Source organism: Pinus tabuliformis, chromosome J, assembly GCF_031772625.1.
Source record: "Pinus tabuliformis cultivar Carrire ecotype Pingquan chromosome J, CPIR1, whole genome shotgun sequence".
Classification (NCBI taxonomy): Eukaryota; Viridiplantae; Streptophyta; class Pinopsida; order Pinales; family Pinaceae; genus Pinus; species Pinus tabuliformis.
This window is the reverse complement of record NC_142295.1, coordinates 271,527,582-271,599,670: the sequence shown is the minus strand read 5'-3', so window position 1 is coordinate 271,599,670 and position 72,089 is coordinate 271,527,582. Positions and strand designations below refer to the sequence as shown.

The following is a 72,089-nucleotide window of genomic DNA, read 5'->3' as shown; positions in this document are numbered from 1 at the left end:
TTAATACGACTCCTTGTGTACTCTCTGGAAGGAGATGCTGAACTTGGGTCAAGACTTGTAGTAGTCCAAAGGAAATATCATCTCTTGCAGGTTTAAACTTTAATCCAAGCTTTTCTCAAGGAATCGGACCCTACATATGAAGAAGAAGACAAATAACAATGCAGCTTTTGAAGGAGATTCCATTGAAGATGAGGGTTTTCAAAAGTTCATGGAAGATGAAGTACATCAGGAACATGCTCATGAAGAAAGCCATCGAACCACCATGCCGTCATACCATGAAGACAAGGGTTCGGTAAAAAGTGAACTTAAATTTTTGAATTTTGTGATGTTTTTCCTGAGGGTTTGATGGAGAATATTGTGAAGAAGAACCCTTGGAGTATGATCTATTTGCAGATTTATTTGGTTCTTGATTTAATCACAGAGGTGGCAACCAAATGTATGAAAGTATGGGAGAAAATTTTCAGATTTGTGGTCATAGTAAGGATGAAGAATGCTGTAAATGATATAAAGAATCCATCTATAACACCGAATTCTAGTGGGGAAAATTCAGAAAAATTTCCTTTGGACCAGCCATCTACAATAATTGTTTTTTCAGAAACACTATGCTGAATTTCCAGCATGTTCTCTCATGTATAGTGCAGAAAATTTCCAGATAAGGGAGCAATTGGTTGAGGATAAAAATATAGAAAACTTACAGTGATTTGATGATCATTTTTGGGCTGTAAGTTGCACAAGGCTTGCAGAATTTTGTTTCAGTTTCTTTCAGCCATCTATTTGTACATTTATTCCTTGTATTATCATTGAAGGTTTAGTTGGAAAGCATGTTCCCGATGCAGAAATTTGTATGGGGTTAGAAAGCATCCAAGTTTTGGCTTGCTGTAGCAATTCCCAGCCATATGTAAAAGAAGAACAAGCGATAAAATTGAGCCAATTCCAATTTATTTTTTCAAAATATGAAATCTCTCATGTCTCTTCTTTATATTTATTGGAAGCTTATGAGGACATATTTTCCAGATTTTTAGAGCAAACCCTCCCAAGTCAATGGAAGAGATATTCTACTTGGAATTCCAACAAAGCTATGCATTGGAGAATGTGGATCAACCCATTCAAATGAAGTGAATGCAGCTTGAAGACATTGCTTGGAGTGAGGGTGGGCCATCTTTGACATATTGCAGCCCTATTCAGAGTTGGATTGAAGGGGCTTCTGGATTGACACGCCCATTTTGGCATGATTTTGGTGTTTCTATCCATCTCCATGAGTTGGAGATTAGGCTTTGTAATGTTGTAATATTTATTCTAGCTCATGATTATGATCTATTTGATATTTGCCTTACATTAGTCCATAACCAAGCACGAGGGAAGAACTCATGATGTAAGCAAAGAGCTACACGGTTGCATTGGAAATGACTTTACCTAGCTCTTTGATTTTTCCATGTAAAGGAGTAGGAAGAATAAGCTCTTAAGAGCATTAGAGTAGAAGCTATCAGCTCAACATATGAGCATTTAACTTGATGTAATAAACTTTATGGGTCTTGTATATGGTGTTTAGGGATGTGGAATCTGGATCCATCTTGACACAGTTTTGCTTCCTCCCCCTTCCTAGCAGGTACATCCATAGATTCAAAGGTTTTCGTGCACTCTGCCTCCAAAGCACATGTCTCTAGTTGGGGCTTTTGTTACCACATATATCGCATGGGATGCACATTTGGTGATTCATATTTTTTCGGCGTGGCATGATGATGTTAGCTCTCAAAAGGTTGAGATGTTGGCAGAGGTAGATTGTGACATTGGATGAGAAGTGGATCACATGATGGATTCTAATGGAATGGTTCTTACTTCTTTCTCAATGATGGCATATGCTACTTGATAGATGTTATGAATGTAAATAATTAATAATTAAATAGTTAACGAAGATTAGTATACTAGAGAGGTATGTCCCAAAAGACATGACCATTCATGAAGGGGTACCCACCTAGGTATATGTATGGGACCCTCAGTTGTAACAATCTCATATCTCATATCACTTGTATTCAAACATTTCTATATAAATATATTATTGTTCTATCATGGATATTTTATTATTTTCATATTTTGAATATTTCTGCTGCATATACGAACATTGTTCGTAACATTTGGTATCAGAGCTATTCGACCGTCTGGCTCCTCAACCACTATGTAGAGTCAGTATGATCTGGCCTTTGGCCATCAAATTTCCATCAACTTCGTTGTTGTTGTGATCGAAGCTTTTCGCTACACATTTTTGGAGATTCTCTATTTTTCCATTAGGGAAAAAAAATTAAAAAAAGGGGGCTATATATATATATATATATAATATTTTTTTGTCTTCACCTGAAGAAATCGTGCCTGGAGTAGCTCTCAGGCATAGATAGTCTTGCCCAGGATTGGATAGGACTATATATATATATATATATATATATATATATAATTTCAAAAAAAAAGAAAAAAATGAAATTAATTTAAAAAATACAAATAAAAAAAAGTAAAAAAAACAAAAAAATTATATAAAAAAATAAAACCAAAAAAGAAGATTATTAAAAAAAAAAATAATTATAATAGAAAAAGGAAAAGGAGGTTTGTAGCTGCAAACCCCACATCCTCAGCAGCAACAACCGTTGCCGCCATTCGCAGCCCTGCTGCCAATCACTGTTCTCTTTTTACCTGCCGCGCTACTATCCCTTTTTCTCTACCACTATATTCGTACAACGAAAGTGTACCACACTTCTGTCAACACCACTTTTGCCAACATCCACAGGGTTGTATGTTAATAAAGACAAAGGTCTGTTGTTCGTACCATACTGCTGAAGTATCGAGAACTAGCACAAAGAAACATTTGTTGAAGTATTGCCTTACATCTGGGGATAATCTCAATGTTCAACCAAGTCTCCGGGACGGGGAGACGCACAAAGGGGATGTGTGGGAGTACCCTCAAATTTTAGGGAAATTTAGGGGAGACAGGGGGACGTCGAGGTATATATAATATAATTTTTAATTATATATATGTATATAATTTTGAAATTTTCGTGTTCATATTCATTGTTCAATAATGATTCATGAAAGCATATTAAATAGACTAATTAGTAATAGTAATACCAATACATTGAAATTTCAAATTTGATCCATACATAAAATTTAAATTCATAATTGAATCAAATAATAACATATTGTAATTGAATCTTGGTCCGTCCTCATCATTCATGAATTGATACATACATCATTCAAATGACATACTCATTATAATGTTCTAAATGCTAATTCATCAAGATTCAATACCATAAGATTCAATAATAAAATTCAATATGAAATATTCAAATACAATGTACATTGATCCATATCCATCATTATTCATCAATCATCATTCTATAATTTACATTGAATCATTGATTTAAAAATTAAATTGAAAATTGAAAATTCTGAATTCATCATTCATCATTCTAGTCTTCTAGATTCTAAATTGAACACTAAATTAAAATTTTCAATTTATATAACTCAAAGTTTCAAACTCAAAAATAGTTAAGAGTGAAGAGTCGGTCATCAATATCTAGTGTCACAACTCAAATGTTAAAACTTAAAAGTAAAACTGAAAAGTAAAAATGGAAAATGAACACTGAAAATAAAATCAACTTCAATGACTCAATCTCAATGATTGGTCCTCTACATCCATCTGCTGCATGAAGTCATTAGGAACATCAATGGGAATGTCATTATCTGAGTCAGAGTCACTCTCTTGAGTAACCAATGGAACTCCAACCAAACCATGCTGCAACTCATCTGGTCCATCCTCATCATCTATCTGTGCACTATCCTCTGGATCCACATCCCATCGTGTTGCTGGTCCCCTCCGATACTCTGGTGTCTTCCTATGTGCAAGACGTAGAGAACTGTGCTCTACAACTAGCTTCTCTGCTCTCCTAGAGGAAAGTCTATTCCTCTTGATAGAGTGGATGAAGCTATATGTGGATCAATTCCTCTCTGCTGCAGAGGAACTAGCAATTTGAGACAATAAGCGAATAGCAAGTTGTTGGATCTCTGGAGCCTCATCCCCATGCATGGTCCACCAACCAATGGGGTCAGTCTGGCCTAAATCATTGCGATCTTCCCTTGCATCAGTCTTGTTGAAGGGACCACTGAGACTTGCAAATTGCATCCATTGTCTCCTAATGGTTCTCCCTTCTTCTGAACTATACATCTTTGTAATGGCTGCTCGAAATCCCTTTTTGACCTCTGGATCTTCAATGGGAAGAATTCTACCACTTCTTGCCACATACCATTTTGGGTTGAGTGCATATGCCGCCATGTGCAAAGGTGTATTCATTCGATCCCACCTATGCTGAATAATGGGTCGAATCTGAGTCGTATAGAACTTTAAGGAAGGATCTTTCTCACGAATGGCCACCCTTACTTGATCCAACATACTATCAAAAGTCTCATATATTTCTCCAAGAGCAGGAGAATCTGTGTCAGTGTAGCGAATGACCTCAACTACAGGACGTAAGAGTGACACCAAATAACCACAATCTGTCCACCAATCATTATCCAATATCTGAATCATGATTTTCTTCCCTTCCTCTGTCTTGGATTTTGCCCATCTGTTCCAATCTGGAGTCACAACCATGGCCTGCAATGTTGACTGCACCTCCAACATCCTCTCTAATAAAAGAAAATAACTAGCATATCTGGTATCGGTAGGCTTGAGGAATTCCTTCCTCGCATGAGACCTGTACATGGCTAAGGAGGTGTGGTGATTGCAAATAAACATTTGCACATTTCTTGTAGTTGTCACCAAGTTAGATACCCACTCAATTTTGCCAATGTCTTTCAATGCATTATTGAGTGCATGCACACAACAAGGGGTCCATAAAATATGTCTGTATTTACTCTGAATCATTAATCCTGCTGATCTACACACTGCTGCTGCATCTGTCACAACCTGTACAACATTTGTAGAGCTAACCTCCTCTATAGCATCACGAATAAGCTCAAATTGGAAAGCTGCATTTTTGCGCTTTCCAGAACAATCAATAGCTCTAAGAAAGAAAGACCCCTCTCGGCAAGTGACTATGATGTTGATAAGTGGACGTTTGGCAATGTCTGTCAACCCATCCATAACAATAGAACAACCTTCCCTCACCCATGTCTGCCTCAAAGTTTCCTTTTGCACATTAATATTGGCCACTTGCCTTTCTAATATCACTGTCCTCAACTTATGTTCACCTGGGGGCACATATGAGGGTCCTGCTGTTGCAATTGCCTTGACCATCTCCTTGTAGTAAGGAGAACGACTAACATGGAAAGGAATTCCATTGGCAAAAAGCAATTTGCCAATGGCATCATCTGTATCATCATGGTTCAACTTACTGTACATCCCTGCAAGAGTTGGTCCCACTGCACAAGAGCGGGAACCCTTAGTCCCAATAGGAAATGGTGGAGGCATATCTTTCTTTGATTTTCTTTTTGAGCTTGTGGCTTCATTAAAATTTTCTTGAGGTTGGGCCATGACATTTTTGCTTGAGAACATGCCCTTTGCATCTGTTGCCATTTGCATTCTCAAGAGCTCTGATTTTTGCAGCAGTATTAAATGTGAACATATGCTAACCCCTTTGCCACCTACACCCAAAAGATGCATCCTGAGACGACTGTAACTCCCAGCCCAAGAATGGGCACAAATGTTGCATTTCCAATGGCGTGTCCCACCTCTTGTGCTTCCTGGTTTTGGTTGGGTTGAAGAGCCAGTGATTTTAGTAGCATATAGCAGAAGAGGTTTGCTTGGATTGAATGTCCCCTTTGCATATTCTGCCAATGACATTGATGGGGTTGGAGTCGTTGAAATGACATCAACACTAGCTGTACTACTAACATGGGTTTCATTTATTGTTGATGGCGTTTCAGTTTGAAGACGACTTCTTGTTTCAGTTTGAGGATCATATTCATTTTCAGTTTCACTGTCACTGCCACTTTGGTTGCTGTCACTCATTTTGCAAATAGTTTATTTTGTAGATTTTGTATTATTTAATGCCCTGCAAGAAGGGTTTCAAAATCTAAAATTTAAAACCATTGATAATTTATAAAAGTTTAAAACTGAATCATTGATAATTTAATAAATTTATAACACTGAGTAACCAATTTATAAAACTGATAATTTAATAAATTATAATTTTAAATTTATAAAATAGAATACTTCTAAGTTCACAACAATTAAAATTCTTAATTTTTATTTTTTATTACTACTGGTATTGCTTAAAAAAATTTAAACGGTGAATTTAACAAACAATTTAAATTTTACAGTTCTGAGTTAAAAAAAAAAATTAAAAAGTGAATTTGACAAACAATTTACAGTTCTGAGTTTTTTAATTTTTAATGCCATGTAAATGAGAAAACTTTAACATTGAAACAGTGAAACATGAATTTAAAAAAAAAAATTGCAGCCAAACTCATTGTGTACAGACTGGAGCAGCTGCGTGGATTCTGGACGGGTCCTGAGCAGCTGCGTGGTCCTGAGGGCTGGTGGACGCGGGGATGGGTAGTCGAGCTGCCAGCGGCCCAACACTCTGCAAATGTGTGGAACAGCGTTACAGGCTTACAGCAAAGCTGCCGGCTGCGTGGAGGGCGCTGGTATAGCAGCAATGCTGCCAGCTGCGTGGAGGGTTTGGTGGAACCGTGAAATAAACACCCACCTAGCAAGCAGAGGTTGAACCCATGTTTTAAAGAGACAAACAACATAGGGAAATCTGAAAAACAGTTTAATAATAATAATGCATGGCCTGAATCGAATTAAAATTTAGAAGGTAGATAAAATGTTGAGACTGGCATAGTAGATTGCAAAACAAAAATTACCAGCAGGCTGTTTCAACTGTCGGCTGTGTGGAGGGCTGGTGGAACCGTGGTTGACTGTCTCACACCCAACGATCAAAGCATGTATGCCCAACAACAATTATAAATATGGTTTCGGTCACACTGAATTACTCGACCCTCCTATGTGATGCAGAAATTCAGCCTTGCAACCTTCTGCAGTTCGTCCTTAAGTCTGGAAGAATTGGATTACGCTGATATGCTGCCGGCTGCGTGGAGCAGCAAGGTAACCAGTTGGCAGTAACCACTGCAAGTTTGCAACGTAACTGCTAAGTGCTAACAGCAAGCCGCTGCGTGGAGAAGAGGGAGGATAAGGCGTGAGCTGAAGCTCTGAGGCTCTCGTGGGCGCAGTGGGAGTAGATGGAAGAAAAAAATGCGTTGAGGTAAGAGCATAATGAATGGCGGCAGAATGAAAAGTAGAGTTAACCCTAACTTTTCAATGTTCATGTAATTTTTTATTTGTAATTGTTAATTTAGTTTATTTTATTTTTTATTTTTTTAATAAATTAATTTTCATTTTTTATTTTTATTTTTTGTTTATAAAGGGTAATTAGACAAAAATGAAGGGGGACGCCTAGAAGAACCCCATTTTCGGGGGGACGCCCAGAGGAACCCCATTTTCGGGGGGGGGGGGGGGACGCCCAGAAGTACCCCTTTTGGGGAGTCGAGTCTCCCACACTGGGGAAACACACCTATTAGAATATTTCGATTTAGTATTTAATGCTCAGTCTTTTAGCTGTTGCTATTTTTATTCTTTTAGCAGTTTCTTAGATGAAACTGTTTGTTTCCATATTCTACATAGAAACCTGATGTTTCTATTATTGTAAATATCTTTGTATTATCATTGAGCTGTTTGCTCTTTGTGAATTAATTCATTCAATATTCTTTTACATGCGTGTTTCGCACTGTTTTATGGTATCAGAGCACAGGGATTTTTTTTCGAAATAATTTTTCATAGTTTGAAAAATTCAGTAGTTTATTTCGAAACTGCTCTCAGGGTCTGTAGATTTCTTGATCAGCTATCCTCTTCGTATCCTAATCTCGTGAGTTCCTTCATTCCTTTCTAAGGTCGAGCCCTCTGTAAGCCAGGTAGCCTTCACTGAGTCTTAGCCTCGGCTTTGCTCATTGTGATAAAAGCTTACAGTCGTCAATCTCGATACAGAAAGGGATTCTTCTCCTGCATTATCATTTTATGAGGAATTAACTTTGTGGCGGTGCTCAGAATCGTGAACAGTTTATTTGTTTTGAAGTCTTGTTTATTTCGTGGCCACCCGATCAACGAATTTGGAAGCCGTGCAGGACCGCCGACGCCTTCGAAGAACCAAGATTCGAAACCCCGGGGGGGCCCAAGTTCTAAAACGGCAAAGGGCAAAAATTACTATCAATCGATAGAGGGGAATGAAAGCCAATCGTCGGAGCAGTCTTTAGAACACGTGATCTGAGAAGAACAACTTCGAATCGAGGACTAGCCAGCTTCGAATCGAGGCACGCCCGAAACATATCAAGTTCAGTAAGGCACTTTCCAGCGGCACCAAATTCGACCCGAGTTGCGAGGAGAAAACCGGCGAAAGCACCTGAACGCCGTATCGATCCTCCGATTTGCTTTGCCACACGGGAACGTGGCAACACAGTTTACATGCCCGACACAGTCTTTGCTACACGGGAATATATCAGTGTTCGCTACACGGGAATATATCAGTGAGGAATCGCACGCCCGAATCAAATCAGAGTTACAGTATTATATCAAAGTTACAGTAAGCACGAATCAGCTCCCGTGGTATTACATTGACTGGTCCCGTGGTATTACATTGGCTGTCTCGAGGGCCTGAACCAAAGCCGAAGCGTTTGCGTCCAAAGCCGAAGCTACAGTTAAAATTTTTTTTCCCTCGCGTATTTTGGCTCACGTTTTCAACAGATCGAGATCCTCCAGATCACGTGACGACAGTTTCACGTAAAGGTATTTTCCAGATTCACGTGTTTGCTTAGCAATTGGATTAAAGTTTATTGTGATTTTATTTGAAGCGGTGGGACCAGAATAGCATCACAGTTATTTTTGAAGTGGGATCAAAACAGCATCACAGTTATCATCTGGTTTTGATCTGGTATTTTGATCAAAACAGCATCACAGTTATCATCAGTGCACGTGATCAAACCAGCATCACAGTCATCTTTAAAGTGGCGTGATCAGATCTGAGTTATTTTTTCTTTTGGTCTAGTGTTTTTGATCTGGTGCACTGATACAGATCTGAGTAATTTTTTGTGTGCAAGCCTATTTCTTTCACAACAGAATTTGTTAAGATTTGGTACAGTCATCTTGAAAGAAGATTTTTAAGCAGGCAGCTACACTTTGTTGTGTGTCAGACTTCTGTATTAACTTTTGGAAAATGGCCACGCTCACCAATCTGATGTTAGAAGGAAATCAACGCTTTAATGGCAGCAACTATAACATTTGGAAACAAAGAATGCTGACCATTTTTGAATACAGGCGTCTTGATCAACTCATTTTGGGCAAAGAGCCTCGTCCCGGTACAGCTGGTACCGATCAAGATAAATTTGATGATCGAAATCGGGAGGCTGTTATGCTTCTCAAGCTCTCTGTCGCTGATGATCAGTTACCACAGATTCCTTCTGGCAAGACCGCTGCCGAAATCTGGCAACAGTTGAAAGAACTGCACGAGACATCTGACAAAAGCAGAGCATTTTTTCTCAAAAATCAGTTGTTCTCCATCATGATGGATGAACATATGTCTTTACAGGAACATCTCAACAAAATTAAAGACATTCGAGATCAGCTCGAAGCCATTGGTCGGACCATGGAGGAAGAAGATATGGTAGTCATTACTCTGAAGAGTCTACCGAAATCTTATGAACACTTCATAGAAACACTCAACATTACAACCACAAATGTTGATCTGAAGTTTCCAGATTTATGTACCAAACTTCTGCAGCAGGATCGGTGGAAACAGCAGTTTGGTAGTGGTACTTCATCAGTGCCCTCGGAAAATGCATTTGCTGCAAAATACCAGTCCTCTCAGTCTTTTCAGCAGAAAGGCTCTCCTCAGTCTTTTGATCCTGCTAGGAAGAAAAGTGTGCAGTGTAATTACTGTCACAGGTTCGGTCACATGAAGAAAGATTGCCGACAGAGGATTGCTTCTGAACAGAAGAAACAGGGAGGGCCAAATCAGACAACGAATGTTGCAGAACATTCCGAGCAGACAGACTCTGCCTTTTACGCCTTTATGGCTAAAAGGTCTTCAGAACATGTTCCTTCCTCTGCATGGTACATTGATTCTGGTGCATCACGCCACTTCTCTCACAGGCGTGACTGGCTTATTGACTTCTCACCTTTCAGTGATTCAGTGGTATTTGGTGGAGGTGAAAAGTACAATGTAGCTGGCAGGGGTACAGTTCAAATTCAGTCTGGTGGACGCACGCTCATATTTCTAAATGTATACTATGTTCCTGGTATGGAGATTAATCTGCTATCTGTCAGCCAGATTATGAGGAATTCTCCTCAGCTTGATGTTGTGTTTAGTGCACACAAGTGCTCCATCATTGACAGGGAGACCAGTCTAACAGTTGCTGTTGGCCTAGAGGACCATGGTCTATACAGGCTACTTGACACCGGTGACTTTCCAGAAGTGGCTCTAGCAGCACGTGTCTCTCCCATCAACACTCTATGGCATCAGCGATATGGGCATCTAAATATGCAGTATCTCTCTCAGTTCTCTCGGGAGGGACTTGTGTCAGGATTACCTGATATTTAGACTCAGCAGTTGGGGGTATGCAGCGCCTGTCAAGCGGGAAAGCAACATCGGTCTTCATTAAAAAATGGAGAATCTTGGCGCGCATCTAAGGTACTTCAGTTACTTCATGCTGATATTTGTGGTCCTATGAATACAACTTCTATCACTACTTGCAAATACTTTTTACTTATTGTAGATGACTTCAGTAGAAAGATGTGGGTGTATTTTTTAAAAAATAAATCTGATGCTCTTAGTACCTTTCAGAAGTTTAAAACCTTAGTTGAAAAAGAATCTGGTTGTAAAATCATGACCCTTAGGACCGACAATGGGGGGGGAATTTTGTTCCTCAGCTTTTGCCAACTTCTGTGATATTCATGGCATCAAACGTCAATTAACCACACCTTACACTCCCCAGCAGAACAGTGTTGTCGAGCGTCGCAACTGCACGGTTGTTGAAATGGCTCGTTCCATGTTACAACACAGGAGTGTTCCAAACAAATTCTGGGCTGAAGCAGTATTTACTGCTGTTTACCTTCTTAACCGATCACCTACTCAGGCTGTTAAAGGGAAGACTCCTGAAGAAGTTTGGTCTGGTCGTAAGCCTAAGATCAGTCATCTCAAAGTATTTGGCTCAGTTGCATATGTTTGGATTCCATCTGCTAAGCGCTCTAAGTTGGATTCCAAAAGTCAGAAACTCATGATGACAGGTTACAGTGATCATCACAAGGCCTATAGGCTGATAGATATAGCCACTGGTCGTCTTAGCTTCAGTCGAGATGTAGTATTTGATGAAGACAGAGGATTCTTTCAGTCTTCTTCTTCTGAGCAGCGTTCTGAGGATCAGCCTCACAGTGTTCTTCTTCCGGTCAGTCCACCTGATGGGAGGGATGATGTAGCATCAGTATTTGATAATACTCTATCTGAGCTTCCTCCAGAAGCTAATCCTCCTCTTGCTGTCCCTATTGCTCTTGAGCCTTCTCCACCTCCTCCTGATATTGGTTCCTCTACTCCTGATATTGGTTCTTCTTCTCTTCGGCCTAAATGGTGGGCTAAAACCATAGGTGATCTCCGGGATGATGAGCTCCTTGAAGGTAGAACTTCTAGACATAAGAACAGACAACAGTCTACAGTCAATTTTGCTCTTATGGCTAACCTACACAGTATTTTTGAGCCTCAAACCTATTCAGAGGCTAAGGGTACATCTGAGTGGGAACAGGCTATGGAAGCCGAATTCCAGAGTCTTCAGAAGAATCACACCTGGACACTTTCTGATCTTCCTGCCGAAAAAAAGCCCATAGGCTGCAAATGGGTGTATAAAGTGAAATACAAAGCTGATGGAACCATAGACAAGTATAAAGCTCGTCTTGTGGCTCGAGGGTTCTCACAGAAGGAAGGCATCGATTATGAGGAGACTTTTGCTCCTACAGCCAAGATGAGTACCATAAGGCTTGTTCTTGCCCTAGCAGCTCAGTTCAATTGGAAAGTTCATCAGATGGATGTAAAGAGTGCTTTCCTAAATGGTGATCTTCAAGAAGAAGTCTACATGACGCAGCCTCCAGGATTCAAGGTTGCTGGTCAAGAACAGAAAGTGTGTCGGTTAGCTAAAGCAATCTATGGATTGAAACAAGCTCCTCGGGCTTGGTACATGAAAATTGATCAATACCTAACAGATCAGGGTTTTCAGCGGAGCCCATCTGATGCAAACCTGTATATCAAGCATACTGGTGATGATATCTTGTTTGTGGTTGTCTATGTGGATGACCTTATCATTACTGGCAGCTCTGCACATTTGATCCATGGGATCAAACAAGATCTATGCAGAACTTTTGAGATGACAGACTTGGGACTTCTTCATTACTGCCTGGGGGTTGAAGTTTGGCAGACTGAAAATCAGATCTTTCTCTCTCAGTCCAAGTATGCCAAAAATCTTGTGGAAAGGTTCAGAATGCAGGATTGCAAACCGGCCACGACTCCTATGGAACCAGGGCTCAAACTTTCAGCACAATCATCCTCTCCCCTTGTGGATGAAACTTTATTCAGGCAATTAGTGGGCAGTCTCATCTATCTTACTGCTACCAGACTTGACATCAGTTTTGTAGTAAGCTACATTTCTCGCTTTATGTCAGCTCCTAAAGCTGATCATTGGATAGCAGCAAAGCGGGTGCTACGATATGTGCGTGGTACTTCTGATTATGGCCTCTTATATACTCGCAGCTCCAATCCTATTCTCAGTGGCTACACTGACTCTGACTGGGCCGGTTCGGTTGATGACCGTAAATCTACAGCTGGGTATGTGTTTACTCTAGGATCTGGTGCTGTTACTTGGACTAGTAAGAAGCAACAGGCAGTGGCTCTCTCCTCAACAGAAGCAGAGTATCGGGGAGCAGTTAAGGCATCCTGTGAGGCAGTTTGGCTTCGTCGTATGCTTGCAGATATGCATGTTTTCCAGACAGGGCCTACCTCTTTGTTTTGTGATAATCAGGGAGTGCTCAAACTTGCCAAGAATGCAGTCTTTCATGAACGAACAAAGCATGTGGAAACTCATTGCCACTACATTCGCCAGCTGGTTGAAGACGGCTCAGTTCAGTTGCAATATGTTCCCACAACAGAGCAGCCCGCCGACATTTTCACCAAGCCTCTTGGTCCTGATAAATTTGTAAAATTTCGAGGGTCTATTGGTGTTGTAAATAGATTGAGCATTAAGGGAAGGTATTAGAATATTTCTATTTAGTATTTAATGCTCAGTCTTTTAGCTGTTGCTATTTTTATTCTTTTAGCAGTTTCTTAGATGAAACTGTTTGTTTCCATATTCTACATAGAAACCTGATGTTTCTATTATTGTAAATATCTTTGTATTATCATTGAGCTGTTTGCTCTTTGTGAATTAATTCATTCAATATTCTTTTACATGCGTGTTTCGCACTGTTTTAGCACCCCCTTGCGTCTCCTCGAGTCTCCCCAAAAGGGGGATGTGGGGAAACACACCCCCGAGAGTCTCCCCGTCCCGGGTGCGTGGGGTGCCTGGGGTGCGCGCACCCCACCCTGGGGGACGCGTCCCCGTGGAACGCTGGATAATCTCCCTCTTTTTATAGGTCTTCCCCAGGTCTTGGCTCACCCATGAAGAGAGAGTGAAGGCGACCACAGCTTGTCCTAGATCTTCTAGAAATTGCCAACGACGTGTAAAGACTGGTGTTGGCCGATGAAGAAATACATCCATTTCTGTTGATCTAATCAAGTCTATTCTATTAAGTTAAAGTTGATTAAAAGGGTGCATAATTATTTAGTGAAGTAATTGAAATAATAAAGCTAGTGAATCATATAAACTGCCACACTAGCGAACACGACTCTTCAAAGGATAACTCGTGAAAGATAATATTATAAGACTAGATCATTAAAAAATAATAAAGGTGATCCAATACACACACACACACACACACAAGTGAATGATATAAACATCAAAAGAGTGCCATTGAAGCTTTATTATTTAGTGGATAGAATGATAAAAGGTATATTTTTTGGTGCCTAGAAAAAAAATATATGTGTTCAAAAAGGTGATTTTAGAAAAAGGCTTATAAAATATTTATAAAATATATTAAATCTTATAAAGGATAACAACAAATAAAGAAAAATAGGAGTAAATAGAGTATTAGAGGGAGTGTGTGTATATCCGCAAGAGATATATAAAGGTTGCTGATATAAAGAATTATCAAGGAAAATACACACGTACACACACATACACACACATATACATAGGCTCTAATGTCTCCTTCCTTCTCCTATTGTGTCATCTTTGTACATCCTTCAATCCTATCCCAAGTTGTTCTTAAGCGGGGGTGTTAGGATATTCCGACACATAGGAAATAGTTAAGTATAACTTGGTCTAGTGTATAGTTAGGTAAAGTGCGTTTCTTTACTATGTACTTTTTGTAACTTACAATCTGATTGTCACGATATGTTCTAGACATGAAGTGATCCAACGGTTCATTCTCTCCTCGGTATTACCGACACTTGATCCGTGGCTTAACACCCGATTTGTCCATGATCTCTATTTAAAGAGCATGGAGGGTCATTTGTAAGGTGACCGTTCATGAGAGAAGATTATGTAAATTTTCTTTCTTTTACATTGATAAATTGCCTGAAGTGGCTGCGTTGGCTCAGGCCGTGGATTGTTTCTCTCTTTGAGGGTTTTAACCACGTTAAGAACATTGGTGTATTGATCTGTGATCTGTTTGTGATCGACGTCCTTTGGTTTTCTATCTGAGGAACTTACCCTGTAAATTCCTACAATATATGCAAATGAATAATTAAGGAATTACAAAAAAAATTTAAGAAAAGCAAAACGATGCATTTCACAAGGAGCCTTGGTTTCTATTCAAAATGCCCATTTTGTTCAGGGGGATATTCTAAGAGTTGCGAATCATTTAGAGATTAAAATGTTGAATGCTGGAAGTGTCACAAAACTTTTACTTTAGTTGACTATCAAAGTGACACAAAAACAATCTTCAGAAGAAGATGTTAAGTTTTATGAAGGGATAAAACAATTAATGGCGACACTTGAGTGATGAAACACAAATTTTAATAAAGAATTGGATAAAATAGAATCCACCTTACAAGTTGATCATCCAACACCACTCCTAAAAGACAATGTAATCTAGTGTACTGAGACACTGCAGTTGGAAGATCAAGAAAATTCACATATTAAGGTTTTAGAAGACGAAATAATCAAACTTCAACAAAACAAGAAAGCGTCACTACAAAAACATAAAGATCTTAAGGATATGTGTTACAAGGAAATAATAGAAAAGGACAAAGAAATTTCGCGCCTCAAAGACTGTAATGAAAAATTACTTGCTCAAGTAAAAAAGGCTAAGGTTATAAAGAAAAAACTCAAGACACACATATCAAGACAAGAAGAGGAAAATTTATACTTAAAAAACCAAAAAGAAGGTTATTAGAAGAAGTATTTAAAAGATGGGAACTTGAATGTCATAGTAAAGTTGACTCAGAAAATGAAGAATTCTTACATCTCAAAAATCATAAGCAGAGTTAATCACTCAAATTAAGAAACTTAAAAATGATAAGAAATCATTAAAAGACAAAGTAGAATAACATATCATGAAAGAAGTATCGAAGTCTTCATACGTAATAGTTGAGGTTGAAGAAAAAGGAACAAATATAGATCTAGTCAATATCACTACTTAAGAAGATGATAAACTGATTGAAGGAAAAACATATTTAGATGTTACGGTTTAGATGATGAAAATTCTATGTGAAGATTTTGTAACCAACTCAACAACATCTGTACTTAAAGTAAATTAGGAAATTGCCACACGCGTGATAAGGGAAAATCAAATCACAATAACTCCTTATCAACATCCGAATCGCAAGGGCAGACATCTCAATCAGTTAGCTTATCTGTATCACCCAAAACCTAAGTCACCTGAAACGGGGATTCGGGATTCGTAATGTCGGATTCAGACACGTTGACCCCCTAGAACAGGACATGTAGGATTCGTTATATATATATATATATATATATATTAAAAATTAGATGTTTCTTACATAAATTTTAATTAATGATACAAATTTATTGATTTCAAACATAGATCTTCATCTATAGCATGCATAGTACATACAAAATGATAAACAGATGACTATAATGATAAACTAACCGGAATAAATATGAATCGAAAGTAATTGGAAAATGTGAATTAATTTGGCACTAAAAAAACAACTCTAAAAATATATAGGGACTAACAACATTTTATAAATGTCAAACTACTAACTGCTATAGTATCTCCATTAAGATTATAGTTTAACACTCTTGAGTTTGCCATCGGCCAGAATGGCCTAACATGCATCGCTAGTTAAGATTTCTCACATGAGCTTTTCATACCAGGTTCTTGCAACTCCATTTTTTCCTCCGATTCTTATTTCTGACTTGTTATGTTGGAAGATGATGGTGAGAAAATAGATAAATAGGTGGGATGAGCTCTTGGTTTCTTGGGCTCCTTTAATTCAACTTCATGTTAGAACAGATGTAGACATATTTTAATATATTATTTGTTGGTGATTGTTTTCCACACAGTCCCAGAAAGAACATCACATGTGGCTTTCAGTGTTTTTATTTGGTATAATATATGAAGCCATCCAGTTTAATTTTTGACATCGTGGAAATTATTGATACGCATTTTAATAGCACTGTCTCCTCATCTAAACTCTAGAAGTCTGCTTTAAGGTTGTATTATATTTTGGCAGATGTTGGGTGTTTGTTGAGATTGGTAGGATTTAGTGTTAGGTTAATGTCAGCGGCTGGTAATTGCACTGTTAAGTTAGCCATGCTTTCCCACTTTACTCTTTGAAAAGAAAACTCTCAACATTCTAACATTCGATCATCAATGCATAAAAAGAAAACTCCCAACATTCTAACTTTCGGTCATCCACGCATAAAAAGAAAACTCTCAACATTCTAACATTCAGTCATCCACGCATAAAAAGAATAATCTCAACATTCTAACATTCGGTCATCAACGCATAATATAGGATATTTATCTCAGTCATGTTTGAAGAATCCGCTTTATAGATTGCGGGGGCAAATGATAAACAACGTGATTGTAATGAGCAAATGCGGCCTTTTCTAACCCGCGGGAGTCCCTTTTCCGCTAAACGAGTCCTGGAAATCAGGACACGCAGTGAAAAATCGGGACGCATTGGCGATTTTTGGGACACGCTTGGGATTCGACGTGTCCTGATAGAATTCGACGTGTCCTGGACACGTTTTTGGGACGAATCGTGTCCGACACGCCAGATTCGGACACGTGGCCCCTATATAACGAATCCGGTTACTTAGCTCAAAACAAAAACAACAAACTTATGTTTCGAAGAATAATGATGTCAACACAATCTAGTCTTACAATAACAATTTATGCCAACTATCAAGTAATTGTAAAGTTCCATAGAAGATTGATTTTGGATGGTTGGATCATTTCACAATATGACAATTTTGTACCACACTCAAAAGTTCATATCATCTTGTATCATCGAAGATGATAGTTCCGAAATGAGAAGACATTCAAGACAAAAAAAAGAGATCAAGCCTTTACATTAATAAGCTTTGAGGAAAAAACTTTTCTAAAGGGGAAGGCAATGTTATGAATGCAAATAATTAGATAATTAACAATGATTAGTATACTGAAGAGGTATATCTCAAAAGACATGACCATTCATGATGGGGTACCCACCTAGGTATATGTATGGGACCCGCAGTTGTAACATTCTCATATCTGATATCACTTGTATTCAAACATTAAAAAAAAAGTATATATATATTATTGTCATATCATGGATATTTTCATATTTCAAATATTTTGAATATTTTTGTTGCGTATGCGAACTTTGTCCGTAAGAATAAAAAGTCGGGTTTTATGGTGTTATGATGAACAATGTTTGTTGTGGTTAGAATAGTCCAACACTCATACATCTTATAGTGACATTTTATTGACCTTGGCTTGTAATGGGGGTGTTCTAGGGGATACCACTTTTAATGGCCATGATACAACACCTCTATGGAGACTACCCCTTGGCATCCTAAACCATAACATGGTTTCTTAAAGTGATAAGAAGGGGGTTATATTGTAACGTAATGTTATAAAAAATGGGCATTGTATAAAGAGAACATGATATAAAGTTAAGAAACATGTTAATATCATACATCCCTTCATCCACAAAATATTCGTCCCAAACACTTTATTTTAGCGATGTGTTTAAGGATGACACATATGTTCACAAATGATTATTTTAATCTTCTTGAGGGGTGGCCTTTCATTATTTCTTAAGCCATTGGACATATTATAGGTGGATGACATCTTGGTACTAGGCATGTGTATTAGAAAAAAAATGAAAACATGTTATATTATTGTCAAGTGGCTTCTAATCGAACCCTTGTGAATGGGGCCATAATACATAATATATGAGGGGGTCCCATTGATTATATTTACCCTCATCACCAGCAATAAGGTGGACTCACTTTCACACATAAAGTCACCCTCAACATAGACACTTCAACAAATTGAAAGGGAAGGGAGCTAGTCATGGACTCAGCCATCCCTTATACCATATCAGCCGTAATGGATATCGCTTCAAGGTATTTAGTAGGCTTTGCATGAAACGTTGCGGTTGACACATCATGGAACAACCATGGCATTTCAATTGTATGGAGCCACTTGCATTATGAACTGCCTTGCTGTCAAACCAAGTCTGATGCACCTTAGTTGTGGATCTTCTTTCTTTACCATGGAATGAGCACATAAATATTTTCTAGTTGATCAAATGGATGCAGAACTATGGGTTTTTTTTTGAAAATCTCAATATATGGGCTGTCTACATACTTGGCACAATTTATGGATTGTTGGGGCCGCTTTCATTCCGTAAGTGAGCTGTATAATCATTTCCCTTTAACCATGGGGATGGGACCATGATATAATTGAAGAATTTTGTATTAATCAACTGATTTTTTTCTTAGCTTATGGACCCACATGATGGTACATGGGGCAGCATCGATTTCAGATAGGTTCATTTATATGATGGAGTATCATGAAGGTGCACTTACCAAAGACAATGGACCACAATGAGGAGTACTTCCAACAACTTCTAGAATCAAGGGAATATTAATTATTTATTGTAAGAGGTCAAACTAGAGGCTCTATTTAAAGAGTAGCTCCCTCTTTTCTTGTCATGGTTTGGTTTTGAAGAAATCCCTCCGTTGTAGCTTAATGGAAAAACCCTTGGATGTGCTTGGAGAACCAACAACTTCATGTGGGTGAGGATGCTTGTATATCTTTTGTTATTGTTCCCTTTGTTGCTGATATAGCTGGATATATAATTTAGGGTTTGGATTTGTTGTACTATTCCCATCTTCTATTATTTTGTTATCATTAGAACTTGGCTGATAAATATGATTATTTCTCTACTCCTCAATTGAAGCTTCTCACATGGTTCATGATCGCTGTAATAACTTCAAATATTTGGGTGTTTTCTACAACGCTCATAAAAAATTACTTCAGAGGCTTGAGATGCAAAACTCTTTGCATCGTTGTATGTTTGTTGCCTTGCATGCATCCTATATCACAATACATCATACATGCTATGAATGGATGCTACTATTGATGTTGCGATTAATCTAAAAAAAAGAAATGTAGTATTTGAAACATTTCTTTTTATGCTTTAACGTAGCTTATCCATGTGATACTTAAAATAAATGGTGTCATGTGCCTTTTCTTATCCGCTAACAAATCTAAGATCTTGACAATTTTTAGGCTACAACTCATGGTCAATTGCCTAACGCTTCATATACTTCCGCATAGGCTTTTGCTCAACACTCCATGTGACATCCATATTTAAACGAGATTTATGCCTGTTATGCCCCCACACCATAGCACTACCCTTTTGTACAGATTTGTGCTTTTATGATGCACTTGTGTGGACCATTGAGAATATAGCTATGGAAACATATGGTATAGTTCCATACATGTGTGTTGTATGAATCATATAAATACTTTTCCTATAGATAGAACAATTATTTTCCAATTTTGGGATCTTTGTCACTTAATTGCTGATTTGATTTACTTGGGTAACTTTGTAATAAGCATGATATGTTTTGGGTTTCTAGTAGTTTCCAATTTTGGCTAAAATAGCCTTGCTCTAAACCTTTCTCATTGAAATTGATCCCTTGACTTACATTGGTAAGCACTAGAGATTAATTTTGGGGTGTCAGAGATCACTTTGCAAGAGGAATTTCTTAATTGGTTGGAGGCTTCTACATGGGTATTGTACTAAGGATGCCACAAACCCTTAGTTTGTTGGGATTTACATACCTTATTTTCTTGCTTAGTTTAATTTAATTTTTTTCAATTAGTTTGGGGTTTTTTGATTGACTCATTTATTTTCATTTATGCTCAAGGCATTGGAATGGATTTAGGGTTTCAACTTTCACATTCCTTGAATTGTTATTCCATCTTTCCACTTACATTACGCTTTGTAGCCTATTCATTTTCTCCTTGCTCTAGACTATGATATAGCCTCCAAATGATCAATTTTCACGTTCCAGTGTTTCTCATAAAAATTCATCCCTCATCTTACATCAGTAATGCACTTGAAATTGATTTTGGGGCCTTGGATTATTACTTGATGAGAAGATTTGCTTCTAGTTGACGACTCCTACATGGACATTGTACTCAAGAAACAACTTTTTTTAGTTTGTTATGATTTACATACTTTATTTTCTTGCTTAGTTTAGTTTGGAGTTGTTGAAATTAGATTGCGTTTGTTTATTTGACTCGCTTAATTTCATTTGTTTTTTCCCCTTGGAAAAATCTGGGCAGATCAACCTCGGAGGGAATCTTTTAAAGCCCATTAGCCAGACTAGCAGGGCCTAACCCCAAGGGTGTCAAGGAGAATTGACCCTGTGACCTCCCGATCGACGAGGTACTTAACAATAGGGGCTTGTCCAGTTGAGCTAACCCTTGGGGCTATTTACTTTCTTTTGTTGTTAAGGCATTGGAAAGGATTTTAGGGTCTTAGATACTTTGAATCATTCTTCCATCTCTCGACTTGCATTAACCTTTTTAGCCTCTTTGTTTTCTCGTGCAGTTATATTTATCTTGTATTATATGGGGTGATGAAGTGAACAAAGTTCCTTATATAAATTAATTACTCCAGAAGACTTGGAATATGAAGCTATCCATTGAGGATATAAGAATATATATATTAAAATGTATGAATAAGAATGATAATGATTTACAATGAGAACAAGAGGTTTGCTTATATATCAAGCGTCTCTTCATGGAGAGTCATGTCCTATTTAGACATGCCTCTTCAACCTAACTACTAATTATTATTAACTAGTCATTATTACAATTATCCTCGTTACTTATATTTATATTATTTATATATTTTATTCGTAACGTTGCCTTCTTCCTCAAAAAGCTTTGTCCTCAAAGCTTGTTAATGAAAAAGGCTTGATTTCTTTTTTGGCTTCGAATGTCTTTCTTTCTCGGCACAAACATCTTTGTCGATACAAGCTGATATGATCTTCTAAGTGACAAACAAAATTGTCGCATTGAGAAGGGATCGGACCATCCTAGATTAATCTTCTGTGGAGTATTTTGATCATTGGAATTTTGTAATGACTTGTCAGCATAAGACGGGATTGATGTTACATCATTATTCTCTGGAACATCAGTTTGTTGTTTTTGGTTTGAATGGTCTTGATACATAGCATGGTTGATTTGTCTATTCTCATGATTCGAATGCCGATAGGGAACTTTTTTGGTTTGACATTCCCTTATTAAGTGTGTGGAAATATTTTGATTTACTTCAGGGGATGATGTTGTTGAGTTCGTTACCAAACCTTCACTTGGGGTGTTTATCATCTGAACTGCAACATCCAAGCGTGTCTTTTCTTCAACTTGCTTGTCTTCTTCTTGAGTTGTGACATTCACTGGATTGGTATCTGTTGTTTTGTCATCAACATGAATTCCTACATTTGATGCTTCCTTCTTGATAACTTGTTGTACATTGTTTTCTAATGACTTCTTATCCTTCTTAAGTTTCTTAATTTGTGTCATTGATTTTTCACTATGGTTTTTAAGTTGAGAAACTTCTTCATTTTTGTCAATAGTGATTTTGTCAATTTCATTTTGCATATTTTGTAATACTTTTTTACCTTCTTGAGAAATTACTTTTGAAATATTTGATATATCTTCTGGCGTTACTGAATTTGGTTTCAGTGTAACATCTTGGAGTGTTATTTTCTTCTTCTTGTAAGAAAATGTTAAAAACTTTTTCTTCGTATTTAAAATGACAAATCCTATCGTTTCCATCCAGGGTGATCCCAAAATAATGTCACCTTGATTGTTCCATAGGGTGTGAACTGAGAACTGCGATACAAATGTATAATCTTCAATGTTTAACTGTAAATTGGCTATGTCATAATTTTTATTGTGAAAAAAGTCTAATTTTCTAGTTATATTTGACTCTGGGATCACTAATTGGTTTGTGATTTTAGGTGTTATATAATTTGCATCTTCTGCTAGAGAAATAGATATAATAACATCTTTTCCTGCGAGATTTCCTTTAATGTTAAATAGTGCTTTATCGTCTTTGGGTAAGGTTTCTGGAAATATTTTTTCATTACTGGTCTCCATTTTTTTTTCTTCTCAGAATGAGTCTTAGGGGTAAAACAACCTTCTCAATCTTGTAATAATATTTTAAAAATATATATATGTATTAATTATATAACAATTATTATATAATCTACTATATAAACTTTATAACAAATTATATGATAAAGAATTGTTATATGACTAATATATTTACGAATGTTATGTTGAAGGGTTACGAGGGTTATGATGGAGGGACGAGAAGTTTGACCGAAACAAAAAACGACGGGTTGGTCTGGACCGATGCTGGTTGAAGTGGACGCGGTGCCTGGAGCGATGCGACAGAGGATAGGCAAGTCTATGGAGTGGGGGTGCGACAAATCTCAGGTAATGGCGGTGGTAACTTTTGCAGCGTCAATCAGTGGTGACTACAGTTAATCAGGCGAAGTTTGTACAAAGGTGGTTATGAGTCTGATTTTTTTTTCTTAAAGAGAGTGTGGTCGAGCGATGGAGCTTGTTCTGCGTTGGCCTGCAACTACCAATGCCACGAACAGGGCGACAGATGGTGTCAGTTGGTGTGTTATGACAACTTATACTGTCAACAAGGCGCCTAGACAATGGCTGGAAATCGTGGATGACAGCTGTGTCGATGGTTGTTTTATGCAGTTGCGCTAAAACGATGGCTTTGGAGGCGGTTCCAGTGCATGGATAGCGGCTACGCGTTGGTTGGTAGTGTAACGCTGACTGCGTGGAGTCGTGTTTTTATGTTGTTCGGCTGGCAAGTAATGACGACTAGTGGAACGGTGTATCGGTTGATAGATGGTCGTTGACCCACGTGGTCCGGACTGCAAAAAGAACACAACGAAGGCAGATGGTTCTAGAGGTGATGCAAACGGGGAATGGATGATATGGAGCAGAGCTGTGTGTTTGCAACATGGATGTTGGCTCGTTGTGGCTTGATCAGAACAACCACAACAGTTGTGGTGGCTGTGGCGGCTTATGGCCATTGGTCGATGGCCTGGCAGCGGTACGCGGGGTTGATCCCTTTTGATATATATCTTAATACAATTTATATATATATATATATTTATATATATATATATATATATATTTTTTTTTATTTGTTTAACTTGGTTGGTGGTATATGCAACAGAAGGATAGGGCGACTGAGGTGTGATGGAAGGGTCGATAAAGTGCCTGATAATAAATCCGTCTGGTTAGTGTATGGCAACGGCTCTTAGCGGCTTTTGACGGTGGCTCATGGCCGAGTGACTGCAACAATTGCTATTACTTACATATATTTTTATTTAATTTTTAATATATGTTTTTTTTTTTTTTTTTGTTTGAAATAATGGCCAAAGACTTAAAAAATGGAGAATCTCGCAATGTGTAGTGAAATGCTTCGAGTATGACAACAACAAGGTTGATGATGATTGATGGCCAAGGGCTGGTGACCAGAGAACGAGCTTTGTGCAGCAGTGAAGCGGCCAAAGGGTTGACTGCTCTGATACCAAATGAAGCGAACAAAGTTCCTTCTAAATTAATTACTCCAGAAGACTTGGAATATGAAGTTATCCATTGAGGATATAAGAATATATATATTAAAATATATAAATAAGAATGATAATGATTTACAGTGAGAACGAGAGGTTTGCTTATATATCAAGCGTCTTTTCATAGAGAGTCATGTCCTATTTAGACATGCCTCTTCAACCTAACTACTAATTATTATTAATTAATCATTATTACAATTATCCTCGTTACTTATATTTATATATTTTATTCGTAATAGGTGAAATATCCTTATTTGGTGAATTCCTTCTATGCCCAACATAAAATTGTGCTGAGATGACTTCTTTTTCAATAGTTTGGCTCCCCAACTTGGATTGACTTGAGGTGAATTTTCTTGTTTTTGTTTGGTTTCTATAGCTTACATTTTAATGGAGATTGATATACAATGTAGTCGACTCCATATTCAATCCCAAAAAGGTCAAATTTGATGTGGGGCTTATGCCCCTTGTAACCTTTGGTCATGCATGGAATCCTATGTTGGTTTGCTCAACACAAATCCTAATTTATGGTGCATTTATTTAGGAAAATATCAATTAGAGCTTGGGGTTGTTTATAATTGTTAGTTTCTTGGTCAATCTCCTTCTGTTCTTTTGGATGTTGGATGTGTTTTTTGATGTTTTCCATTCTTGGATCTCCTTAGATAGTTAAATTAGGGTTCCATCTCCAATCTTATCCCTCGAAATTCATTTTTGGACTTTTTCCTTCCTCATAGCTTCCCTAGATTTTTCCTGTGTATGAATGCTTGTTCTTGATCACATTGCATATCCATTTGGGTGCTTTGCAATTGGAGATGAATTCACATTTCACTTCTCTTCTCTCCCACATGCTTTCACATACAAAATTTTGTTTACCTCTTCACATCTTTGGCTTGCACTTGTTCTCTTTGAGATTGATCTTTTAGAGACTTTCTTTATTTATGAATTCTAGAAGGGCTAAATTCTTAGTGTAATAAACATATCCTCTATCATGCCCAATATTTGAACTTAAGTTCGGTTTGCTCCATGTTTGATTTGTGGACCATTCTTTGAAAGGGATATTTTGGGATTATTTGCTTGGCTTGGATCCTTGCTTCATAAGTTCGTCATTACTTGTAATTTAATTGAAAATGGAAAATCTTAGTTATAGCATGAGAAATTGACATATCATACATGGAATAATAAGTTTAGGGGAGAAGGGCATTCTAAATGTAGCTTTCTTTGAGCGTATATTGGGAAAAATGGTGAAGAGAAATATTTGTGTCCCTCACATTAGACAAATGTGTACTCATGTTAATTACTCGTGCAACATGGTATATATATGTTTGCATAATCAACTCTCATTTATAGTGTCGCCATACACAACATGGTCTATTTCGGTTTAATGCATGAATGTGTAGGTTGATTGCTACATTAGCAGGGGAGCATATTCATAGTTGAGCCATCAGTAGCTTGGCACTTGCTAGTAGAAAAACATACATCCCTAGGCTTTACAGGTTATATTTGTTATATGCTACTTACTTTATATGTACACTAATACATACCTATAATAATAGGTGAATGTATGTGAATATACTAGTACATATCCATGGTGAATGATTGCTATGATATAATCCCTTGTTTTCACCTTGATCATCATATTTAGCTAGAATGTGGGCAGTGGGCACCCAATAAATGTGGAGATGCTATGAGCTTGAGTCTTTCTAGCACAAAATTTAAAGCAAAATCTTGTATCACGATATCACTAATGATATATATTCATTGTGTTTGTAATGCAATGCTATGGAAGATGCATGCAAGAATGCATCCAAATATCCAAGGGTGTGTATTGGTAGAGGGGCATAATATTTGTTTCTTTATCATAAAATATAGAATATGTATGTATATGTATGCTTTATGAAATCCTACTTGTTCATTTTGCATATGTTTGTGTGTATATCATGGAAACAAGTTCTTAAAAATTGAAAACAAGAATAGAAGTTTTAAAACTTTTTGGTATAAAATTTGCAGATGACTGTTATTTTGATATGATTAGATTGACACTTATAGCACTTGATTTTTATTTTTTATTTTTGCAATCTTATGCTGTATGTACTATGAATGATTACACACCATTCACTACTTTGGCAAATTAGTGCAATGATAATCATGTACATTATTGGTGGGTAGGTAGGGGCACCCATGGCGCGTGATCTTCATGCCAGGTTTTCTATTGAGAGATTTTTCAGGATAGAAGTACGTGGAGGATTTTTGATCCTGTCCAACGTTTCGGGTGGACACTCCTCCCAGGTTTTCTATTTATTTTTATTTTTTATTTTTATTTTTTAATTTAAGTAAACAAAAAAAGCTATATTGGTTGAAAACCAATATTGGTTGCCTTTTGTTATAACTTATTATAGACATTAAGATATCATAGATGGGATAAAGACTTCCATTGTTTGTCATGCATAGGTATATATGGTCGTTGGTTAATTTATCTCACGGCCGGATATGGGAAAAGATTGAAATGTGAAAAAATAAGATTAAGGAGTAAGTGACACAATTGGATAAGTATGAAATACTTCAACTAGTACGACTGACGAGTGCTTACAATATTTTCATCTTCAAAGTGATCTGTAAAAACCCATAATAAGTGCTGTCGAATTAGTGCACCCTGAATTATTTTTACTTGATTAAATTTTTTATTCTTATTTTTATGACAACATAGTATATATCAGAACTGAATTTTAGATGTACTAACATCAGAAGGCTATTTTAAATGTTATTATCATAGCGATTATACTCTTAATAGGAGTTATTCTTGGACTTTAACAACAATTTAGAAAATACATGGAAATTAATTTATCTCGCGAGGAATCAGAGTGTGGAAAATAGTGATGTGGGTCACCAAGTATGCCATGGCTTTAGAAGTGTATATATATTGGCAAGCTAAACCTTCACACTAGCAGTCTATAATGTTTGTAATGAAAATGATTTTTTGGTTTAGGTTTGATGGTGCAGTACCAGAGCCTCGCAAAGGTATTAGAAGTGGTCATGTGCCTGGAAGTAAATGCATCCCTTTCAATGAGGTAAATTCATTCTTCAAGTCTGTTATTTTGTCTCTGTTAAAGGATAATAAGGTCTTTTATATTTTTTCGCTTGTGTGTTGCAGAAGCATTATGCGGATTTTTTTTGTGATACCCATTTTGACTTATCAACAAACTTTTCAGTCATCCATTTTTCCAATTGCAATGTTTCTAAAGTTTCTTTTTCTTGACTATCATTTACGGGAATTTCTAATGCATAGATGTATACATCATTTACTTCAAAGTTAAAACAAAAAATAGAGTCCCTCCATCAATGATTGGAAAGAATACCATCATATTACAAATCAAATGGTTTTCGAAAGGACCTTTTCGGGTCAAAATCTCAGTTGATACATAGAGATTAAGCAAGAGGAAAATGTCGAACTTTAGAGGTATGGCCACAGACACTATCTGGGCTAATCCACTTTCCACACTCTAGTTGTAAACCTTCATTGGACAGGGCATCTGCTGTTTGGTTCCTTTCCCTGAAGACATGAGCATACACGATTTAATTTAATTCCTGAGCCCATGCAAACACCTCATTGATCAAGTCTGTAACAAATAGATCCTCAAGCCACATTACTTCTTCATCCATTGAGTCAGAAGTTGAAAATCACCAAATATTTGCAACCTTCGAAGTTGAAGCACCTTTTTCTCAAGCCAGTAGAAAAATCAATGTTAGAGGCATCGATTCATAAAATTTCTTCGAATCAATTTTATAACAAAGCTTATCCATAATTTCTAGGCATATTTGAAATTATGCTAAGTTTGCTCCTTCACGTTTATGATCGTTTGTAATGAAAGAAAGGATATTGTGACAAAGGCTCCCCCGGGAAACTTTGTTTTTATTTATTATTGACTAACATAATTGTTGCTTCTTAGGTATTGAATGATAGGAAAGAACTCTTGGACTCAAATGAACTTGCAAAACGATTTGAGAAAGAAGGTATTTATTCAAATAGTACAAGATTACTCTCTCTCTCTCTCTGTGTGACATTGTATTTTGCTATGTTTTTCTTTTTGTGAGATGCATTTATTTTAAAGTGACAACCCCTATCATGTTTCTGTATGATGGCAAATTATATATGTCCCATTATATTTTAATTCATTGCTTTCAAGTTGCTCCTTGTGTCCAAAATTTGTGGCATTTGCACCTTCTTTTTTATTACATATTCAATCTAATAATTAAGAAGAATTTCAAACAAGACATGATTGAAAGTGATGGGAATGACTTGTTAATTTTTCCTGAATGTAGCACTTGACATTTTATTGAACTAGCAGATTATAGATCTACTGAATAAATACACAGCTAGATTCTTAACTTTATTAGCGGAAGCAAAACATTATACTAACAATCTCAATCACAATGACACAAAAGATTCTGCCCAATGAACAGTTCTTCATTAAATCTAATCTTACTTGGGCTTTCTTCTTGGGATAATGGCTCAACGGAAAAAATTACAGATACTAATTACTTTGGATCTGATCCAGGCTTCCAGCAGATCAGGCCCTAGATCTGTCCTTGATCTCCTTCGCTGATCTGGATCTCCAATGTTGCATCTCTGCACTTCCTTGGACCTGGCACACTAGAGTATCACACTTCTCACTTGAGATAATCCCTCTCTCAAAGGCTAGTGCCATTGTATGGTGTGGCTTCTCCTCTCCTTAGTCTTGCTTTTATAACTTTACATTGAGCTAAATCCCTAACCCTAATCTCCAAAGTCATTGACCGCTGAGATTAGATTTCGCCTCAGTGGAGATCAACGATTGAGATTAATCATTAAAGTAATTTACGTTACTTTTTCTAAGTTTCTTTAGCTCAGTTAACTAACATAAAAATTATGTGCTTTTCTTAAGATGAAATTAGGCTAAGTTACAATAGCAACTTGCTCACACTTGAGCAAGTATTCTAAGGAGACTCTGGGCGACATTCACACGCTTAGACACTTAGGCCTGTGCAGAAGTACCTGCCCGAGCTACAAACATCAATATGACTTTAGTAAATGATGCATTACAATTAATAAAGACAAAAGGATTTAGAGAGTTTTCTTAGTTTTATTAAAACATTTAGCAAAGATTATGCCCTAATCCTTAACTCTTGGTACTAAAGCCTAACAAGTTAGTCATCGAATAAACAAAATGACCTGAACTTTTCTTTACCATAGTAACGTGACAGAATAGAAATATAAATCCACTGAATAATGTTTCATAGGGGAATCAATTATCTTGTGTTCTTAGTTTCTTTACTGCTAATATCTTGTACTTAACTGTTTGGAGAGGGTCCATGGGCATCTTACATGACCTCTTTTTCATAGGCTAAATCTGTCCGCCTCAAAGTTAGTTCACTTAGTTGGTCTTACTATGTCTATAACAATGATGTTGGGAAAGGGAGTGATGAAGATTTTTTTCTCAAAAAAACCTTGGGAGCAAAGTATCCTATGAGAGTTTTTTATACAATATATGGTTTTTATACATTTTAATGATATAAATTCAATAATATCATGCAAAGTGCGAAAATAGCGGCACATAATATGAAAACCTAAATCTTTGTGCTACTTGTAGAGGAATACCTCATTTTTAAGAAGGTAGAAATGTAATTCATAGTAGATTAGTCATGAGTGGATCAACCATTTAGTACACAGGGACATCTGTCATTAACTACATAGCATCTGTGGGTTATAACATTAAGTTTTCAACTGCTAACATCTATTGTCAACATCCAATAGATAGCCTCAACAATGAAATGGAATAGGCTATCATTGCCAAAGAGTCATAGTATGCAGTCCACTGTGTTGTTTGTGATAGCATCGAATGTGCTCTAGCCATGTAAATTGGTGGATAGGCTAAAGCACATGAGATATCCAAAACCCAAAAATGGTTTGGGGAAATTCTACCCAGTGAAGGAGATATTAAAATAATTAATATTTTTAATGGGTTCCTAAGTCTAAACTTAGGAAAATAAAAATATTAATGGGTGTTAATATAAAACTGGTTTAGAAGGTTCTAAAGGACATGGATCAAGCCAAATCTAATGTTAGCCGTTGATTAGAGATGTGATCTTGCATGTTGAAGACTCAACAAAAAAAGTATAAGAGGAGGCTTGAGGGTCAGTTGGAGATACACCAGAGTGATCAATCAGTTCGATTTTCTAGAGCGGGGTTTGCTAAGAGAAATCGAACCAATGATTAGAGTTGCAGCGAGGGGTAGTGAGTACAAGATAGAGAGGCAGAGATAGTGCCGGAAGACTAGCGCAGAGGCAGAGAGGCAGACGTAGAGCTAGAAGCAGCCACGTAGAGGCCAGCGGTGACTACGCAGAGGCTAGAAGGGCCTGCGTGATTGACGTAGAGGCCAACAGTGACTGCGCAGAGGCTAGAAGGGCCTGCGTGATTGACGCAGAGGCCAGCAGTGACTGCATAGAGGCTAGAAGGGCCTGCGTGATTGACGTAGAGGCCAACAGTGATTGCGCAGAGGCTAGAAGGGCCTGCGTGATTGACGCAGAGGCTGTAGAATTGACACAGAGGGCCAGAGATGTTGCGCAGAGCCTCAGAGGGATGACACAGAGGGTTTCAGACTGACACAGAGGCCATAATGGCTGACGCTGAGCCTTAGAGAGGCGCTGGAGAGGGTTTTGTGGAGCAGACTTTCAGAATATCTGCTTCCGAAGAGAGGTATTATTGCTAGATTATTTTCTATGTCGGGTAAGCTAGTTTGGCACCCAATGTACTCAAGAAAAGCTGCTTAATAATAAAATCCTCAGAATTGCTGCATCAGTTTTTTCGCATTAGGTTTCCAGGGACGATTGTCCAAAAATGACGGTGTCCCTTGTGTGTTTGTCTATTTCTTTCAGCTGTTGATTTGTAGATGGTTGAGATTGTATTGTGTTTGTTTCAGTATTTATATGATTAAATAACTTGTTAGTAATTAAAACAAGTAGGCGAAATAAACCAGAGAATACAAAAAAATTTCTAACGGGTAATACTTCGAAATTTCAGCATGGTATCAGAGCCAAGTTGCAGATCATAGGAGAGTTGAAGGCACCAACTGAATCGAAGAATTTGTAGCAGAAACAACTGTCCCGAGTGACATAAGTTGTTCCTAAGCAGAAAGCAGCAGAGAAGGGTTGACGCAAAGGGCTTGCGTCATCAATTCGAGCCAGAGAAGGGGCCAACACAGAAGCAGTGAGAGGCAGAAGAGGCTCACGAAGAGCCACGTCATCCTGCTCAGCCAAGTAGGAGTGACACAATTGGCTAGTGGAGCGATTCAGCCACTGCCGGGATTGCGCAGAGCCTAGAGGCTCAGTCCTTCAGTTGCTGGGGCATAGGACGCTGTGGGCAGATTGTGAAGAGTGAAGCTGGTGGGGTGTTGTTGCTCTTGAGGCAGAACAGTACCTAATGGGACATAACCAAGGTAGTAGGGAGTCACCACCTAGGCAGAGGATTTCTAGCCAAGAAATCCAGATCAGTGTTGCAGGAGCAAAGGAGATCAGAGAGGTGCGATTCGTCGGTTGGAAAGAGGATTTCCAGGAGGGAAATCAAGACTCAGAGGGAGTCTAGCAATGAACTTCCAGGAGGGAAGTAGAGACTTAGAAGAGTCGAAAAGAAGAGCAGAGATGGCCATGAATGGACAAAGGGATCAGGACAGGCTGGATGGGGCATCCAACTTTGTCATCTGGAAGGCCAAGATCCTGTCTGTTTTGGATAGACATCGCATCAAGGCCTTCGCCTTGAGAATCGTGGCTATCCCAATCGATCCAACTGATAATGAAAGGTATGAGGATGCGATGGCCAAGGTGAAATGCATAATCCTTGATGGGGTCAAGGATCATGTGGTTCAGCATATTTCCGAGAAGAATACGGCAAAGGAAATGTGGGACACCTTGACGACATTGTATTAGGGCATTTCCTGCAAAGGAAGATGCTACTGGAGAATCAACTGCGGTCGTATCAGATGCAGAAGGGTGAGTAGGTAGATCACTTCCTCAGCAGGTTAAAGGAGATTCAGGACCAACTGACATCCATAGGGGCCACGCCGGATCAGGAGTTAATGGTGAGGACCACCATAAACGCAGTCTCCGAGGAGTGGGAGACATTTGTCCAAAGCATTTTGGGCAGAGAGCATCTTCTAGATTGGAAAGAACTATGGGTAGCTTTTTGTCAAGAAGAGATCAGACCACTGACCAAGGCAGGAAGTAGTAGCAAAGGAGCCCAATTAAGAAAGAGGAGGAAGAGGATGTAGCTCTGGCATCTGTGGGGTAGCAAGGGAAGAGGAAGAAAAAGGACCTCTCCAAGATAAAGTGCTTCAACTGTGGGGAATTGGGCCATTATGCAAACCAATGTCCTAGGAAGAAGAATAAAGGAGAGGCATTTGACTCCAAGGCAGTGCCAACGAAGGAAGATAAGGAGGTAGAGGATGATGACAATTGTGCCATGAGTGCTCATGTACTTCTAGAGAAGAGGTGGGGAGACATCGAGTTGTATTCAGGATGACTACAGGAGATGTGGGGTAGGATCCTTGAGGTACCCAAACTCTTGGATCATATCCGGCTATGGGAAGCCCCGAAGTGACAGTAGCAGGATGGCGGATGTTGGTAGAAGCGGATTGGGATGGAGCGACAAAGAGTGCTAGAGTGCAGTAGTCCCTGGTAGCGTAGAGAGGGTTACAGTAGTGCGAGAGGCACAAAGGAGGTTGCAGCAGTGCAGGAAGGCACAAAGGTGTTTGCAGCAGTGCGAGAGGCACATAGGTGTTGCAGTACAGCAGAGGGAGCATTGGATGGCAACAAAGAGCTTCAGCATCGGGAGGGTTTCTAGCTTGACAAGGATGTCAATAGTTGGTTAGATCAGTTACTTACTTCTCAGTGACTAAGTTGTAGTGCAATAGTAGCAGTGGTAGTGCTATGGACAACACAATGCAGCGTGGTGAGAGAGAACTTCAGTGTAGATGTAGTGTTGGGAGGAAGGACTGGCAGCAACACAGACGCAGAGTGAGTTGCCGTACAGATGTAGCAGTGGTAGTGGTAGAGCCATGGGCAACAGTACAGGATGCAGTAGTGTAGATGATGTTGGGCAAGAAGGCCTAGCATCAACACAAGAACTGGTGCTGTATAATCAGTGTGATGCTCAGTGGTGGAGTATTACTAGAGCACATTCCTCGCTAAGATGGAGTGTTGATTTGGGGTAGCATCGGATGTGCTCTAGCCATGAAAATTGGTGGAGACGCTTAAGCACATGAGATCTCCAAGACCTAGAAATGGTTTGGGGAAATTCTACTCGGTGAAGGAGATATTAAAATAATTAATATTTTTAATGGGTTCCTAAGTCTAAACTTAGGAAAATAAAAATATTAATGGGTATTAATATAAAAATGGTTTAGAAGGTTCTAAAGGACATGGATCAAGCCAAATCTAATCTTCGCTGTTGATTAGAGATGTAATCTCGGCCGTTGAAGACTCAATAGAAAAAGTATAAGAGGAGGCTTGAGGGTTAGTTGGAGATACACCAGAGTGATCAGTCAGTTCGATTTTCTAGAGCGGGGTTTGCTAAGAGAAATTGAACCAGTGATCAGAGTTGCAGCGAGGGTCAGTGAGTACAAGGCAGAGATGTAGAGATAGTGCCGGAAGACCAGCACAGAGGCAGACAGGCAGAGGCACAGGGAGCCACGCAGAGGTCAGCAGTGACTGCTCAGAGGCTAGAAGGGCCTGCGTGATTGACGATGAGGCTGTAGAAGTGATGCAGAAGGACAGAGAGGCTGCGTAGAGCCTTAGAGGGTTGACACAGAGGCCAGGAGGGCTGACGCTGAGCCTCAGGGAGGTGCTGGAGAGGGTTTCGTGGAGTAGACTTTCAGAATATCTGCTTCTGAAGAGAGGTATTACTACCAGATTATTTTCTTTGTGGGGTGATCTAGTTTGGCACCTAGTGTACTCAAGAAAAGCTGCTTAATAATAAAACCCTCAGAACTGCTGCATTGGTTTTCCCGCATTGGGTTTTTCCGGGGACGGTTGTCTAAAAATAACGGTGTCCCTTGTGTGTTTGTCTATTTCTTTAGCTGTTGATCTATAGATGGTTGAGACTGTATTGTGTTTATTTCATTATTTATATGATTAAATAACTTGTTAGTAATTAAAACAAGTAGGCGAAATAAACCAGAAAATACAGAAAAATTTCTAACTGGTAATACTTAGAAATTTCAACACACTATCAGATAATGTTTACAAAATAGGCCATCTGAACACTAAAAAGCTAAGGCATAGGGTTTGCTATATTTTTATTTTCTCTGTGAAGTATGTTTCTTATATTAGATTGAAAAATATTTACATCTGCACCAAGAAAATAAAACAGAAGGTGTATACAACGGGATTTACACTCTCTTCCTTAATGCAACTAAAACAACTATGGAATCAGAATAAGCAGCAAAATCTAATAGTATTTTTATGTCTGGAGATCAAATTTCTTTGAACTTTTATGCCTTGTTTAAGTTTGCCATACTTCAAATTTCGTTTGTAAATTTTCGGGGAAAATGCTATGTTAACTTACTTGTAGAAGAGGCTGACATCATAGTGAAATAGGGCTGTTGAGCATGTTGGACATTGGATTAACCAACGCTCCACATGTGTTTCGTGACATGGACTAATCACCTCTCGTGGATCCTTATTTGTGGCGATGCGATCATTGAATAACACCCATGGGTTTTGGTCTAATGACAATCGTGATTCTTGACAAATGTTGAAGAGAACAAAACGATGAGCAGAGGACTACTCTTCTCAATATTACAAACTAGTTAAATAAGATTACATTGGAAACATCAATAATAAATGACTGGAGTGAAACTCGACTAAACTGGGCTTAATTGAAACTGAACTGTGACACTTGGATGGACGGTTTTGACACCTAACAGGTGGTTGGAATTAGAATCTCCAACACTCCCCCTTAATTTCAACCACATAAAATTTAATTAAGATACCTACTAGTCTATGTCTCAGCTAGGCTTACAATTTAAAAAATTGACTTCAACTACATTTATTTTTCTTCTTCTCTTCTTCCAGATCCTATAGCCTCTAAATTGTTTCAGTTTTTTTTTCTTTGTTGTATCCTTCAAACCTTAGTTTCTTCATTTGTTGGTGCAGGTATTCCATTCTTCTAGGTTGTCTAAGCATATCCTGGACTTCTTCAAAAAACGACTTGTATGTGGGTTGCTGCCACATATTATCTTCTGTACTGCACTTTTCATCATCAATCTGCGACAACATAAGACCATAATACAATTTCATTTCTTCAGGACCCCAATACTTGAAAATTTCATTGATTAGCTCATCATCAATGCTGTCTTCAACATTCATTTCTGCAACTTCTATGCACACCTCATCTAGACATGGTGTTGCAAGCCATGTTTCAAGGAAATTTAACTCTTCTTCATAATTATTCTGTGTACTTGCACACTGGAAATCAACATTAGAATTAAAAATATTTGCAAAACCACATTGGTTCTATTCCTTCTCCTCCGCAATGAGAGTTTTCTCCTGTTGCGCTTCTTTCTCTACCTTTGCTTTTGTCTCTGTTTTTTGTTTGTGGGCTTCCTTCTTTGCCTTTGCCTCTATCTCTACCTCTGTCTCTTCCACTTCTGTACTAACCTTTGTTGCTGCAAACATGTTGTCTTCCACTTGGTTTTCAGATTCAAGTGGGATTATCTCACCAAATAACATCATGTCAATATGATGTTTTTGTTGCATCACCTGCAACCATTCATCATTAGCCAACAATTCTTCATCAAAATTTACATTAGCAATATTAATTGCTGGATTCACCATAGGATTGACTGCTCCAATGGCAGTTTCACTGTCATCAGTAAGCTCTGTTGCTGGATTCATGAAAATTTCATCAGCAAGCTCTGTTATTGGATTCACCAAAATTTCATTAGCAAGCTCTATTGTTGGATTCACCAAATTTTCATCAGCAAGATCTGTTGTTGGATTTACCAAATCTTCATCCACTTGCATCTGTGCATAGTGGGATTCACGAGCATCTATGTCCTCCTTCTCTGCTTCTTCTGCAAATTCTTGACTGACATCATTCACTTGTGCCTGAGCATAGTGGGATTCAACACATTTTTCAATGCTCCCCCTTACACCAAAACACCTCTCAAGGGTATCCCAAGTCTCCTTCGCTGTCTTGGCATCTGAAATTAGGGGAATAATGTTGTCATCCACAAATTATTTTATGCATTTCAATACAAAGGCATCCTTTTGCCTTTTCTCTTCCATATCTAAAAAGATCTCAAACATCCCCCATTGTCGCTTTGACCTTCTTAGCCTCTGGGCTTTTCCCATATGTTGAGTGCTGGCTCACTACGACTCAACAAGCAAAACAAATTGTAGACATTGCATCTAATTGCAAAAAAAAGCCTTTGCTTCTTGGTTTCCACAAACAAACGAGTCTACAAATACTCACAAAGGGCGATGCTTGCACAAAAACTTTTGCAAAAAAAATCACAATACGTAGAGTCGATTGGAACAATGCACCTTTTTAAAATCTCCTTTTTCAACAAAAAAGGATGCAATGCCCCTTTTTCAAATTCCCTCTTTTAAAAAACTTTTTTTAAACAATATGATGTTCTTTTAGAAACATTACATGCACCTACTTTATAAAAAAATATAGACCCTTTCCTCATATGCACTTAAGAGGCACATTATATCATATAGAAATATATGTTATGCTCCACAGTAATGCTCTTTTCAATGAACATTAAATACAACCTTTTCGAAAAAAAATTATACGTGCCTTTTTTTGATTTACCATGTCCAATAAAAAACTTCACATGAAAACAATGAATCACCCTTTATAAAAACGATGCCATCGTTCATCATACCATACTCCATTTAAGAGATTAAAAAATGACGAATATGATTTTTGTCATGTACGGTTGTACCTTGGCTTTTCCAGCGAATCTCCGTCCCAATTCGCTTCGTGCCCTGACCTTTGTTCCCTCGTGCCTCGTGGACGCTAATTTTTTTGAATATTACGGGTAACACTTTGTGGGATGAGGAGAACCCGCATTTGAGTGAGAACGGTGTAGGTTTTTGAAACTAACACGACTCTTAAACTTTCTCTATTGTGTTAGTAATGCTCAACACTTCTTCTAAATTTCTGGGCTGCGTTAATAGCACAGGTGGGTTAACTTCTCAGATGCGTTACCATGGATGCTGTTCATATTTATAAAAAGAATCTCGACCTTTTTCTTCAGAACTGGCTCTCTCTGCTTCTTTTCCACAATAGGTTTCTTCAAACTTCCGCTGCTCTCTCAAAGAGTCTTATATAGGCTTGCCTCTTCTCTCTACTGCTCTCACTTCACCCACATTGCTGCTTTCTCAAGGAGTCTTATGCAAACTAGCCTATCTTCTCTTCTGTTGCTAACAAGGAGTCTCACACAAGCTAACCTCCAATACCATGACAAAAATTGAAGAGAACAAAATGATAAGAAAAAGACTTCTCTTCTTAGTATTATGAATCAGTTAAATAAGATTACATTGGAAACATCAATAATAAATGGCTGGAGTGAAACTCGACTAAACTATCTTAATTGAAACTGAATTGGGACACTTGGATGGATGGTTTTGACACCTAACAGGTGGTTGGAATTAGAATCTCCAACAATTTCCAACAAGTGGTATTAGATTGTAGGTCACGAGTTCAGTACACATGTGACTTGTGTTGGGGGGAAGATTGTTGGACATTGGATAAACCAACGGTCCCCGTGTGTTTTGTAACATGGACTAATCGCCTCTTATGGATCCTTATCTCTGGCGATGCGATCATTGACTAACACTTGTGGGTCTTGGTCTAACGGCAATTGTGATTCCAATGGGTAATCTATAGTAGGGCCATTTGTATTCAAATTTTGACTCTGTAATGAGGAAACACGTGCAACCATACAATTTTTATTTGTATGAGGGTCGTGATGTCTCCAAGAGCCAATGGGATGATGGCCATCAGGCCTCCAAGAGCAAATGAATGTACATCAAATGCATGCTAAGAGAGCATTTACAGAGGGCCTCCATGCGTGCAGAGAGGGTCAATGCTTGGCACAAATGTGCTAGAGTATGGGCTTCGCCACTCTTTAGTTTAAGATTTTATTAATATATTTTACAGTTTAACATTTGTTATATTATCATATAAGTACATTATATCTTTTTTCCTCTTCATCTGGCAGCTACTCGAACTCAACACTCATCCACGGGTATTCACGTGAACTACCAGAACTTTATATTGATATTGTATTATATATATTAAACATGCAATATTTTATATTGAATTGAATTTTAACTTCAATTAGATTTATAGGAAATTAATTATGCTTTTAAATACTTTAAAATACACATACACACACATGAATTTAATGGCAAACTTCATCTGAATCTCATTGCAACATGCAATTATCTGAATTTTATGGTCCTTGAATTAGAACTTTGAATGTGAACAGAGTGTGACTGTGTTTAAAAATGAAAACCTTAAACTGAAAAACGAAAAAACAATCCTAGCTCCGATGAACACTAGGATGGACACCAACATGAGCTACAGGACCCCAATGGATGTTGGAACTATTAGTGTAATCTGTACATGTGGCCATGACCCATTCATATGCATCATTATTCTTTTAATCATGGTTAAGGTCATATTGTAATCTTTTATTGTATTGCGATGTGTGGATAAGGCCAACCTACTCAACTTTGATATGTGGGCTTGATAACCCTCTTGAGTGTATCTTTACCGCTTTACTGTTTTTTTTCCACTTTTACTAGCAGGTCTTTTCATGGTGTTTCGTTGGCTGGAAAAGACATTTTTTTAGGGTTGTTGGGACCTGTTATATAAGCTAATTATGAAAATCTAGTGCATTAATTTGAGTGCCCAGCACTGGGTTTCCTACTTTGTTGTTCATGCTTGACATTTTGTGACCAACTGATTTATTTCAGCTTTTATTTCGAGGTTGTTCTAAAGTTTTTTGTTTGTGGCATTGCCTTAAGGGTTGTGGAACTATTTCCTTGGCTCACCTCTTTTCTAGTGTTTCCTAGGTTTTTATCCTACCTATAAGTGCTCACTACAACCATTCATTCAAAAGTTTGCTTGGATCATCTCTTTCAAGGTTTAAATTTGCATTTGGCTCAAAGGTGTTTTTTTTTCTTTGAATTTCGTTATCTCCTACAGGGCTGTGGGTTCTCATCTGTTCTTCCAAGGTTTTATCCCTATACAAGCGCTGTACTTTGAGTGTTTCTCAGCTATCTCCAATGAATTTTACCCTCTTTACAGGAAAAGCACTTCCTTCTGAGGGACTTTCCCCAAACAATTTCTTATGTGGGCCCATATCACTCTTGGGAGGTTGTCTACCTACATGATTGATGTAGATACACTAGTCAATCTTTAGTTGTATATCGTATTTTGGTCACTGAATGAAGGCTCTTTAATATAGAGTGTTGTTAAAGCCTAGGGACAACCATGTATAGTGTTTGCACATTGTTGTTCTTTAGTTGGTTCTCTCTCCGTATTTGTGCACTAGACCTTTTTCCTTCTAGCGCATTCATTAATGGACAACTCCAACGTACTGTTTTATTGCTGTTTTTCTATTTTATTGGCAGGCTTTTGGGTTATTTGTTTTGTTCCTTTTGATTGCTTCATGATTTTGTGATCACAAGCTTTGTGGAACTAGGTTTATAGATCTGATTTCCCAACAAAGTGGTTGTGGATGTCCTACTTATTTGGAAATTCCGAAATTAATTATTTTTTTGTAGGTTAACACCCATGGGGGATTTGAACTGTTGACCTATTGCAAGGAGTTCCTTAACAGTGCATCCATTCACCATCAATTCAAAGCCCAGCAGGCGTTTTGAAATGAATTATTATTTCAAATGAATATGTAATTTGCTATTAGTCAGTTACTATAATGCACCTCACTGGTTCAATTAGTTTCCAAGTCATATTGTTTTTATATTGGCCCATTCATTGAGTTAGCCAATGCATACAATGCACTCATCAAATTAAACCTTTTGTAAAAATGTAGCCAGATTCACTACCAACATTTGTTTCCTTTTTGACTTTCTGATTCTTCTTTACAAGAGTTCAAATCTGAAGTTTCAGTCTCATAATCATGGTTTGGCCAACCCAAGTTTGTAGGAGAGTGTTTTGCACTATGTTGTTCGAAAAAATGTTGAAATGTTTAAATCCCTGTTGTGTCCATTAAAAGCCAGAAATGCTTCACTTTCTGCTTTCTCCATGTACGGGCTTAAGTCCATTTCTTGATGAATCACTCTAGTTGTTCTAGCATCATTTTTTTCTTTTTTGAAATTATAGATCATATGTTAGATTTGTTTTTGGTTTTATATAGGAATATCCCTTGTAATCCTACAATATATTGATACTTTTGTACTTAGCAGTCCCATTAACCTATTTATGATCATTTGTTGGACATTAGTAAAATTATGCTATCTTATCTTATTTCCAAACATCCTTAATGGGAGGTCACACTTTAAACTTTTAATGTCAAAAAAGTTTAAGATCATGTTGATATTTTTTCGTATAACAAAAGTAAATTTAAACATAAGCTTTAGGGAATTCAATAGAAAATTTAAATACAAATTGAAATCCTCAAGGGAGTGTTTTTCAGGGTCAAGAGTGTGCTCCTTGAAATGCTACTAAAATGGGTGTATTTTTGAAGTGTGTTGCCTAGAGCACATTGCACTTGCACATCTAGAATGTGCTTTAAGAGGTAGTGTGGGAAAGATCAGGTGCTTCTTGGAAACGTTGAGGTGATCTCTCTCTATGCATGATTCAAATTTTGTTGGCTTCAAAGCTTGTATCAATTTTGCATTTTGCATCCTTTTTATTGTATGAAAAGTAATAAACATAGAAAGAGTGATGTTTTGATCATGTATAGTCACTTAATATATGTGATAAAAAATTATAGATTATGTTAGTGTGTTGGAAAGCATTATATACTATTAGGGGTTATATGCTTCAAGTAGTATTGGTGACTACAAATGAGGAGAGTTGTGTGGTGACTATTATCACTTAGAATCCATTTCTCCTCAATTCATCTTGGTGATTCGTCGTTAGTGGTTTGTGGGTACAAGAGTAGATATTCAACATTGATAGGTTGCGGGTTATATCATCAAACTTGGCACATGGTCACATGCTTTCAATATTTAAAGATTGAATAAGTTTCTATGTGATGTTGACAATACTATCTTATTGTAGTGGTGTATTACTCATTTCTCATAATGTAATCTTATACATCCTTCTTCATTTCCCAACAATAATTGTCATCCTCCACCTCCTTACTTCTTTCCCTACTCTCCTTCCTGATGCCCTCCCTTGATTGTTGTACTCCCTTACTCGTAGGACCCTCATTTGCGTCCCTCTTCTCCTCTTGTTCATCCCCCCTGCATCTCCACACCACCTTGTGACCTCCTCTTCATTTTTGTTCGTCCCAACATTCCATGACCCCTTACCCACACCTTATTCCTCCTCTCTCACATCCCTATCTTCCAACACACCTTCCTTCCTTTCCTCGTGTCTTCGTTCTTGTCCCTCTTTCCCAACACACAACCCATCACCTTTGTCTCCATACCTCAACATGACCCCCCTATAGCTTACCTTGTCTTTCCTTTCCCTTCTTCAAGTCTCTGCAACCCCACCCTAGACAACCTCTTTTGCCTCCCTCTTGACCATTCCTACATAGGGTGCAAAGTTGTTTTTCGCTAAGACAATAGGTTATGGAAGAACCTAGCACACAAGTTGGTAGCAACAATAGGAGAAAGATAATATTTGGTGGTAGTTTTGGATGCAATATTTCAGGCATTAATAAGAAGGATGGGACAAGTGGAAATTATGAATTTCAAACAAGCAAAGGTCTATAATTTTACCCATTGAGTGTCGAAAATGGAAATTGAGAATTTAATCTTGAACAACTAGTTAGTGATACCAAAACTCCAAAAACTCTTTACCCATTAAGGGATTCCCCCTATGCAGTAATTTTTGATCTTGAAAATGTGGGAAGAAATCTGCTCCTTGTTGTTGATTTCTGGTAGCACTGGATGTGATCTAAATCTCAAATTTTGCAGGGAGGCTTGGGCACATGTATTCCAAAGAACCTGGAAAGTGTTTTGGGAAATTCCACCCAAAGACTGCTTTATTAAAATAATTAATTATTTTTAATGGGACCCCAAGTCTAAACTTGGGAAATTAAAATAATTAATGCGTATTAATCTAACTGTGGGTGAAACTTCTAGAAGAAGACAAGGATCAAGCATAAATGATCTTAGCCATTCATTAGCTTCTAATTTGAGCCGTTGAATGTCAACGAGAAGATTATTTAAGGAGGCTTGAGGGTCATTTGGAAGACACACAAAGAGTTGATCAGTGAAATCAAATTGCTGATGCTAGAGCAACACAATGATTTTGTAGTGATCATGCGGAGAGGGGCAGGGAGAGTTTTGGCTGGAGTATCTTCTCTGGAGCCAAGAATACTCAACAGAGAGGTTGAGAGACACGCAGAGGAGGCAGCGCAGTGCCCATTGAGGCTGACGCAGAGGGAGGAGAGGTCCACGTAGAGTGGCGCAGAGCCTCCGACACAGAGGAGTTTGAAATTTGCTAGGGGTTTGACATTCTGAGCTGGGAGGGCTGAAGTTAGCGCCGGAGAGAAAATCGATTCAGCAAAGAGGTGACATAGTTCTTTAGAGGCTATGATGCAGACCCATGCAGTGACTGCGTAAGGGCAGCGCAGAAGTAGCCAGGGACTCGATTCAATTGTCAGATCAGTGGGGCTTGCAGTGTAGAGTGAGGTAATCTCACTAATTTCTTCTGCCGAATGATATTCTTTGTACAAGATTGCCAACAAGGCATCCATAGGTTTTATTCAAAAATAACTTCTGCTTAATAATAGAAACCCTCAGATTTGCTGCACCGGTTTTCCCACATTGGGTTTTTCTGGGGATATTTGTCCAAAAAAAACTGTCTTTTGTGTTGTATCTTTCTATTGTTTAGTTTCTTGTTTCAGCATATTATTTTAAATGGTGTAGGCTGCAGTGTATGTATTTCAATATTTGTTGTAGGACACTGCAAGTAATTTGTTTAAATGAATCTAACAAATAGGATAAATATCATTAGTTGCTGCAGTAGGATTCCGGTGTAGGAATTTTCACATGGTATCAGAGCAGTGCAGGTGAAACAAGAAGAGCAGTGCCAAAGAACCTAGCGCTGAGCAAAGAAGGAGATCGAATAACTGTAGGAGGCAGCAGTTCGAATCCCCAGAGAGATTGTGTAGTCCAGGCCAGGAGGGATGATTTTTTTCGAGGAAAGTCTCTCTTTGAGTGAGTTGACATAGAGGAATGGCTTCCCGTTTGAAATCTTGTCATGCTAGAGGAAGAGCGTAATAACCTCAGCGTGAGGAAGAGCTAGTGGGATGCAAATTTTTTAGAGGAAGATTGCTGGGCTGAAAGACATCATATGAGAGAGGAGAAGCACAGTGAGGGAATTTTTCCTCAGTAGACTTCCCGCAAGAAGTCCGTTTTCTTATTGGCTGAGCAGCAACAGTAAGCAACAGAGAGGAGAAATTCGACATTTTCGTGTCAGAGATGGCGACCAGTGGGTTGAGAGATCAGGACAGGTTGGATGGGGCATCCAACTATGTCATTTGGAAGGCAAGGATGTCGTTCCTTCTAGATGAGTATTGTCTCAAGACCTATGTCAACAGCATGGTGGATGAGCCTGCAGATCTAGATCCGTTGAAGAAGTATAAGGCAGAAATGGCAAAGGCCAAGAGGATGATCCTTGATGGAATAAAGGATGGTGCTTGTCTTGGAGGGAACAAAGACAAGCACCATCCTTTATTCCATGATGTCTTTTCATTGCTTTGTTTGCAGGGTTGCTTTCTTTTCATTGCTTTGTTTGCAGGTCTATACCATGGATCATTCTTTATTTAATATATTTTTGCAGGCCGACATGATGGAATAAAAGATGGTGCTTGTCTTGGAGGGCTGCTTGACTCTAGGTTGACTCATGTTCATTACATAAATGCTCAAGAAGAGCTCTTCAATATAATTTTGACTCTTTGACTTTCCTAGACCTATAGAATGAGCAAGAAACTCATTCATATAATTCATAAAAATAATAATTCTTTTTCTTGACAAGTACAAAGATCAAAATTACATTGACAAATACCGAACCTAGTTACCCTTTTCTTCAACAAGGCGTAGCGAGAGTTTTGGCTGGAGTATCTTCTTCGGAGCCAAGAATACTCAGTAGAGAGGTAGAGAGACACGTAAAGCTGCGCAAAGCCTCCCAGACAGAGAAGTCCGAAATTTGCTGGGTGTTTGACGTTCCGAGCCGTGAGGGCTGAAGTTAGCTCCTGAGAGAAAATTGATTCAGCAAAGAGGTGACACAGTTCCTTAGAGGTTGCGATGTAGACCCACACAGTGTCTGCGTAGGGGCAACGTAGAAATAGTCGAGGACTCATTGGTTCAGCTGCCGGATCAGCCAAGACTTGCAATGTAGAGTGAGGTAATCTCACTAATTTCTTCCGCCGAGTGATATTCTTTGTACTGGATTGCCAGCAAGGCATCCAAAGGTTGTATTCAGAAATAACTTTTGCTTAATAATAAAAACCCTCAGATCTGCTGCACCGATTTTCCCACATTAGGTTTTTCCGAGGACATTTGTCCAAAAGTAATTGTCATTTGTGTTCTATCTTTCTATTGTCCAGTTTCTTGTTTTGGCATATTATTTTAAATGGTGTAGGCTGTAGTGTATATATTTCGATATTTGCCGTAGGACACTACAAGTAATTTGTTTAAAGGAATCTAACAAATAGGAGAAATATGATCATTTGCTGTAGTAGCATTCTGGTTTAGGAATTTTCACACTTATCAACATCTTCAAGTAGATGGCCAAGACTCAACAAGAAATCCTCAATTCTTGGGTCCAGATTATTCAGGGGAAGAAAATTCCCTTAGGGAGATTGAAGAAGTTTTTTAGGCCAAACTCTTGGACGAGCACACCAAACTTTATGGAAAGTTGAGCCTAAGAGTAAGTAGTTTCGCCCCATTTATGGACCTTGAGAAATATATTATAAGCCCTTTGAGCTAAGTGAAAACTTTTCTCCCTCTATGATTAGATTCACTTCTATGCCAATCTCACACAATCCTAGATTGTTGAATTCAAACAATCTGACGAATAGGTTGCCATGACATGAAAGGTTCGCAAATGGGCTAATATAGACCATTTATCTATAAATTCATAAACACTGTTGACTCATGTTATAGACCCATGTTACAGACCCTTGGTATTGCACCCTTTGGAAAAGTATAAGAACAAGGGTGAGTGGTTCATTGTTGTTGTCGACAAGAGAGTATCTTGTGGCCAAGAGGGTCTGCAGAGGGGTGAGAGGGCTTGTGGAGGGCTGAGAGCGCAAAGGGGGCTTGTGGAAGGGCCGAGCAGGACCAAGTAGGGCATAGAGACTTGTAGGAGCACAAGACATTGAGAGAGATATCCTCTCAAGTAAGCAAGAGATCTACATGAGTAATGTTGTAGGTTTGTTGTAAGATACATAGTTGCGCCGAGTCTGAGGAAAGAGCACAAAGCTACAAGGGAGATCTAGATCAACCATATAGAGGATGGATGTAGGGCTTGATTTGCCGAATCAGATCCAAGGTAATTGTTGTTGATCAGTGGTTGTCATTGATGTCAACCCAAGAAGCACCGGGGGCTACCCACATCTTGCATGGGCATTTTGACTTGACAAATTACTCTATTCTGAGTCAAGGATCTTCTAGATGGATTCTACTCGTCGATATGTTTCCACCGATATAAACCACGTCATGTAATTCTTCACAATTTGAGAGATATTCGTGTTTGAAGTTAGTAACCCCAGTTAGTGGGCTAAAACCCTATGGAGTTGTGGCATGGCACTCATAGTTGGTTGTGGTCATTGAATAGTAAATAATTAATAATGCTTTTTTTCCTAAAATCCCTCCAACGTTCACTTGTTGAGGACCCTCTCAACTCAAGACATTCATATAAATAGTGACCCTCATATCCTCCTCTAGTAGGGATTTTGTGGCTTCAAACAGGTCATCATGGCATTTTCGCTATAATTTTTTTTCTGCGAAGCTTCAGAAGCTAAAATTAAAACCCATTTGAGCTGAAATCTTGATGAACCTCGTGACTGAATTTCAGATCTTGGTTCGCTATATTTTCGGAGATATGATCTGAGGAAGTTAGGGTTTTTGCAGGCTCTTGAATTCCATGTCAAACAGGCGACGTTGGGAAAATCGTCATAACTTTCTCTCTAAGCCTTGGATTCAAATTTCGTAAATAATCATAGAAAGAGGACAAACTGTAGTTTGTTGAGTAGCGTTTCCAGGGCCGAAGGTCACAACAGTGACATGTGGCACTTCGTACAAGCTCGCTCTATTGAACCATTCTATAATCAGGTCATCGTGGGAGATTGGGCATAACTCTTTCTTAAAGAATCCAACCTTGATCAGACTTGTAGGGTTGGAAAGAGGACTCAGAGTGGTACCACAAGACGAAATTTCAGACCTTGGAGATCCGAAATTACATAGATACAATAGATTCAATATCGAGCTCCTAGAAGGCAAGAAGAAGCATGCATTCAAGGATCATTGTAGTAAGGACCACACATCAACAATCAAGGGTAAGTCCCCTATAGCAAGGTATGTATGATTATTGTTTACATTTGAAATATGAGTATCATCTCTGACATATGTTTTTGCAGCACAACGTAAGTACATACAGGGTCTCGGTTATATGTCTATGTCTCTATATGTCACAATTAGTTTTGATACCACATTTCGGATGTCCTATTCTTGATACTACACATTTGATGTTACACCAAGTCTGCTAAATCTATATGATGTTGTAAGTTCATGTTATTTGTCGTCATAGTTGATAGAATGGTCTTTGTTGGTGTACTTAGAACTTGGTCCATCACAAGTCTAGGGTTTGTCATTAGTTTTTATTGTATATATCTTTAGGTCAGTTTTGGATATAGTCTTGCATAGAGTCCAGGCCTATATCAAGAGTGGGAGTCTTTATCTACTGCTGCAACAAGTCAACAACAAAAGTGTCAAGCACACTTCAGGTACACATTGCAATTTTAATTTGTATTTATTCATTATTATGCACTTACATGTGTTTTGCAGGCATAGGTAAGTTGAAGGGTGTTTTGTTTTGTTGTGGGATTGGTTTTGCCAGGGAAATTTTGCATGCAGGTACAGTGTTGCGGGGGAGCGCCCCCCCCCTCCCGCTCCCGCTCCCAATCCGCGCTCCGGGCGGGAGCGACTCGGGAGCGGGTCGGGAGCGCGCTCCCTAAAAAAAATTTCGCTCCCTGCCTTTTCGGGAGCGTTTTCGGGAGCGTTTTGCCTTTTTTGCATTTTTTTTTTGTAGTAATGTTTGAAATGCAATTTTTTTTGAAAGAAACAAATAGTTTTTGAGTGGGGCAGCTTAATGATCAAGTGTAGGCCCAGTATTGATATGCTATTCATGGTAATGTTAAATTCTTAAAGTAAAAGTGACATTTTCTTTAATTTTCATTTTCATCCTTTTACTTAAATTTTTAACATTACCATGAAATGACTCAGGATGTTTGAGAGTGGTTTCGTCCTCATTGGATTTCATATGGAGAAAGTAGAATTTTAGATTTCATTCAAAATCCAGCAGACTTATCAGTTTTTCAGGATTTCAGGATTGGGGGATTGCAATGTTTCCATTGAATTTTGTCATGTATTAGGGTATGGAACTCGTATTTAATCAAGAGTACCAATCCCTCTATGTACCTTGATGTTAGTGACATTGGTTGTCGAACTCCTCTATCATGACTCTTCTAAAAATGTACGCATCACTCAAACAAAATCTTGACTTGACATGCTATGCATTTTCTATCTTATGTTAATGCTTAGAGGGTGATATTAATGACAAAGATCCCTATACAGATACAAAGGTAATGACAAAGATACCTCTGGATATTAATGCTTGGAGGGTGATATTAATGACAGATCCTGATTTTGCAACAAGACTAAAAAATTAGACATTTCTCGTGGTGGCAAGAGGCCCAAGCATAAGAAATAGATAATAGATTTACTTCTCTTTTCTAGTTTCTAGTAGCTTTTATAACTATTGACTCTTTCATATTTATTATGATATTTTTTTAAACAATATATGACAATTTAAGTTTGAAGTTGGCAATTATAACTCATTAGTAATGAATTATGAATATGATGCTTCATGAAAGTTGAAAGTTGTTTCATTTCATTTCATTTTATAACATTTCATTTCATGTTAGATATTATTTGTTGAACCATGGTTACACTTAGCTTACAAGTACAACTTTGGTAATCAATGATGATAAATGTTATATATTGAATTTTGAAAGCTTGAAACTTTAAGATTGATGAATCATGAGACTCAATATGTTGTATGTTACTATGTTACTAACTTGCGGACGTGGTTGATGAAGATTATAACTTCTAGATGATTGTTGTTATATAGTTCAATCTATGCTTTTTTATGTTTTTTATATCTAATTCATCATTCTACATGTTTTTGTTGACATATATGTATCAAAAATTAAAAAATATAAAAAATATATATATTTTTAAAAAATCGCTCCGGGATTCGCTCCCAAACCGGGAGCTTCTGAAAATGGTCGCTCCCGCTCCCGTTTTCGCTCCCGCTCCCCGCTCCCGCTCCCGCTCCCAAGTAACATGGTGCAGGTAGAAGAAGATTCAAGTACAACTTCAAGAAAGAATTCAAGAGCAAAAGCATTAAATCAAAGGAAGCATTGCAATGGGACATCCTTTGAAGACATGACAGCCATCCATATATTGTGAAGAAGTGTCAAGGCCACGAGTCAGCATTGTAAAGTTTTAAAAGAGTCATTTGTAAAAGTGTCATCATTGGAAGAGTCATTATTGTAAAAGAGTTAATCTGCCTAGAGTCGAAAAGGTATTATTGGGAGGTATAGGAGTCTCTGTTGGGATAATGTCACGGTTGGGTTGCAGGTCATAGTGTGATTGGGTGTTCGGTCAAAATCATTGTAAATCATATTGTATCGTGGATCATTGTCCCTGGTACAGGAGTCCACACTTTTGTATTTAATTTTTGTCTTTATAGGGTGGTAGGGTGGTGCTAGGTAGGTGTATGAAGTTGCCTATAGGTTGGGGCTTGTGAACACTTAAAGGTGGTTGGGTGGTGCTAAGGCGAGTTGTGGCTTGCTAGGATGTTGGGCATCCATTCAGTTGACTACTTAAGAAACCAGGGCGTTAGGGCGTCCTTCTAGTGGGAGTTGGAGAAGAATTCTTTCCTAGAATTATAGTAAGTTGTTGCTTTCATTTCAGTTGGAGCTGAAGATTAGAGAATTTATTAGAAAAGCGTTCGATGGTTTTTGACCCGGAGGGGGTTTTCCACCTAAAATTCTTGTGTCTACTGTGTTCTTTTATTTATTGTTATTATTGCATAAACATTAATAATAATTGAAGATTATGAAGTGCTCTGAAAAGATTTAAAAGTGCTAATTGCTAAGGAATATTGATTCACCCCCCCCTCAGTATTTCCAACAATTGGTATCAGAGCTTGGTTCCTTCAATAACAATCTAACCACTGGAAGAAGATCATGGAGTATATTAAGAATAGAGTTCCTTTGTTCAATGGAAATAACCATGCACTTTGGAGTGGAAGAAGGCAGGTTCATTTGTTGGCGCAAGGATACGAAGTATGGGGAATCGTTGACAAAGGCTTCACACCGACCCAGGACGAACAAGGTAAGAAAAATATGGTATATGATGCAAAGGCTAAAGATATTATTATCAATGGGCTTATCAAATTTGTTTATCTTAAGGTATGAGTTGCAAAACTGCTAAGGAGGTATGTGGCAAACTTGAAAATATACATGCAGGTGACTCAAAGGTGAAAGAAGCAAAGTTTCAAATTTTCAGGGCAAAATTTGAGCAACTCAAAATGAGGGAAGGTGAAGATATTGCTCGATACTTTCAGCGTGTTGATGAAACAACAAATACATTGGAAGGTTTGGGAGAACCTATTGAAACGGAAATTGTTGTCCGAAAGATCCTCATAACCTTGCCAACAAGATTTAACCCTAAGGTATCTGTGTTTGAAGATAGATCGAATCTGACCAATCTCAACATAGATGAATTGCATGGAATTCTGACGGCATATGAAATGAGGATTAAAGAAGAGGATAGCACATCTCACATAGAAACGACATTTCCGCATCCAAGAAGAATAGTAAGGACAAACAGACTCCGAAACCAAAAACTTGCAATTGTAAGGATGAGGAAAAGGAAGAAGATGAAGAAGAATTCTCAAATAAAGAGTTTGCCAACTTCACGTGGAAAATGAGAATAGGTACGGGAAAATTCAAAGGTAAACTAACATTAATATGTTTGATTATGGTGAGGTTGGGTATTTTGCAGCCAAATGTCCTCACAAAAATGAGGTTGTGACGAAAGGAAAGAAAAGTCTTAGGAAGTTCAACAAGCAAGGCAAGAAGAAATGGTTTAAGAAAAGTTTCTTCTCCAAAGAAGATAGCTCCTCATCCGAAGAAGACAGTGATAATGAAGAAGAATTCAACGAAAGAGTATTGTTTATGGCCAAGCACAATAAGCAAGAGGCACCTGATGAAGAAGGAGACAAAGAAGAAGAAATGATTGAGGTTGAATTTCAAAACGAAGTAATCAGGGTTATCAAAGAGCTCAAGGCCGAGAAGAAGCACGTCAACACTCTTGAAGACGAATTAAAGACAGAAAGGGAGCAGGTCTTAAATCATAAAATCGATGTTGAAGAATACAAACGAATTGAAGAATCGCTCAGGAAAGAATTAAAGGAAAGCAACAAGGAAAGAGAAGCATTGGAAGCCGAAATCATTTCTTTACGAAAGGAAGTAAAAAATGGAAAACTCTTCAAAACTATGCCAACAACTCAAAGACTTTGGATGAACTCATCAGCAACCAACGATCATGCAACGACACGACTAGTCTTGGTTACAAAGAAAAATTCGAAAAGGAGTCAAGTCCTTTTATGACAACTAAAGAAGATGGATATGCAAAATCTACCAAGTAGGTAGATCTCCCAGCTAGATCAAGAGTTCAAGATTCGCTGGAAGAACCTTGGAAGACAATTCCTTGAAGAAGATTTCCACCCAAGTATCAACCTATCTTTTATGGTCATTGTTATTCATGTGGAAAGTTTGGACATAGAGCTGCAGAATGTCGCATGTATGTTTGGAATGAATATAATTCCAGGAGATCTCAGAATTGGATATTCCGGAACTCAACAGAATATCAACAGATTTGATCATTTGAGAGATGATGTCGAATGTTACAAATGTAACAATTTTGGACATATCGCCAAGGATTATAAAGTTATTGACAGGTACAACTATCAAGGACCATCGCATCTGAATGAACCATTTAGGTACAGACATTTATTTAATGGTTATTTCTTTTTATGTGCTAACAATGGACATATGGCTAGGGATTGTGAAGTTTTTGACAGGTACAATCATTATCTGCGAAACCCTAGAAGCAAGTTTGTAGGATAACGAGATAGGTTCCACGATGATTTTGTTAGAAGAGAATACATGCTAGATGGGTCAAACATTGAATGTTTCAAATGCCATAACTATGGCCATAGCGCTCGCGGTTGCAGATATCAGATGGAATCACCTATTGACAACATTGAATGCTTCAAGTGTCATAACTATGGGCACATGGCTTGAGATTGCAGGAATAAGAAGGTTTGGAAAATGAAACAGGGACATGAAGACAAAGCAGATAACAAGGCTTCAATAGTTATGCTTTCAGGATTTGTAAATGCAAAAGGTCATGAGGAATTAACAGTTGCTTCAGATAATGACTCAAGTCAAGATGGCCCATTAGGTGATTCACTATTTTGAACAATCTGTCTTGTTGACTCCTTAATGTTTGTAGAGGAGGAGTCTATGCAGCAGTATATGGCACAAGTCTATGATTGACAGGAAGGTAGTTTGAACAAGATGGCAGTTTCATTACAGGTTCAGGGGGAGCAAAACAGTTGAAGGATTACAGGTTACCAGGAACAAGGCAAGATTAGTCTGCAAAGGATATGCACAGGTTGAAGGAATCGATTTTGAAGAAACATTTGCTCCCATTGCCAAAATGGAAGCTATCAGGATGTTTCTCGCTTATGCTTGCTCAAGAAAAATCAAGGTCTACCAAATGGATGTTAAGTTAGCTTTTCTAAATGGTGAATTGGAGGAAGAAGTTTACATTGAACAACCCGAAGGTTTTCTGCTCTCTGACAAAGAAGACTACATTTGCAGATTAAAGAAGGCTCTATATGGTCTCAAGCAAGCTCCTAGGGCTTGGTATGCTCGTCTTGATAGGTATCTACATCAACAAGGATTTAAGAAAGGAAGCGTTGACAACAATCTTTATGTGAAAGTGGATCAAGATAAGCTAATGATTATCGAGGTATATGTGGATGATATAATCAACTTTGCCACAAAAATGCAAAGTGAGTTTGAAATGTCTATGCTTGGCGAGCTGACATACTTTTTGGGGCTTCAGATTCCTCAACAGGATAAAGGAATATTCATATATCAAACTAAGTACATCAAGGAAATGCTCAAAAAATTCCTGATGGAAGATTGCAAACCAGTCCTTACCCCCATGATAACAAGTTGCAAGTTAAGATTAGAAGATTCGTCAGAGGATGTGGACCAAAGGTTGTATAGATCCATGATTGGTAGTCTCCTATATGTGATAGTCTCCCGACCTGATGTGATGCAGGCAGTTGGACAAGTAGCAAGATTCCAAGCAGCACCAAAGAATCTCATATTATTGCCGTCAAAAGAATTCTTTGATATCGTAAAGGCACAACGAAATATGGTCTATGGTATCCCAAATGAAATGATCTGGTTATCCAAGCTTATACAAATGCAGATTGGGCAAGAAGTGTTGATGATCGTAAGAGTACCAGTGGAGCAACATTCTATCTAGGTGGTTGTCTTGTTTCATGGTTTCAGTGATTGCTCTTTTCACTTTTGCTTGGGCTTTGTCTTCACCTCAGCTCCGATACCATGTCAATTTAGATAACAATGGTATGTTCTATGTTTAAGAGAAATTTACTTCAATTTTTCATATTTGCCCTATATCAATTTCCAGATTAGCAATCACATTAACATGATAGTAAATGCAAATAGAACATAAATAAAAAGAAAAAGACAAGAGGACACAATATTTGGTGGATGCCAGGGAAAAACCCCAATGTGGGTAAACCCTTTGATTAAGTCTTCTTATTATTCTTCAAAAGTTCAACACAGAGAGAGTACAATATACAAAATTCACTTGCTCAAACACAATCAAATCTGTCTAGTCAAACTGCAGTCAATAGGATGCCCTAACCAGAAAGTCAATGCTGGTCAACTTAGCAGAAATCTTCCTCCATATCAGCTCGGTCAAACCCAGTCAACTCGGCCTCCAAGAAAAGTCCGAATTAGCCCAAACAGTCTCGAAAATATCAGTCACCTTGGTCAATGCAGTGTCAAACCTGCGGTCAGATTCTCTGCAGTCAATGTTGGTCAGACAACTCAGAATGCCTCGATTTTTGTGACCAGAAATGCAACCTCCCAAACAGAATTTCTCCAAGGAAAATCACATTCAAACAAGGTCAACTGTTGTTTGGTCAACGCTGGTCAACCCTTCTACAATTTGGTCAATGCATAAAATAGAAAATCACAAACTGTTCTTCACACGTGTGGAGGAGAGAGGCTGCCCATAAATACGTACACCCAATCGGATGAGGAGAGAGATGTGTGAGTGATGATGAGTGTCCAAATGAGGTAGATGCTCCTTCTATTTATATGCAATGTTGAAGATGAAAGACATAACTTTTGGGCTTCTGAGCCTACATTAGTTTGCTCGCTGACCTTGGCAATTTGTCCATTGAAGAAATAAATTCATAATTCCATTTATACTTGTCAGAATGAGATGATCTCTAGATCAATCCTACACCTGTTGGAAAGAGGAATCTAATAAAAATATCAGCTTCATCATATGAGCTATCCAAGGTGGAGTTTGGCCCTAGTTGCCAAATTTAACACTGTAGCATGAAGATCATTGGTAGCAGCGACAGATGCAAACACCGAATCAACCTTCCCTTCAACTAAATCAACACTAAAGCACTGAATCAACCTTGGCTCACCAAGTTCTGCTCTTACTCTGCAAGTCTCTCTCTCTCTCACAATCTTCTTCAAGTCTCTCCAACTCTCTCTCTCAAGTTTGAATTCTTCTTTCACAATGCACAAGTAGTAGAAGTTAGGTGTGAAGACATGAGATACATATATAGGAGCAACCAATTCTTATCATAAAGGAGGAGCGATACACATGCCTTGAGGAAGAGTAACATACTCCATTTAGGGGACTGTTACTCATGCCATTAAGGAGAGAAATGCATGCCTTAGTAACTTATGCCATTAAGAGAGTTACACATGTTGTAGTTAAGGAGAGTGTAAAATATGCATTAAAGAGAGCGTAAGAGGAATCTTTTATGACTTGCCTTTAATGTGTGTAAGAAGAATATTTCATGCCTTTAATGAGTACGTAAGAGAGAGTGTATTGTATCATTAAGAGAAAGAGAGAGAGTTACATAGTGCCATGTGAGTCATCAAGAAGAGAGTTGCGAAGTGATTGAGGTGATGAAGGTAAGGTGACTTGTAATTCCTTTTAATAATAATATCATAGTATCATAAAGGATAATAGCAATAATAATATTAATAATATTGATGATTAAGTCGAGATTGAACTATTAGGATTGATTAATGATAAGTTAAGTGATTTTCCTTCAACTATACTTGATTACCAATTGATGCAAGGTGATTTACTATTTTTGGAAAGTCACACTTGAGATGTTAGACATGAATTGTCAGAAATGATATTTTATTTAAGGAAATTCATTCCTTGAGTTGCCGATTTTCAACATTGTTTAATAAACATAATCGACCCGATCCACCTTACATTGAATGACCACCAATATTGTTACTCTAATGGGTCCTTTGGCCCCTCGTTGTATCCCTAGGGAGGATCTAGATACCTTTGGGTCCTTTAAGTGAAGGTATTCTAGGTGAAGATATCAATAATCCGAAACTTTTGCAACGACATTAATAAAAGGTAAGAAAATGCAATATTTCCCTAGTTTTAGAAACAATGTAGTAGAGATAGAAATTATATAAAAACTATCCCTAATGCAAGAGAAGATGACAAAGCCATGAGTTATTGATGACCTAGTTATTGATTCACCTTGCCCCTTTAACAGGAAAGGTAATGACTTGTTTGTTACTAGGTCATTTGAAAAGCATTAGTGGGTGTATGAGCATCAATTTGTGTACAGGGTAGTGTTGTGGTTGGCTTATCCTTTGCGTTCTCAATCATACTCTCCTACCCCCAAACAATTGTGGTTCTTCCTCCCCTGACTCAACCCCTGATATGCCTCTGCTAGTTCTTCCTCCATAATGGGCCTTTGAGACTCCACCCTCCACTTAGACATGGTGTCATTATTTGCCAAGGAATTTCCACCTAATTGGTTCTCTCAAATTGCATCACCCATAGTCAGAGAATGAAGTAGACATAAAGTATGTCATGAAGGACCATAGCCTTTGACATATTTGCAAGGTAATGCTAAACTTAAAATCTAGGGCAAAAAGATGAAATAAATGAACTAAAAAGAATGTTGGAAAAAAAATGGTCATTCCTAAACATGGTTGTACCTAGTATTGAATTTCCACAAACCAACATGCTTTTTTTGCTTCTGGTAGAATATGGAATCAGAGTTTTAACTCATTTGTCAAGTCGCAACATCATTCCCTGCCATTTTATTAATTGTCCATAAATTTGAAAATGTGGAATGAATTCTGAACATCCCTTTAATGCTAAAAAAATCCACAGAAATATTATCCAAACAAGTGTACTGTTTCATAGTTTTCCTCTTGTTATATCAAATTCACATGCATGGACATGTTGTCCTCCATTGCCAATGCTTATACAATGGAAGTGCTTATACTGTATGTTTTCGCAATTCTCTTGAACACGTGCTTCTTTCGTTGGTGGAAGTAAGTAGATTTTCATATTCTCACCTTTCTTAGTTCATACTAGTGTTGATAAAGTTAACGTTAGCAAAAAAATCAGTGAGGGTCTTGAAAACATCGTTTCGGAAAAATCGGCCAACGAATTGAGAAAAATCAGAAAACAGTGGAAAACATTAACAAATGCAATATATATATATATATATATATATATATATATATATATATATATATATATATATTTATAATTTTTTTAAACATATAAAGCAACATCAACATCAAACAAACACATTGGCACGTAAATATGAAGAAAACACTGATATATATGATATAATGGATGTCAAATAAAAATGATACATCAAAGGTGATACTAAATCCTGTTGATCCTTGATAATTGTCCAATCAAGGACTCAAATGTGGAGAATCAATACAAAATAACATCACATATATAAATGTATCTCATCATCATGAGTTATATGTACAAGGGAAAAAGAAACAAAACTAATAGCTAGCTATCAGAGATTAGCACTGCCTCCCCCTTGTACGAGAAAGATGATGAACTATTTGCCATGCTTTCCCCTAACAGTAGAAGGCCTTGGCCCTACACCAAATGTCCGACGATCACTGATGGTTATATAACCTTGCTCTCTTATATCTATAGAAGGTGGTGTTGATGTTGCCACATTCTCCTCCTCATCCTCCTACTATTGGTTCCTCCTTTGACCATGCAAGTGACTCCTCCATGATGGGAAGCTTAGACTCCACCCTCCACTTAGACAATACATCAATATTGCCTAAGGAAATGACATCTACATCTGATGTTCTCTCCATTTGCTTCATCCATATTCAAAGATTGTAATGGACATACACCAAGTCATTAAGGCATGAGAACTCCAACCTGTAAGAATATCATAAAAAAATTAATGAGTCTTGACTCTTAAGGGGCATAAATTACAATAAATGTAATTGCTCACTTGAAGTTCAAAGTTATAAGTTATAACCTGTTATGCTTCTTTGAGTGTATTTTGTCAAATACACTCCAATTGCATTCACGCTCTGAAGCGCTACAGTTCTGATTGAGGATTTTGATGGCGAATTTCTGTAGCTTTGGTGCCTTTGCACCATAGTTTCACCACCAAACATCTACAACAAAATAAAGAAAAGTTAAAACATAATTAAACTTTCAAATAAAACATAATTGAATTTAAAACATCCATAATTTTAAATTAGTAAATTCTAATGAGTCATGACTCGTCATGTATGTGGCATGAAGGTGGTCCTTTCATGAATAGCATCATCAAAGCCAAATAGTTTAATATTATCCTGATACATCTCTATCTCGTGATTCATTTTGCTATGAAGCTCGAGATTAGGTACCATTCTTTGAAGACAAGTATGGAGCCCTTCCATCACCTCACTATCAAAATCAAAATTGCATTTGTAGTAAAATGTGGGATTGAGAAAGTGTTGTTGCATGAAGGGGTTGATGAAGCATCCTTGTCCACCGACTATCAATCACATCCCATAATATCATGTGTTTATTAAGGAGTTGTCTTTAGTGCGACTTTTGGGAAGCTTTTTCAGTGGGTTTTTCCAGTCTAATTTCTCTAAAATATGGCAAGAATTTATTGAAATCACAAGCTTGATGGGTAACCCTGCACAATTGAAGTGCCATAGGGTTTAATTAGGGTGCTCAATCCATATATACAATCAAAAAACCAGTTTAAATAACACAAATCAAGATTTCACCTCAAATTTTTCTCCCGGATTCTAGCACTGGAAAGTCCAAAAAGTCACATTAAAGACAACTCCGTTTATTAAACCCAACAAAACCCTTGTCCACATAATAAGCTGGAATAGTTTGTTTGGCTCTATCCATGGCCTCGTACAAATAATCCGTTGTAGGCTTATTGCTATCTACCAATCTTAGAACTTTTACTACAGGTTCACTAATTAAGCACACTTCTTCTACTCCTTGCTAGGTTCACTAATTAAGCACACTTCTTCTACTCCTTGCCAAGAGGAGTTAGTGTACACCAATTTAGCAATGGCTCTCCAATCCTGTCTTTTGTTGTATCTACAATCACGCTACTCATCACAAACCGAGATTTGCTTCAACTCAAACTGAAATTGAAGCAAAGATTGAAGAGTAATGAAGTTGGTGGCAAAACATGTGATTGCAAGACACCGCAACTCTCTATTTCTGGTGCATCTTCTCATGAGGCTAATAACAAAAGCATGGCTATATATGAACTTGGGGATGCTCGTAGCCATATCAATCACCTCCATGAATGAGAGTTTCCCCATATCCTCAAGCATCAAATTGATACAATGTGCAGTGCATGGAGTCTAAAACAGTGAGTGATGCTTGTCCATAAGCATTCTATCAACAACCACATTATTAGCTGCATTATCTGTCATGATTTGCACCACATTATGCAAAACAATCCCCTGGACGAAGCCATCTAACAACTCACATATAAATGCTGATGCATCTACTGATTTAATAAATATGTTACCTCTAGGACGATGTACCAAGAAATTTACTAGGGTCCTACCCTTCCTATCTGTCCAACCATCAAACATGATTGTGCATCCAGAGACCTTCCATGACTGCTTCAACTTTGCCAATCTAGAGTTGATGTCCTCCTTTTTTGCTTGATGGATTGGCCCCCACAACTCATATGTATCACTTTTGTACCTTGAGCCCGCAACAACAGTAGCATCACACATTGGCTGCCACAATAGATTGTTTTTGGTGATGCTGAGAGGTATGTCACATCAGAAAAGACACCTCCCGATATCCCTGTCTACTTCTTGCTTCTCCCTTTTTTATATCACTGACTTGATTGAAGGTTGTGCTCCAACTCTAGTTTGTGGAACAAAAAGTGATGTTTGTGGAGCAAAAAGTGATGACCTCTCAGTGGGTGAAGCTGTGGAACCCCTCCCACTACCCTCAGGGTTAGTCTCAGAGGTACATAGCCCTGGAGATCTTCCTGCATGTTCAGCCTTGTTTGCAGCTGCCTCTTCTCTGTTTTTTCCCTTTGCATAAATTGCATCATGTGCAGCTCTCATAACCTCCGAGCTAGTTTTAAGACAAAACCCAACATCATGTCTGAGGATTTTAGCCAGATGGTATTTCAATTGGAAAATCCCTCCTGTCATATGCAGCCAACACAATTTGCAATTCAGTGTTTTGCTAGTTTGTCCAACCTTCAGGTTTCCCATACTGCCAAAATGGGTCCAAGGGCTTTGGCATATTTGCAGTGAAAATGTTTAATGGACAGCTTCAAAATTCAATCCTAGGGCACCAAAAACACAAAAAAATGGTATTAACCCCCACTACACAAAAATATAAGTGCCTCATTTAAAAAGTCAAATTTTTAGGAATTTAAATTAGATTATTTGCAATGAAAAATGACAATAAGGGTGCATAAAAAAGTTAAAAACAAAAATCAAATTTTCTGTCGAAATATGGAAAACCCTTGCATTGGTTCATGGGCATGAAAATCATAGCAAATGAAGAAAAAAGAAGGAAAACGTTGGTAGACAAAGAGGCAAGCAAGCATATGCTTAAAATGTATGGAAAAATCATTAACATGGGGGTATTTAAGAACATACCTGTGAATGGAAGAAGAGAAGTCTGTCTGGTTGATTTGGCAAATGATCTTGAACATTGATCCACAAAAAGATCTTCCATGGTAATGATAATGGCTGTTTGGCTCTCAATCCCTCCTTGAAAGTCACCACAAGCTTTTCTCCTTCTACAACAGCCAAAAAAACAAAATGACAAATAAAAACAAAAAACTTGCTTTCAAACCTTGTGGCCACGCCTTGCTGGGGACTTTTATGGTCATGGCATGATTTTACTTTTTCAAAAAAATCGTGATTTTTTCAGAAGTGAAAATCACGATTTTTTGCTGGTGTTATCAACACTATTTCATACTACCAAGAAACTTTACACTCAATGCACATCATGATTTGTATGTGCAAAACCTAAGATAAATCAGAAAATCATTTTGAAGTACATACTTGAAGTTATGTCTTGCAAATATGACGGATTAATAGGAAAGCATTCCACCGTAACAAATATGCAACTTCAATTTTTTAATCCGATATTTATTAACCCAGTTAAACTCTATAGTATGTAATATGTATAGTTAAGGACGTTTCATGTTGTGCGGTTCTGATTGTCTCCATGAAATATATATGTAATTGGGCATATCTGCATATGCAGGTATTTCACTGGATTATCCAGTAGTTGCGTCTTGTGGGACTGGAGTTACTGCATGTATTCTTGCACTGGTAAGGTCTTTTTCCTCAAAGTCTTGCAGTTAAGCAATTTATAAATGCCTAATTTCAACTTTATTTGCAGGGTCTTCATCGCCTTGGTAAGTGTGACGTTGCCGTCTATGATGGCTCTTGGACAGAATGGGGAGCACAATCTGACACACCAGTTGATGTTAGTGCATCTGCAACATAGAATATAAAAGCGGTTTACAGTATATTTTCCAGTCTTTCATGTGATAAAATGTACAATCAACTTTTGATATGCAACGTAAGAATTCGAATTTGAAAAGCATACATTTCTTACTAATTTCTTTTGGCTATAGCACAAGTTTCTCAATTGTCTGTTGCAATATTTCTTCCTGAATAATAACTAACATGTTAGGCCTCTCGGAGGGATTTTTGGAAAAACGTTTTTAGTAGATGGAATATGAATTGTCAAAATTTTCAATGCAATATCATGATTTCTAGTCCAGAGATGGAATTTCTGGGAGAATTGTATGCCTTTTGAAAACAAGGATAGGTAACATCACTAGAGATTATTATTTTGCTAGTGTTAACTGGCTTTCAAAAATATGTTTCTTGGAAAACCATGTTTTGAAAGATTATTTAGAAGCAACAACTGGTCTTTGATTTGTTGATTAAATCCTACTTATCATAAACAAGGGATTGTTAGAGCATGGGAAATTTATTTGGCTTGTAAGATATGGGCAGTAATTTCAATAAAGGAAATTTATTCAGCATACACCTTATCTAATCTTCTAGTTAAATTGCAGGACTTTCCCCCATTGAGAGTAATATTATGATAAGGTACTTGATGTAAGGTTAGGGTAGGGTACTTGATATACAAGAATAAGTTTAACATGAAGAATGAGAAGCTTCTTGTCACTTTTTTAAACATTAGCAAAAATCTTAAACATTCAAAAGAGGGTGGACTAGAGATGCAGTTCCTTGGCTAAATCATTGGAAGTAGAGGAGGTTGCCCTTCAAAATATTGGTACTATTAAAAGGTCCATCATAAATAGTTTGAAGAGAAGTTATGGATTGATACAGAGACTGAGAATAGGGGAGTTGATATACTAAAAGGAACTCAACACCAAGTGTGAAAACCAAAAGTCTCTCTCTATTGTTGCTAGCTCAGAGAAGAAAAATAAACATTGCAAAGATGAGAACCAACTCTAATGAGCTTCATAGTGAAACAAGGTGGTGGAGAAGACCTAAAAAAAACCTTGGCATGAAAGACCTTGTAAAATTTGTGAGATGAATAATGTAGAGGATGAACTTTGCTTTCTCGTGGAATGCCCAAGATACATATATATTAGATTGAATGCCAAACATAAATAGATATTAGATTCATTTTTTGTAACATTTGTAATAATGCCATTCTCCATAACTTGTTAATGTATGAGAGTTCGAAAGATCTCAATTTTTTTATTTCCAGGTTATTTGTTCATAGCAACAAAATGATAAATCAAATTCATTAGTTTTACTTTATAGGTACGATAGACCAAAGTTGCTGTTAGCCGATGGTAATTTTCATCATCGTCAATTACAGATTATGTATGCACATAGCTATGGGGTTTCATATCTGTATATCAAGGAAGACTCACAAAAGATTTAGCTGAAAATGAAGTTGTGACAGTACATGTCCAAGAGTATGAGAGCGATAATCTCATGAAGATATGTTGAGAAAAATTCTAAATTTGATGCTCAATATTTTTGCAGAAAAAAAGAACTTTAACATATCAGACATAGCTAACACTTCAAATGATCGACACTGGGAAGCATGTCGGAAATTGATTCGTTCTAGTCCTTGAAATTGTTAATCATGGCGATAAACACGTTTTTTGGTATCTTATGATGTCTCAGTTTTGTCTATTTTCAAGATATAATTATTTTCCACAAGGAGCCAATGGATTTCCATACCTTTTCATGCTTGTCGAGTTCATAATTGTAGGCCTTGTTTTCAAGTAGTTCATCTGTTCTTGCTCTTTTCCATGAGAATGTGAAGCAGCCAGTTTATGCAGCACATTGTGTGTCTATGTGGTAAGTAACGAGAAACATGAAACATTTCCAATAGGAGTAATATAAATTCTCAGGCCTAATTAAGTTTTTATAGAACTCTTTGCAATTTTATTTCTACAAGTAGAGCCAAGTTTACTTTGTGCAATTCAAGGATGAAAACATTTGATATCAAAAAATTCTAAATAATTATAAATCAACTTTAATAATATTATTATATTTGTTATAGATGTTGATGATTATTTATTTATTTATTTTAAATTAAAATTTAATGGTTATTGTACATGGCAGATACCATTAGATTAAGATATGGATAAGTTCATGTGACACGTCGTTTCATCTTCAAGGAGATCATTGATCTTCCAACTCATATGGGACTTTGAGATGTATTAAGATCATAATTATATTTTGAAGAAACAAACTCTTACATAATTATTGGAAATACATAAGAAGTGGTCTATGGTCTTTGTATAAGAAGCATGGTAATGAAGGGCTGCGGAGAAAGTAGGTGAAGGCCTGGGGACTGCATTAATTAGTGACAGACCAAGGAATTGTTAACACAAATTTGATAAAAGAGGGTATGTTGACCTCGACATTAGGATTGCATGATCTTTGATGTTGTATAGAAAACATGAATTTTGAGGTTTGTAATAGACTTGAAGCAAATCTTGAAGATGAGAAATAAAAAACAAACTTGTGACACAATTCTTGAGGCACATGTATAGGTATGTAATGTATATTTGGAGGTTGTACAAAAAAAAAATTGAAGGCATATTTTGAGACTGCATGCTGCACATATCTTTTCATTGCGTAGTCCAAGGAGTTGATGATTTCGTCCCAAAAAAAAATGGAAAATCTGGCATGATTCTGACGAAATCCGGTGGAAATTTTTGGAAATCCGGGTTACAACTGTCCAAATTCAGAATTTTGGGTGCCCCGGGGTTCTTGATGATGTTGAATCCATTTCCACCATAAAAAAAGATGATTCAAACACTCGCGGTCAATTTTCTTAAAAAAAAATCGCCAGATTTCGACAAGAAATTTGCAATCTAGGCAAAATTGTTGCCTCGTTAGACAATGCATTTTTTGACTAACATTTGTCTATTGTAGTGTTTTTATCGAGACCTAGGGCACAAAATTTTAGTCAACGTCGGAAATGAGGTAGTTTTTTGCATTATTTTCAACTCAGATTTAACGTAGTAGAAGGGACACAAATAAATGGCACAAGAAGCATCATTGATTTGCTTCATAGGTAGAAATCCTAAACAGATCGCTGGGAGACACACTAGCTTGGTGAACATGGTCTATAAAAGAAATAAGTAATCTCTTCCCCAAACTATCTTCAAGAGGGGGCTTGCCTTCCTTCAATGAGGAGCACCCTGCGGGTCTTAAGGTAGTGAGTAAAAGCACAACAATATCCGTTTCTTTATGTTACACTTCACTAATGAGCTAAGTATAATTATATCACCCTCCACTTCAATAATAGGTGGAATTCCTTATCAAGTGTAACACAATAAAGATGGTCCATACAGTGAGCGAAGGGACCTTACATGGACAGAGAGAGCTTTGGGTCGACCAAGGTGCACTACACTAGCGATTCAATGAAAAACCACCTCAACTATTCAAAACCTCAACCCAAGATAATTGGATCTCTAAAAACATAAACCTTAGCTTGATCCCGTGAACTCCCACTCACAAAGAATTAATAATCATTGAAGATTAGATCTTGATCTAGATATTTACCACCTTGTTCCAGGTAAACTACTAAGTAAATGGATCAACTTTTATATGAGATGAAAGATCATAAACAATAGAACCAATTTATTCTTCTATAATATTTAAACGATGCTCCATCAACAATTATCAATGGCCAAATAATTGGTTTAATCAACTACTAGTATTGGCATGAGTGAAATTTGTGATGTTACCTTAGCTCTTTACACTGCTTCATATTGATCTGGTTCTTGAAATGAATATGAACCATGAGCACATTCTCCACTGTCTTGTAAACCCTATGCCTCCAAGCACCCAAAACCATGGCAAGCAGACCACAAATTTTCAAAATGATGGTTGTTACAAATCCTTGACCTACCTAGGTATGCCCATGAGGCGATGACAACCTCAAGGGAATGCCAATAGACAATTGCAACGTCCATTTGAAAATGTCAATGTAAATGAAAATAGACAAACGTACAAGATGCATTTCAAAAGGCAGATTGCATCAAAATATATGACTGCATAAGAATATGTTGTGAGATACCCTCTTAGGAATATTTTGAAATTCCCACTAAATTTTTTTGAGTTGTTTAAGCTTGTCACTGAGGTGTTTCGTCAATAGTTTGCATGCGTATGGTTGTAGATGTATTCCTTTATTTTTTTATATAAATAAATGTGCCCTATACCAATTAAACACCACAAAACACTTCCAAAACAACAACAAATAATTAATATTAATTCCAAAAAAGGTACATACCATTGATAGCGCTAGCCACAACAATATTAGAGAGAATATGATGATAAAAGACAACAGATTGTACACTAACAGTGAGGTGAAATAACACCCAAGGGATCAATATGAAACTCAACATTTGATGACAATAAACTCAACCTCATTAACAATGGAATCCAACATCTAAACAATGACTAAACGCAACCAATATTCCCTTTGAACAACAACTCGACCTCTGTCCAATAATGCAGAAATAAAACCCACGAGATATGCACCACGGTCCACAAGAATGAGACAAAACCCGTCCAACAAAAGTTTAATGGAATAGTGAACTCGACCAACAATAGAATGAGGCTCTCAACCTCTTTAAGAGCTGTAATCTTAACCCCTTTTATGACATAGTCGACGCTTAGAAGATATGGAACTCAACCCTCTTTAAAATGACAAAGCTCGACCCCTTTATATCAGAATTCAACCTTTAGTTTTGTGGCAGAACTTAGCTCCACTGAACAATGCCTCTTTTCTAGTAAACTCAACCAACAGCCTTCGGTTTGATAAGAGAGAAAACTCGGCCCAATACTTTGGCTAAACAGTGGCAAATCGACTATCAATGTAACTCAACAACCAACCTGTAAAGAAGAGTAAAGAATACTAAAGGTAGAATATAAAATCAATTGATAAGACCTTAAAACTTACTGTCTTTCTGCCAATGTTTTCTTCCCCGTCAACAATGAAGCATGATGCCGGAATTTGAGTGCTTTCACTTCAACACTAGTTAAAGTGTATAGTTTCAACACCGAAACCAACAATCAAAATGAAGGTGTCCAAAAACCCTAGTCTCTTTCTTTAGAGCTCTGCAAAAATCTGTTCTTTCAAGTGAACAAATGCAAGAATGAAAAGAGATTCCTCATTTCTTTTTTTTTTCATAACTCACTTGACTCTTTTGCCATCTTTTTATTTTTTATTTTAATAAAGTCACTTTAGTGGGTTTTCTAACGTTATAATTTAAAAGTAAGTTTTCATTAGCCTATGATCCACGTCCCCCTTTCTCCACTTAAGTTTTTATAAAGTGTTCTCTTAGGCAAATTATGTCCACTTGATTAATTTTCCTTGTCTTGTTAATTTTTTAATATTCCATGTTGTAACAATCGCTTATAACAATTCTTCCTCCAATAGAAATAACTTTATCCAATTATCTTCAATCTTTCAATAATAGTAAGCAATTGTAGTTAGAACATAAAACCATATGCACAATAAAAGCCATCCAAGAACAATAGAGACACAAAGATTTGGTCAAAGATCAGGGAAAAACCCCACAAGGGGGGAAACCCTTTCCAAATTCTTCTTCTATTAGATTATCATCAAATGTTCAACAGAGAGATACATAGTCCAAGTACATGCATAATCAAATATGAGCTCAAAAGTCAAATATGGTCAAACTTGAATTCTACAATTTCTTATCAAAGTCAACAATAGTCAATGTTGCCCTAACCAACCAACAATTAACGTCAAAGTGCCTAGAAAAATTCGGTCAACGTAGCAAATAATACAACCACTTCTTCTCAGTGAACCTTAGTCAAAACCGTCCTCAAAACAATCGTCAAATTCAGTGAAAGTCAAAGAATTGACTTGTGGAAAGCCTGACTTCAGAACAACAATAAATAATGGTCAATGCATGCCCATAATTTTTGGTCAATGGGCTCGTGAATTCGGTGTCCTAAGATCAGATTAAAAATTGGTCAAAGTAGCCCAAGTCAACCAAAGTCAAAGCAAGTCAAATGAGTGTCAAATCAGAAGTCAAACTTGGTCAACATATATCTCTCTCCTCTCGGCACTGTTGATTTCTGGTAGCACTGGATGTGCTCTAAACTCAATATTTGCAGGGAGGCTAGGGCACATGTATTCCACAATACCCAGAAATTGTTTTGGGAAATTCCACCCGGAGATAGTTTTATTAAAATAATTAATTATTTTTAATGGAGGCCTAAGTCTAAACTTAGGAAATTAAAATAATTAAAGGGCATTAATCAAACTGAGGGTGAAACTTCTAGAAGAAGACGTAGTTCGAGTCCAAATGATCTGAGCCATTCATTAGAATCTAATCGGGGCCGTTGATTACTCAACTAGAGGATTATAAGGACTACGATGGGCATTTGGAAAACATCATCGGAGAAAGATCAAGAGATCGAATTTCTCAGAGAGGGAAGTGCAACAATCGCTAGAGAGAAGATCGAAGTGATTTCTTGCAGTGAGGGGCAGGGATAATTCCAGTTGGAGAATTTCACGATCCATGAATAAATCACAGAGGAGGTAGAGAGAGATCCAGAAGAGGCAGCGCAAAGGCCATGCTAGGAAACGTAAGGCCAATCATAGGCAACCCAAAGCTTCAGAGGGAGTTCGAATTCTAGCCAAGAGAGATGAGTTTCAGTGTAGGAAGTTGGAGTGTGAGACCAGAAGGCTTGAAGTTCAAATCTCCATACAACAGGAGATCCGGGAAGAGGTGATGCAAATCCCTAGAGAGGTTGACGCAAAACTGTGTACGCTGACGTAGTAGTTGCATAAAGCCAACGTGGGGGCAACCATCTAGGGCCTGGATCAATGTCAGATCGCCAATGATAGTGTGAGGTATTTCTCACTTATCTTCTGCTAGTCAGATTCTTTGTATCAGATAACTAGTAAGGCATCCAAAGATTGTATCCAAAAACCATTGCATAATAATACAAACCCTCAGTTGCTGCATCGATTTTCCTGCGTTGGGTTTTTGTGGGGACATTTGTCCAAAAACAACAATGTCACTTGTGTGTGCTATTTATTTCTTGCTCAATACTTGTTTCCGCATATAATTTAATTAGTGGAGGTTGTAGTGTATTGGTTTCATATTTACCGTAGAACACAGTAAACAATTTGTTTAGTAAATTTAACAAATAGAAAAAACTTAATCAGTTGTTGCAGTAGAAATTTGGGTCTTCCAAATTTTCACATGGTATCAGAGTTGCAGGTGAAGCAAGAGAGTAGAGTCGGAAGAGCCCAATGCTGAAGAGAAGGAGGGAAGTCGAAGTGCTGCATAGGCATCAAATCGAATCCCCAAAGGGATTGCGCTGTCTAGGCCAGGAGGAAAAAAACTTTGTGGGAAAATCTCTCTCTGAGTGAGTCGAAAAAGAGAGATTTCCAAATCTAATTTTGCAGTGTTAGAGGGAGTAGCGCAGAAGCATCAACGCAAAGTAGTTTTCTGCAGCAGTTGCCGGGGCAGAAAAGCGTCAGAAGGAAGATGGAGACACTGTTTGAGGGAATTCCTTCCTCAGAGAATTCCTAGCCAGGGAATTCGATCTCTATAGTTGAACAACAACAGAGAGGAGCAGATCTAATGACTTTAATAGGGAGTGTGGAGGCTAGCCTAGTGCTGCGTAGAGGAGAGATGAGGCAGTTCGACATTTTGTTGGCAGAGATGGCAGCTAGTGGGTTAAGAGATCAGGATTGGTTGGATGGTGCATCCAACTATGTGATCTAGAGGGCAAGGATTTCATGTCTTCTAGATGAGTACGATCTTAAAACTTATGTTGATAGTGTGGTAGTTGTACCTACGGATCCAGATCGGCTCAAAAAGTACAATGTTGAAATGACGAAGGCGAAATGATTGATCCTCGATGGAGTGAATGATCACGTAGTATGTCACATTGTTGGCAAGGATACTGCTTGGCAGATGTGGGAAGCATTGGCCACGCTATACGAAGGATCTTCCGCGTAACGGAAGATGTACTTGGAGAAAAAGATGAGATCCACGCACATGCAGAAGGGGGAACACATTGATCCGTTCCTAACGAATCTTCAGGTAATCCGAGACTCGTTGGCAGCTGTGGGGTCAACACCTCAGCGTACTGAGATGGTGACGCTGGCCCTGAATTCAGTTTTAGAAGAATGGCAAGTATTTCTCTAATGTATCTTGGGCAAAGAGAGATTGCCAGATTGGAAAGGAATGTGGGCCGCTCTTCAATAGGAAGAGATGAGGAGAAACTTAGTCAAGTGAAAACTTGATAGCAGCAGCAATAGTGGGACGAAGCCCAAGGAGGAGGAAGAACATGCAACCCTTACGTCAAAGGGGAAACATGAGCAATAAAGAAAGAAGGGCGTCTCGAAAATCAAGTGCTTCCGGTGTGGTGAATTTGTTCACTACTCTATACAATGTCCTTTCAAGAAGAAGGGCTAGTACGAGAAGCATGATCTGAAGGCTGCATCCGCATAGATCGAGGAGGAGTTTGCCATGGTTGCTCAGATACCTCTAGCGAAGAGGTGGGGTGATATAGAATTGTAGTTCAAAAGAACTGCAGATGGGAAAGATCCTTGAGGAGTCCACCTCTTGGATAAATCCCTTACTACAGGAGCCCATATCAAAAGTAGTAGGATGGACCAGTGTCAGTTGGTGCAGAGGAGTGGCAGAGTGACAATTGCAGTAGCTAGGAGTGCTAGAGTCTGAGCAACACAGAGCTAGTGTTGGCAACAATGTAGTTGGCACAATGCAGAGTCAGTAGTAGCGCAAAGGCTTCAGAGAGTCAGCACATAGATTAGCAACAGTCAGAACTCCAGCAACAGATGCATCATGATAACGCCTGTTCAATAATTTTGGATGCTTTTCCATTGTTGATGCAGTAGCAATAGTAATTGGAGAAGGTTGCAGTGTAGATGCAGTGTTGGAAGTGGCAGGGCTAACACCAACACAGATGCATAATTTACGAGGGTTGCAGTATAGATGTAGTGTTGGCAGTGGCAGGGTTAGCGACAATATTGGTGCAACATTTGCACAGTAGTTGGTGGGTAGCACTGTCAAACATCAACAATGTAGAGGGAGATGTTTTAGAATTAGAGTGATGCTTCAACATGTTGCAATACTTGTAATGTCCTATTATAATAATAATAATAATAAATAAATAAATAAATAAAATAAAATAATATTAAAATATAAGTAAATAAATAATAAACAATAAAGAAAAGATAATAATGATAAATAAATAGTAAAAATAAATAAAGAAAATATAATAATAGTAAATAAATTATAAATAATGAGGAGAATATAATAATAATGAATAAATAAAATAGTAAATAATAAACTGGAATTAGTTATATATATATATATAAATTAAAAATAAGTAAAATTAACAAAAAGTAAAAATGAATAATATGAGAAATAATTAAATTAAAAGAAATATTAAATTAAGTAAAACTTAAAATAAATATATAAAAGCTGCATGTTGACACATGGAATGTATGCATGCGATCCTCTTTCCATTTTTAGTCTATTTAATGGATGATGAGGAAAATGAGATTCATCATTCCTTCATCCATTTTTTTAGGAGAAAAGTGTTGTGAAACAAAGGATTCATTGGCAGCAGTACGTTGATTGAGAGCTCGGGGGTGGCCAATTGTAGAAATATTATGTGTAGCTGAGCCTATGGTTGGGTGGAGAGTCGTCCCCAAAACTTTGTTGCCATTAGCGATATTCAAATAGCGTCCAACCCCAAAATCACAAATTAGGAATATCATTGCTACAGGGAAGTTGTCTCTGCTCATATTTTTCGAAATTCTATGTTAATCAGTTGAATAGTTGTGTTGTGATTATTTATCGCATAAATTGATATAATTAGTTGCATATTTAATTCCGGGTTGTTACATATGGTTGATAACTTTGAAAAAGCAAATGGTGGCTGATGGAAATACAGAGAAGGAACACCCCACGACGAGGGTAAATAGATCAAGGGGGCACCCATATGGATTCTGGGGAAGAGAAAACAATATTGCCCTGATTGCTAGTGCAACTTTTGGGTTGCGTCCAAGAGGATGTAGGGGTCAACGCTTCTTGAGAAGAACTAATGGTAGGGGTAGTGTATTTGGTGGCCAATGACAGGGACAAAGTGAGAATCTAAGTCAATTAGAATGTTGGGAATGTGGGGGTCCACATTAAACATAGTTACCGATCAAACGAGAAAGTGAACCGGTCCTTTTTTTTTGAGGTAGCAAAAAATCACCTGATTGTGAAAAGTGGTGATGCCAAATTAATTAATTTATATATTTATTTTTATTTATTTTTATTTTTTGAGCATATTTCTGGCACTTTAAATTTTCTCATGTATCAAGTATGAACATTTTTTTTTCGATGTTAGTGATTTTTATGCTGATTTTGAAAAGCGCTGATGCAACATCAACCCCTTTTTTTTAGAAGGTTGATTTTTGACACTTTAAATTTTTTATGTAGCAAGTATGAACACATTTTTTAAATGTTAGTGATTTTCATCTTGATTTTGAAAAGGGTTGATGCAACATCAACTCTTTTTGTTTAGAGGGCTTATTTTTTACGCTTCAAATTTTGTAATGTATTAAGTGTGGATATTTTTTTTAGATATTTGTGATTTTTCATGTTCGTATTAAAACAAAAAACATGAAAAAAACCTCAAATAATAAAAATATATATAAAAATAAAATAAAAAAACACCCACTAAAGTGTAAAGATAAAATAAATTTCAATTGTTAAAATAAAAAAAATTAAACAAAAAATAAAAATACAAAAATAAACAAAAATATTAAAAAATAAATAAAAAAGGAAAATATTTCAAAAAACATAAAATTTAAAGAAAAAATTTGAATATTAATAATAATAAAAAATACATCTATAATGATTTTTTAAGTTAAAAAAAAATTACAACCCACATAATGATAATTAAAAAAAAATTGAAAAAAAAATAGATATTTAAATTAAAAAAAAAAATTATATTAAAAAAAAAATAAATTTAAAAGACAAAAAATAATCATAAAAATTAAAACCAAAA

The 72,089-nt window shown here is 37.5% G+C and overlaps 1 protein-coding gene and 1 long non-coding RNA gene across 2 annotated transcripts; one reads left to right on the top strand and one right to left on the bottom strand.

The window, feature by feature from the left end:
• Positions 1-3,979: 3,979 nt before the first annotated feature.
• LOC149226823 (uncharacterized) lies at positions 3,980-5,992 on the bottom strand. Its single transcript, XM_089380307.1, has one exon. The coding sequence runs from the start codon at positions 5,990-5,992 to the stop codon at positions 3,980-3,982; it is 2,013 nt and encodes a 670-aa protein (XP_089236433.1).
• A 21,309-nt stretch (positions 5,993-27,301) lies between these two features.
• On the top strand, positions 27,302-61,363 carry LOC149226822 (uncharacterized). The gene is made up of 4 exons (XR_016247073.1): positions 27,302-27,386; positions 28,266-28,329; positions 60,754-60,821; positions 60,892-61,363. It is a non-coding gene; the product is annotated as an uncharacterized LOC149226822 (long non-coding RNA).
• Positions 61,364-72,089: the final 10,726 nt, after the last annotated feature.

Coding starts and splice junctions, on each gene's coding strand:
- LOC149226823 (XM_089380307.1), bottom strand. CDS start 5,992: ATGAGTGACAGCAACCAAAGTGGCAGTGACAGTGAAACTGAAAATGAA.